Source organism: Syzygium oleosum, unplaced genomic scaffold (assembly GCF_021117445.2).
Source record: "Syzygium oleosum isolate NSW1041296 unplaced genomic scaffold, Sole_v2.1 Sole_v2.01, whole genome shotgun sequence".
Lineage (NCBI taxonomy): Eukaryota > Viridiplantae > Streptophyta > Magnoliopsida > Myrtales > Myrtaceae > Syzygium > Syzygium oleosum.
Window position 1 is genome coordinate 4,607,407 of NW_026607485.1, and position 70,600 is coordinate 4,678,006.

The window sequence follows — 70,600 nt, forward strand, 5'->3', positions numbered from 1 at the left end:
GGCTCACGATGGCCAAAATTAGGCTATAAGAGTAAAACAATCACTTTCTCAGGATGCATGTTAAAATATGTCTCGAGTTTTGAGCTCAAAAAAGAAAGTTTTCTAATTCAAGTAGATTTACTTACTAAATAATGCGGACAGTTTTAATTGGATTTTGAAATGAGTAGGACGCATGTATCGTGTCATTGACTTCTTTCAATATCCAATAGAGAATTGCCACATTCACTTACTCAAAACAGTTTTGGAAAAATTAATTAGTGTAACAAGCATTTGCCTTCTATTGAAAATGGGGTGTCTATTCACTCGTTTGATCACATCCATTAATGTTTTTAACCGTGTGTATATGGTGCACTCACCAGAAGTTCTTTACTAAAATCACGCGGCAAGATATAACTTAATTAGTTATGTGAAGAGCGAGACCCAATACAAAGTGGATTGTTCATTCCAGTCATCAATATCTCATTACCCATCATTAAGAAAACAATATTGGCTTAGCACATGTATCATTCCTTACGAAAGATAGGCATGCAAACTGGAAGCACAAAATCTTCGACATTTAGTTTCGAGCTTGTAGCGTTCTATGCTAGCAAGAGATGTCTTCCGAGACTTGGAAATCAACATTCTTATCTGCTGAAGATATGCACGGTCCCTCTCATCCATTCGGTCCGTAGTGCAGAATGTAAAAAAAACGTGGAAGATTCACCTCAAAATTGGCTATTTTCTAATATATAATCAGGGGAGTTTTTCTCGTGCTAGATAATGCACAAAAGCAACTCTATCACGTAACTTATCATGGCAATTAAAAAAAAAAAGAGAAACCCTCGACACGTAATCTGATCGTGCATGGCACAGTGAAAAGGTGGAGTCTATAAATTGCATTGAAGAAAGATGGCGTCTCCACAAGCCTTCCCATCTAGAGAACGAATATTATCAGCGATAATTTAGGCAGAGAGAGAGAGAGAAATACATACCATGGGAGGCAACAGCTCAAGGCCATGGACTGAGCTCAGCGGCGAGACCAACTGGAAGGACATGTTGGATCCTCTCGACGAGGATCTCCGGATGTACCTCATACACTACGGAGAACGAGTCCAAGCCATCGGCGACGTGTACAACGGCCAGACGGAGTCGGAGGGCTACGGCCTGCCCCTGTTCCCGATGGACAAGCTCTTCTCTGAAGTGGGTCTCGAGACGGCCAACAACCCGTTCAGGTACGAGGTGACCCAGTACTTCTACGTGCTGTCCAAGGTGCTCAATTACCCGCCGGAGGATCCAGACCAGTCTTGGATCGGGTATGTCGCGGTGAGCACCGACGAGGGGACCAAGAATTTAGGGAGAAGGGATATTTTGGTCGCTTGGAGAGGAACAGCGGATCTCCTGGAGTCCTGGGCAGATATTCAAGATGATTTGGTCCCGGCAACTGACATTTTCCAGGATGACACCGATACTAAGATTCACTCTGGCTTTTACGCTTTGTATACAAAGAACTATATTTTAAATCCGTACACAAAGCTTAGTACCAGAGACCAGGTATGAAACTTTCACTCGATTTAAAGATTGCTCTTGCTAATTTACCTCCGAATAAGCTCCAAATTTTCGATCAAAAAAAAAAAGCTCCAAATTGCCTTCACTTTTTTTATATAAATCTAAAAATATGATAAGATGTAGCACGTGATGTTTCGACTACATTGTCAAATTAATACTGGTATTGATGGACTACTTTGGTCAGGTTCTAAGGGAGGTCCGGAAGCAAGTGGATTACTATGCCAGCAAAAATGAGACCATCAGCATAACAGTGGTCGGCCACAGCCTAGGCGCGGCTTTGGCAACGATCAATGCGCTGGACATCGTGACCAATGGCTACAACGTGCCCACCGGCCACCCCGAGAAAGCCTGTCTGGTGACTGCATTCCCCTTCGCCAGCCCCAAGGTCGGGGACGAGAACTTCCGAAAGAAGTTCTTGTCGTTCGAGAAGCTCCGCGCCCTTCGCGTGACCAACGCCATTGATATCGTTCCCTTCCTCCCTCCAATCAGATATTACCACGTCGGAGAACAGCTGATGGTCGACTCGCGCAAGTCCCCGTACCTGAGGCCTCTCAAAAGCGGTCTGACCGGTGCCGTGGCAACCGGGCATATGTTGGAGACATACCTGCACTTAGTCGCGGGGACACAAGGGATCGATAGCGAGAAATTCAACCTCGGTAGCCGACGCGGGATTGCGCTGGTGAACAAGGGATGGGATGCTCTGAATGATGACTGCAAAATTCCGGCGCAGTGGTGGGTGGCCAAGAACAAGAACATGGTCCAGAATGGGAACGATGGAAGCTGGAGCTTGGCCGATGCGTACATCCCACCTCCACCAGAAGATGATCAGAACGAATAGTCCCAAGTCTCAACATATAAATATAATTGTGTGATCAGCTATCACCAATAAGTTTGCTGCTTTATGACTTAGCAGTACAATAATAAAGGTTCCTGGTGCAAAAGTGGAGTGGTGTGATTGAGTTGTGCTAGTGGTATTAAGTTATGCGTCTGTTCTTGTGTTTACTTTAATGTCGTGAAATAAATATGGTCTTGAAACAATAATAGAGATTGCTTCAGTTTTATTTTCTTTCTTACAGTGGTTTTATTCTACATTGAAAGATATCATTTGAGTTCGCAACGGAACAGAATCGAGGGATAGTTGTCCAAAAAGTCCCGAACCTATTGTACGGCGGCCAATACAGTCCTAAATATTTCAATTGTACTAATTTAGTCCTAAACTTATTGTACGACAGACAATTTAGTCCCAAACATTTCAACTGTGCCAATTTAATCCTAAACCTTTTAACGCTTTGCCAATCTAGTCCTTTCGGATAATTTTGGTCAGAAATTGCCGAAGGACTACATTGGCAAATCCTTAAAAGTTTTAGGAATAAATTAGCAAATCATGAAAATGTTTAAGACTGAATTAACCGTCGTACCATAGATTTATGACTAAATTGTCATAATCAAAAGGCTTAGAATTGAATTGGCCGCCGTACAATAGGTTTATGATTTTTTGGACAATTTTTCCACATAATTGACATCAATTAAAGGTCACAATCTTTAAATCCTTTCAATTAAGCCCGCATGCTATTCTTCAAGAGTCCGATTGATTGCCCGCTATGCGTAAATAAAGTGGAAGCTAATGCATCCGATTTTCTGGAGTGGAAGCAAAAAGTCGTTCTTGCTTTTCCCATAAAATTTCAAAATATCATTCAAATTTCCAAAATCATGAAAAATTTATGTGTGAACTTACGTGTCCACATTCGCATTTCGTGAAAGTTTAAAATGTTGCAGATTTAGAAAAATCAAATCGCTTGTGCCATAGTACTTGAATTAAATAAAATGTAAAAAGTAAAAGTTAATCCAAACAATTTTTAAATTTTTCTAAGTAATCACGACCCTCTCTCACTAAATTTCTTTGGTTGTCTGTGACTTGATAACAACTGAGTTGATATGTCCAATGTAAATCAATTTTGTTTTTGCGTTCTTAATTTGCTTGATCACCTTAAATTTGCCTAACGCAAAGGAACCTACTTATCATGCATTTTTATGATGGTTTGACCGTAAGGTAATTCGCATTTGTGACGGACGGATTAGGTATAAATAATCAAGAAGGAGGTGGATTGGTTGTTCGATGAAACTTTTGCTTTTTCCGCGAATAAGTAAGGAGTTGTGCTTTGGTCCTATATCTTCTATATATGTTTGTCAACATATCAAAGATTGCAATGTGGATTCCAGCCTAATTTCGCAGCCTAATTTCGGCTGTTAGAGCTGGAAAAGATAAGTAGGAGAAGAGGACAAAGTTGAATTCTTGATTCTCCTTATACGACTTCCCCTCGTAGCTTCTACATCTATCGACACAAGCAAGCTTCACTATACTTGTCACTCTTCTCTCATATTACGGACATTGACCTTCGGAAATATTTGAAAAAAAAATTGATGGAAAGACTCAAATTGTCACCAAGATGTAGTATAAAGATTGAAATTGTAACCAAATGAAGAATAATTATAGAAAGTTACCGCCCCCAATACTAGAAAGATAAAAAAATGTATTTTCCCAAAAAAATTGTATTTATGCGAAAACAAATGAATCTGCCATCCGCACCATTTCGCTGTGCGAAATTACTTTCCCATAAGAAAACTACGAAATTTCCCAAAGTTAAATCCAATAAATCGTTCAGAATTCAAAGACGAGCAAAAATGACGTACAATGGGCGATAGTCAAGGAGGAAAAGATAAATTTGGCTTCTTCTTCTTCTTCCTTTTTTTTTTCTTTTTTCGCATGTATAGGTATCACGTTGTTTTAATGATAGAAAGAAATAAAAGCAAGACTTTGGCATAGATATGATCCACAAACAATCACAAAAACGTGAGGGACTTAATTTATTTTTAATTAAGGGGGGTACGCAGCCCAATGTCCTTTAACATGGTCCATTGGAACTTATGATCTTAGATTATATTATCGCTTTGCATAGTACTGTATTAGGTCTGGAGTATTTCTTGTCGTGTTTCTTGGACCTGTTGTAAAATTTTGAATGGCTTCGAATCAAGAGAAAAATCAAGTCGGACTTTGAGGCGTGATATCCCTTTCCTTAAGGATTTATTTGCCCCACAATGCTGCTAATGGTCACCGCAAAATCCTCCAGGATACAACAAAGTCTCAAATTGAGAATACTAGATAGTAATTCTAGTATTTCTCCGTGATCTCTCTAGGAAACAATTGAAAATGGTGGCTGTAGTTTTTCGAAAGAAGACTTGAAAAATTGAATGAATTTCCTTCTTGCCAAAAACTGACATATATAGAAATCGGTCTTCATAGGCAACTCTTCACGAAAGGTTGCAAAGCTAACAAAGATATTCCTTCGGAAGAAGTTGCAAACTGAACAAATGCAACCTTTCGGAAAAGGTTGAAAATCGAACAAGTATAATCTCCGAAAGTTGTCTTGAAAAGACACATGTAAAATTCGGAATAAAATAAAATAAAAAATATATATAAATAAAATTCCGAATTTTCATAATTTCGAAAATTATTTAATAAACAAAATGCAACCTTTCAACTAATAAAGATTAAGGAGATAACCTTACGAAATAAAATAAAAAATAAAGGGATTAGAGCTAATTAAACCGCGGCCGCGCAAGCGTGCAAAGTGCTAAGTGCGCCTAATAATCGCGCCAAAATCGCTCAATTATTCGCGCACCGCACGCGGGTATTGTGTGGACTAGCACACACCCCATTGTCTTCACTCTAGGAGTAAGCAAGACACTCACGTTATAAAATGGCCCACTTACCCAAAACTTTCCTATGTGGGACAAAGGAAAAGATTGTTTTGTTTGTTTTACAAACAAACATCCAACAATCCCCCACTTTGTTTGTAAAACAAAGATTTAAAAAAGAAAATTTAAAATTTTTTTTAAAAACCATACAGCCAAGACTTCGGTGAGATTAATATACATGCATAAAGGTCTCTTTCGAGTTAAACCTTTACTTAGTGCAAGTATCTCAAAACTCTATCAAAGTGACAAGTAGCTCGGCTTTAAACTTGTACTTTTAAATAATAGAATCGGACATACCGCACATATACTAACCTCTTGTTTCAGCGAGAAGTTCTATATTACTCCGCACTATTATGGCCTTGTGCTTGATCCTGTTTCATGAGCTCTCTAGAAAGTAACCCAAACTTTCGTAAGAAGCGGCACCACTCCTAAGCTCATATAGGTAAAGTATCTATCATGTGTTTCTGTTACTATTAACACATTACAAGTTTGTACTATACTTCATTAAGAATTCAATTCATCCTCTAAAACGTAATGACGATACTAACTTCTCATATTAGGGCTAGCGTCGCATCAAACAATCACATTCAGAACCTGTTCTTACCCATTAAACCTTCTAACTAGTGATGTTCTAGAAAAAGGTTGGGATACCATTACTGGTGATTTTAATTAAAGGGTTTCAGCCCCATTTCTTGTGAGGTCATTTTTACCATATCTCTTGGTAATGCCTTTGTCAAAAGATCAGCCAAATTATTACTTGACCTCACGTAGACAATTGTTATGGTACCATCTTTAATCAATTGTCTCACAAAATAATGCCTTAGGCTAATATGTATAGACTTCCCATTATAGGTACTACTATAAGCTCTTGCCAAAGTAGCCTGACTATCACAATGGATAGAAATAGGAGGTATAGGACTAGGCCATAATTTGATATCCAACAACAAATTCCTAATCCACTCAGCCTCTTTCCCAATTGCCGCTAAAGCAACAAATTCTGACTCCATAGTTGAGTGAGTTATACATGTCTGTTTCTTGCTCGCCCAAGAAAGACCTCCACCTAGAGTGAAAACCCATCCTGAAGTGGAATATTTATCACCCACACTTGTAATCCAACTAGCATCAGTGTATCCTTCTAATACAGCTGGATAATTATTATAGAACAAGCCTAAATTTTTAGTTCTCTTAAGATAACCAAAAATTCTAGTAATAGCTTTCCAGTGTTCCATATTTGGATTACTAGTGTACCTACTCAACTTGCACACAGAATAAGCAACATCAGGTCTAGTACAATGCATCGCATACATTAAAGACCCTATAGCACTCGCATATTCAAGTTGTGCTACAGCCCTACCAGTATTATAATTTAATTTAATACTAGAATCAAATGGAGTACTTATGTCCTTGAAACCAAGATATTGAAATTTATTTAACATTTTTTCAATGTATTCGCATTGGCTCAAAGAATAACCTCCACTATGTTTTTTAACTTTAATACCTAAGATAGTATCTACTTCACCCAAGTCTTTCATTTTAAACATGGAAGTTAGATACTTCTTAGTCTCAATAATTCCAGTCATATTTGTTCCAAAGATAAGCATATCATCAACATATAAGCACACTAAGACACCATAGTCTTTAGTGAATTTAGAGTATATACACTTATCAGCACTATTGTGAATGAAACCATTAGATAATATGACTGAATCAAATTTTTCATGCCACTGCTTAGGAGCATGCTTAAGTCCGTAAAGAGACTTAGTCAATTTACATACTTTCCTTTCATTTCCAGGAAGAACGAAACCCTCTGGTTGTTCCATGTAAATTTCTTCATTTAAGTCTCCATTCAAGAAAGCAGTCTTGACATCCATTTGATGAACACAAAGATCATAAATGGAAGCTATAGCAAAAAGAATTCGAATAGAAGTTATACGTGCAACAGGAGCATACGTATCAAAATAATCTATTCCTTCCTTTTGTTTATACCCCTTGGCCACCAATCTAGCCTTAAAAGTTTGGATAGAACCATCAGAATTGTATTTCCTCCTAAAGACCCATTTATATCCAATAGGCTTGGATCCTTTCGGTAAATCAACTAACACCCAAGTATTGTTGGACATAATTGAGTCCATTTCATCATTTACAGCTTCTTTCCAAAAAGAAGCATCTCTAGAAGACATAGCATCACTAAAACATTTAGGATCGTCTTCTAAATTTAATACTATGGGGTATTTATTTACCACGTTATTTTCTCTATCTCCTTCAACAAGGAAAACGTGAGTAATATAATCTGGACCTAAATCCTTAGATTTTCTTGCTCTAGAGCTTCTCCTCAATTCAGTCATGTCTCTAGAATCATTTGTTCCTTTCTCTTGAGAATCTACATGAGTTTCTATAGGTCTTGAATTATTTTCAATAATTTCAGAACCTGTAGAACATTTGTTCTCAAAGAATTCAACATCTCTTGATTCTATAATGACATTGGATTCTAAGTCAAGAAGCCTATAAGCTTTACTGTTTTCAGCATATCCAATAAAGACACTTTTGATAGCTCTAGGACCAAGTTTAGTTCTTTTAGGGTCCGGTACTCGGTAGTATGCCAAACACCCCCACACTTTAAGATATGACATGTTTGGTTTTCTACCTTTCCATAATTCATAAGGGCTCACGTTATTTCTCTTAGATGGTATTCTATTGTGAATATAACATGCAGTAAGCAATGCTTCTCCCCAAATATTAATTGGTAGCTTTGAATTCGAAAGCATACAATTAACCATTTCTCCGAGAGATCGATTTTTCCTTTCGGCCATACCATTTTGTTGTGGAGTGTATGGTGCGGAAACTTGATGAATAATACCATGTTCTTCACAAAATGAAGAAAATTCATTTAAGAAATATTCTCCACCTCTGTCTGAACGTAGAACTTTGATTTTCCTTTCCAATTGATTTTCTACTTCAGCTTTATATTTCTTGAACATGGTGAATGCTTCATCCTTCGACCTCATGAGATAAACATAAAGATATCTACTGCAATCATCCACAAAGGTAATGAAATACCTTTTACCACCACGAGTTAACATGCCATTGAATTCACATATATCACTATGCACCAAATCCAACAAATTCGAATTTCTATTAACACTAGGGAATGGTTTCTTTATGAGTTTAGACTTAGCACATATTTCACATTTGTCTAATTCGCCATTAAAATTAATCAAGTCTAACTTTTTCATATTTGTTAAATAGCGAAAATTTATATGTGCTAATCTACTATGCCATAAAGAAGCAGACTCAATAGTATAAGCAGAAGATACGAAAATATTATTGATACTTAGTTGATACATGCCGTCATTGGCATAGCCCTTCCCCACAAACATCCCATTCTTCGACAGGATAACCTTGTCGGATTCAAACAAAATTCGAAAACCCCTCTTACAAAGTAAATCAATTGAAACTAGGTTCTTCCTCATTTCGGGTACATAAAAAACATTAAGAAGAGTAATCTTCTTTCCAGAAGTAAGGTCAAGTTCCACGGTGCCTTTGCCAGCAACCTTTGCAAGAGCATTATTCGCCATCAGGACCTCTTGAGCATTTGTGTCGATAGTCTCTTCAAATTGCTTGAACAAATATTTGTCCTTGCACACATGAACTGTCGCTCCAGAATCTAACCACCAACCGGATTGGACAGTGGCAGAATTGATCTCAGAAATCATAGCCATCGAACCATTGATTTCAGCAATGTTCATATTTGAAAACTTGGTTGAAATCATGGCCACATAGTTCTCTTCAACCAAATTTGCATCTGCCTTCACCGTTGGAATGTTCTTTTCCTTTGATATGCTCTTGCGATGAATGCAGTCCTTGGCATAGTGTCCCTGTTTGCCACAAACAAAACAACAACCCTTCTTCTTCTTGTGTGTCTTCTTAGATGTATGCCCGTTCTTTACTTTAAAATTCTGGCCGAATTTTCTTTTTCTTTCCACAGCATTTACCTTGGAATTATACAAAACAGAATTATCACGTGTACGTGACTCTTCCTCAATACGAAGATGTTTCTGTATTTGCTCTAAGGTGAAGTCCTCCGACTTATGCATCAGCCTTTTTCCGTAGTCTTTCCAAGTTGAAGGCAATTTTGCAATAATTGCTCCAACTTGAAAGGTTTCTGGAATTTCAATTTTGAGGGCACGAATTTTGTTGACGAGCACTTGTAATTCGTGGACTTGTTCCAACAAGGGCTTAGTATCAATAAACTTGAAATCGAAATACTTTGCGATTAAATACTTATTGGTACCTTGCTCCTCCGCTTTGTACTTGAATTCCAGTGCGTTCCAAATTTCTCGGCCGACTTCATCTCGGTGAATAAGTCATACAATCTATCAGACGGTGTATTCGGAATGTGTCCACGACACAGCAATTCATCCTCCTCACGTTTCCTCTTTTCCTTGTTAACCCTTTCAACGGCTTCCGCACTTGGTTGTTCTCCCTCAACAGTAGGCTTCGGATCTTCAATAGGCGCCAATTTTGGATCCAGAATATAGGATATCTTCAGGGCAGTGAGTAGGAACATCATCTTGTCCCTCCAGCGAGCATAGTTGTTCCCATCGAACCGATCCAGTTTGACCATGTCTTGGTTCATGATTTTGATTGTCTCCGACTCCATTGTTGAACAGAAATAAATCCTTAAGATTGTTGTAAAATTTTGAATGGCTTCGAATCAAGAGAGCAATCAAGTCGAACTTTGAGGCGTGATATCACTTTCCTTAAGGATTTATTTGCCCCACAATGCTACTAATGGTCACCGGCAAAAATCCTCCAGGATACAACAAAGTCTCAAATTGAGAATACTAGATAGCAATTCTAGTATTTCTCCAGGATCTCTCTAGGAAACAATTGAAAATGATGGCTGTAGTTTTTCGAAAGAAGACTTGAAAAATTGAATGAATTTCCTTCTTGCCAAAAACAGACATATATAGAAATCGGTCTTCATAGGCAACTCTTCACGAAAGGTTGCAAAGCTAACAAAGATATTCCTTCGGAAGAAGTTGCAACCGAACAAATGCAACCTTTCGGAAAAGGTTGCAAATCGAACAAGTATAATCTCCGAAAGTTGTCTTGAAAAGACACATGTAAAATTCGGAATAAAATAAAATAAAAAATATATATAAATAAAATTCCGAATTTTCATAATTTCGAAAATTATTTAATAAACAAAATGCAACCTTTCAACTAATAAAGATTAAGGAGATAACCTTACGAAATAAAATAAAAAATAAAGGGATTAGAGCTAATTAAACCGCGCGCGCAAGCGTGCAAAGTGCTAAGTGCACCTAATAATCGCGCCAAAATCGCTCAATTATTCGCGCACCCGCACGCGGTATTGTGTGGACTAGCACACACCCCATTGTCTTCACTCTAAGGAGTAAGAAGACACTCACGCTATAAAATGGCCCACTTACCCAAAACTTTCCTATGTGGGACAAAGGAAAAAGCATTGTTTTGTTTGTTTTACAAACAAACATCCAACAGGACCAATCCAGTCCTCATGCACGAAAAAAATGAAACCAACTGTTATTCAGTGAACCGTAGACTGTTGATGAAGCGGGGACCTCGAATCTAAAGACCAAAATATTGAGTACGTTTAGATTGTGTTTGGTAGTCCGGATAGGATAACTCATTATCCTATTCAGTGTTTGGGGACACCCTATAGACCAAATATACTCTGATAAAATACAAGATAAAAAATTTGGGAGAGGAGGTGGGATAAATCCTAATTTGATAAAAATTTTAAAAATAATTTAACAAACTCTATTGTCTTCCAACGATGGAGTGATGCAGTGCACATCCAGACAAACATTAGCGACGAACCCACAATTCTTGTTGGAAAAGTTTAGAGAATATGATATGAGAAATTGATGGAAACTAGTTAGAAAAAATGAGAAAATAAGATCAATTGTCTGAAACGTGCAAGCACTGCTTTTAAGGATAATTCCGCCCCTCGGAGTATGAAACTCGGTTTGATAAGCTCCATCAGCTATCCTCTCAAGATACAGCAGACCTTCTTTATTTCGCATAGAATAATAGAAGGAACATGAACAACGTTATGTGTATAACCTAGCAAAGAAAGGAAAGATATGAGAAGGAAAGGAAAATTCTCTTTTAATTTGGTGGATCTTAAACGATTGTGGTTTGAAGTTTAATTTTATATTCAAATGAAAGAGAGAGCCGTTGAAAAACCGTTATAAAACAATTGGTTATTATTGAAAAGATGATTGTTATAAAGCCGTTACAATGCCGTTACAAAGTCGTTATATAGCCATTACAAAATGATGGCTTTCATAGTGGTCAACTTTTATCAAAGCCGTTGCTTTCATATATTTCGAAACTATTGAAATATCAAACAATCCCTCACATATTTCAAAAGGTTTTGAAAATAAAAAATAAAATAATGCTGGGTTATTGGAGTGTAATGCATCGAAACTGGTGCTTGTTAGGCTATGAACCAGACCTAGAAAAAATGAAATATAATTCATGAAATCATTAGTGAAGTTCGAAACTTCTATGAAGCAAGAATTTTCTTTTGTGAATTATAATTTTCATCAATCACATTACACTCCCACAAGTTTTGTTGTTCAATGCGGTTTGGCACTAAAAGGTTATGCGCATGCTTGGTTTATTCATAGTGCTCTAGAGATTATTGCCAATAATTCTCATTGGAGCCGCCCCACTCCACACTTATATAAGTGATTCCATCAAGTGTATTCTGCAATTTTATACATTACAAATAATAGCTATGAAATTCATTAAGAACTTAGCTCAGCATCTTTTTCATTGCAGTCTTGCAATATTCTTACCTTAGGAGGGACATAAATTTTTAATAGTGTAACACTAGATCAACAAGTGACTTGTCATTACCTATATAAACCTAATTCAAGGGATCCTCAACCACATAAGTTGGGTTAGCATCACTGTTGATTTTCTTCAATTGGCTTAAGTTCCATTCCCCTCTCTGTATAGTCAGAGGATCGGCCGAATTCACTAGTATAGGGGTGCTAAGATGCTAATAAGGGAAAACAAAGACAGGACTTGTGGCAGGTATGCTATCCCACACACAAGCGGCTCTCTAGGCCTCTATAAAAGGGACTACCTTTTAGCCACTAAGCTCCCCTTCGAATTTTGATTAGCACCTTAGAACTGTTTTATAATAGCAGAATTATGATGCACGGGTTCCAAATCATGGCAAGTGTAGAGCATACTACCAGGACTAATCAGCACACATACGTTTGTTTAAAGAATCATACCAGGCATAAAGGTAGCAATGAAGATTTAGGGATTCATAATGCACACAACTTTTATTTCTCAAGGCTTTTCTGGGGAGCTGATCCTGCCTCTAAACATTACAAGCCTAGCCTTATATAGACACAAGCGACCAATTATTGGCGAAGTTCTGGAAGTCACCAATAATTTTCCACGAACTGATGGACTTTAGGACTACTGACTTCTTAGACCACTGACTTATTCAAACAATTAACTGATAGACGACTGACGAGCTTATTACGATCCTGACCAGCGATTTTTTCAACTTCCTACAGTACTGCTACAGTGATGAACAGTGATTACAGTTTTTGAATAGGAGATTCCTGGCAGATGCGCTTCGTATGACGAGCTACCTGGTGAATAGATCTCCATTGACTACGATTGGATGTCGGACTCCCGAAGAAGTGTGGTCAGGTAACGCTACTGATCATTCTATTCTTAGAATAGTTGATTGCTCATGTTATGTTTGAGTAAGTGATGCAAGAAAGTGGAGGGCAAGAAAGTGCATGTTCCTAGGTTATGCACAAGGTGAGCGGGTTTATCGGTTGTGGTGCCCGGAATTAAATTCACCTGTTATCAGCAAAGAAGTTATGTTTAATGAGTCTTCAGTACTTCTGGCTAGGAGTGTTATTAGCAGTGTTCATACGGACCTGAATGGTGTTCAGCTTAAGGTAGAGTTGCAACGATAAACTCCTGAGGTAGCAAGTACTAGCGGGATAATCGACACAGATGGTACTTATAACGAGGTGAAGCCTATAGAGCCAACAATTTTTGTAACTGCTGAAACTAACAATGTGCGTATTCTATCTCCTCATAGATATGGATGCAACGATGGTTTTGCTTTATCTGTGGTTGAGGAGGTTAAGTTGGAAAATCCTTGTGGAGTAGTTAAAGGTGTAGGTGGAGTTAGTATTTTGATGAAGTCCAAGGTTATAGCGAAGTTCAAGCACGGCTTGGACTTGAAAGGCATCTGTGGCGATTAAGCCCATTGGGGGCTGTGGGAGAGTAATATTGAAGTTCAAAATTTTCAGAGAAACGATTGTGACTTGGCTCAAACACTAAGCCAAGGTGGAGATTGTTAAAAATATGTCTTGAATTTGAGCTCGGAAAAGAAAGTTTCCTTATTCAAGTAGGTTTTATATTTTGAACAGGCTTCCTAATTGTTCTATGGATGCAAGCAATGATTTTTAAGAAAATATTTTTTAAATCGTTAATTTTTCATGAAGGACATTCCCTCACAAAATCAAATCTTGCTGTGTTTTCCTATATGTTAATGGTTGAGCATCGGGTCCGATTCACCCCGAAATACCGAACCAAACCGGCTTGTACCGACTAGTTCGAGGCCAAATCTATGGGGGAACTAGTTCGGTCCCAGGTTCACCGACCAGCTTTTGGTGATGCCGGAGAGGAGAGGGGATGAGCAGTGGGGCGGGGAAGTTAGGGTTTCGGATAATTGGGTTTCTTCGTTGTGGGCGTCCTGGGGGGATGTGAAATGGAGAGAAGGGGCGAGATTGAATGGAAAATGGCAAATTCCCAAATAGAACTAGATAGTGATGGAACTCGACAAAAGTGAGGATGGAAATTGATATGGAGACCAAAACTCGTAATAGTTTTTTTCCAAAGTTTGATTAAATTCTTTCCATGGATAACTCCGGCCATAAGTCAAGCAAGTACTTCAAGCCCATGTTCAGTAAATCTCAAAAGCCCAAGCCAGCCCAGCCCAGCCCACTCTGTTTTGCAGTTTGTCTGAACCAGGGAGAAACCCCCGATACCAGCAGAGAACGAGAAAAGTGTGAAGAAGAAGAAGAAGAAGAAGAAGATATGAGCTCCGCGACGGAGCCGCGACGGCTGAGGGGCCACCGAGCGACGGCCACGTGCTGCATCGCCTCCCGCGACCGCCCTGGCCTCGTCGCCACTTCCGGCGAAGTAATATATGCTTCGTCCATCCGCTTTAGATTGTCCAGGATAGACTTGCTGCTCTTGTTCTGATAAAAAATTTGGATGTTTGATTAGGATGGTTGTGTCTGCTGGTTCGACATGCGTTGCAAAGACGTCCAGCTTGTCATGGAGATTGGGAAGGAAGCCGTTTCATCACTGTGTTTCAAGCCTGGTCAGTTTTTCCTCTCTCTGTGTGTTGATTCTGCTGCTTGGGTAGTCTTCTGCTTGAAATTTGTCTCGCCCTTTAATTTCCGAATAAAAGGTCAATTCGGGTATACGGGCTTGTGTCGTTTGAAGTCAATATGGTGCCCACGATTGTACATGCAGTTATGTTGAAACTAGCATTTTCCAGTGTAAGCTGAACTCATTGTGATTTAAAAATTTTGGGTTTTGATAGGTAATGAAGATGTTATATATGTTTCGTCCGGCAAGGAGGTCAAGTGCTTCGACGTTCGTCTGGTAATGTCGGCCTTGGGATTTACATCTCTGTAGTTTCCCTGTATCATATTCACCTTTGCCCTATCTTTTCTCTCATTTCAAATGTCGTTCCCTCCCTTGTGTCCTGATTCTAGATGTATGATTGAATTGTAAGTGTATTATTAATCTCGAACCCCTGTTACTGCATCAATGTTGTTAATAATCAGCCCCTTCGTTTATGCTGAAGGGTACCTCGTGGACGCCATTGGAGTGTTATGATTACAACAAAGAAGAAATAAACCAGGTAGATAGTTGCGGTTTCTCTTGATCTTAAATGACCTTATGTCGGTATATAATGGGCATTATTTAGTTATAGTGATCTTTCTAAATGCATTTCATTATGTTTCTCATGCTTTAGGGCCATCAAAATACTTCAGTGCTTCTTTATAAATCAATACAGTTCAATTTTTCCGTTTGAGAATTAAAGATGATCGTACGCCCAACATTTACGAAGAGAATCCAATTAATTGAAAGAAGGAAATCTATGATTTTTTACTGTTGTCCTTAACTTATGAGACTTTACTTGCAAATTGGCTTGAGATGGCTGAAGTTTGATCTTTGACTCTTCATAATAAGCATCTCTGATTCTTATAGCATGTTGTTTACTCCTCTTAAGTGGGTATTTTGTGCTAAACCTTTAAAATAACACAGGTGTGTGTTGCCTTGTGCAGATTGTATGCAGCTCGAAGTCATTCCTTGCTGCAGCAGATGATGGTGGCGAGATAAAGGTACAAATGCTGATAAGACAGTGTCCATTATGGTTGATGAGAATTTTTGCATGAAGTTCTCTTGATACATAATATATGGCATCTGTCATTTCGCATTTTAATGCATATTGTACATATGACTGTGGTTGATAAGAGCCTACATCTCTAAAGAATGCAGTAAATTCTTGATGTTGCTGTGGTCATGCTACTTTTCCTGCTTTTTAGCTTATTCCTTTTTTTTGGTGCATCAGATTATTGATATTCGTCAACAATGTCTTTACAAAACACTAAGAAATGGCCATTCAAGTGTATCCTTCTCAGTTTTTTCTTAGCATATCATTTCTGTCATATATGCTGAATATGGGGAATACCATGAGTTGGAAAATATATTTGTAGCATTCGCAGCTTAATAGCCTTTCATTGCCCAGTTTGAATTTAATTTGGTTTTGTGTTGCATTTGCTGATAATTTAATTCCAATTTCTAGTAATACTTTCTGGTCCTTGACTCTAGAGTGTAGATTTGTAGCAGCGTGCAGTTCCTCCCTTGGAAACCTTGGGAAGGTATACTATTACCGTTGTAGTTGGCTACCTATGCTTTTCTTTTTTTGTTGGCCATAAGCTACTAATGGTAAGGTTAGTAAAAATTTAATGTACGATCATGACATTTATTTGATAGGTCTGTGATATGATATTGGGTGGTAGAATTTGAAAGATTTTGGAGTCATGTTATTGAAGAAATCTGTCATCGTGGACATTAACCTTCCAAAAACAATAGAAATTTGTAATCGTGGACATGTTTTTTGCTTCGTGTTGTTTTGAGATTCAAGTTATGATTTTAAACTGCAGATTCTGGTGCACTTTAATTTGCTTTTATGTGAAACTTCTTCCACATCTTTGTCTTGAAGTCATTAATTGTCCTTACTTCAATTGATACAACCAGGATGCTCCTGCAGATTCTGTAGGATTTTCTTTATTTTGTTAATCATACTTTAGTTGACAACAAATAAAATTTCAATTCCTGATCTAGTTGTGCACTGGATATAGATCATTCAATCCTTGGAACCCGTACCTATTGACTGGTTTATTTTTTTCTCCAGGACTGTGGACTATGCAGTACGATGAGTACATTTTCATTTAAATAACTTTTCTGCGAAATTCTAACTACAAGCTTCTTAAGTAATACTTTAGCTACTGATTTTATATGTGGTTACATTATGAAGTACAACCTAAAGCTAGAGAACTTATGGTAATGCACTTTTAAGAATCCTCGAAAAGTTTCAAAGTCTGCAATGATGTAATAAGGGTTGCTAATTAATGTTTTTCTCAACTAGACAAATTCACATTTTGACTTCTTTTTACAATGATATCTATACATCAATTTGTCTTTTTGTTTTTTCCTTTTCTTACAGTCATCACTGGAGGCCTTGATTCAAAGCTAGTGATGTGGGACTTCTCCAAAGGGAGACCTTTCAAAGCTGTAGACTTAGGTAAGTTTTTATGGAGATGGTTTACAGTTTATTCATGGGTAAGTATCTTTAAATTAGGTTGATCAGATTGTGTTCAATATGTTGGGCTTGTTACTCATACCCTTAGCAACCCTCTTTTCAGATGGGTTTGGACTTACATAAAGGATAGTGGTGGCCATTTCATAGTGTCTCGAGATATTTTTTGTACAATGTTATCTGGAACTCTTTCTTGAGAACTGGAATTTTGAGTTTGCTCCATTTATGTACTCTAGTAGTTCCTGCAAGCGCATTTCAAGTCTGAAAGGTTGCATAACTTGGTGAATGAGCGACTACTCTTGTATGTTACATTTTTGGGATGCTAATGATTGTTATCTCATGTGTCATTCTTCATCATTAGTTGATTTCACCGTGTTGATTTTCCCAGAATGTGGGCTGAAGTTACACCTAGACAGACTTATCATGCATCATCTCTTTTTATTCTTTTTCTTTTGTTGAGATTTTTCCTATAGACCCTCTGTCACATGTTGGATTGACATTTTCTGGATTAGATTTCCAGAACAAGAGAACTAGATCAGCTTGTAATTATCATAAGCAACTTCACATAATTCTTTTCCAGTAGAATCACTTTTTCTTGGCAAAGTACTGTAGGACAACTTCAGATAATTGCTTTCCGGTACAGCAGCATCATTTCTATCTTTTTGGAGTCCATCTAGTGCTGTTGTGGTTTGAGTGATATAAAATAGGATTCCTATTTCATTTTCTTTACTGCAGGGTCGTCTGAAATAAAAAGTGGCAATAGCACAGGGCAATGCTTCAATCCTGCTTTTGTTCATTCAATAGCTGTTCCAGATGTTGATATGCTGGACAAGTTAGGCAAAATCTGTGTTGTGGCACGGGGTGATGGTGGCATCGATGTAATGAACATTGAATCAGAACTGGCTGCTAACAGGACAAAAAGTACTGTTAAACCCCGAAAAGGATCTCACTCCAGATCAAACGATGCAGAAAATACTAATAGTCGGGGGAGATTACACTTGGATTACACTTTGGGCGGTCATACTGCTGCTGTTTCTTGTGTGTAAGTGGCTGACCTAATTTAGCTACACCAGAATTAAAATCTATGCATATTGAATAACTGGTCTACATTTTTAGGGCATTTTCAATGTTTGGTGAGCGGGGGAAGTTCATAATCTCCGGGGGAAATGATAAATCCATCAAGTTGTGGAATCTGTTCAAGTACATTGATATGGACCAAAGTGGCAGCCAAAGTGATCTTCGTGATCTTTTACATCTGAACATCGATCTAAGCAGAAAAGTAAGTTATTTCTCCTGCATCTATCTTCATGATCTCTTTGACATACATATTTATTTCCTTCAGTCATTCTAAATCACAGCGTTTTACACGTTCAGGTGAATTGGCTGTGCACAACTCCTGCTGTGACTGAGAACCTCATTGTCTGTGACACAACCAAAGTAGTCAAAGTCTATGGTGTTTCCTAGTTATGCAACTGGAAGCTGTGGAAAGCAGGAGCTCCTCTGCTGCATAATGGAGGGCGCTCTTGATGAGCTGGTGGGGCGTTTTATGTTCACGATTGTCGTAATGCTTGGAATTGAAGGCTATACCAGATGGGGGACTTTTTCTCAGGTAAACTGCCATTACTACTCAGTGATGTGGCTGCTACATCCTACAACGGGAGGGCTGCTGAGTCCCCACCAAGCAAAGCTTCAAGAATGCCGGGGTAATAGCGCGTACCTCACCTTGCCTAAAGTTTGATAATTGATGTAGTCGCAGCTTATCTTGTGCTTTATATGGTAATTTATTTACCAGAATTCATCGGTTTTCATATTGATTAATAAAATGGCTGAGATCAAATTCATGTCATCTCTACTTTCATTTTGCATCGGCGCAAACCTGGCATGTCGAGTGAAATTTATTCTATTATAATATCTTGTTAATGTGATCGATCTCAACCTTTACGTAGTATCATCTATTATATAGCTTTGATTAGACAAATCTTTTTCACAATTTGCGAAACAAATAATTCACGAAGGACCGTGATTCCACACAATGCCTCCGGTGCGGGCATGGTCCAACCACCGTGTAAGGCTGGAATGTAATTAGGAAAATCCAACCCCCAGAGGCAGTTGTGGCCGGCGGCTGGATATGAACTAATGAGGAAACCAGCGTTGTTCCTCTCCTAAGAATGACGTCTTGTCAATTAGAGCTGGCGGTCGTCATCACAGAGGTGGCTGCTGTAGGCGGAGCCAGTAGAGTAGTGAGAAAATATTGGGTGCCTCTGGTGATTCCACCGTGGGGTGATCACAACTCTGAGGTGGCGACACGTGTCCGAGGGGCCCACCGTGTCAGGCTCCACGGAGTTTAAGTTTGGCCTCCCCTCTCTCTGTCTTCATAAATTGCCGTCAACCTACTGTGTCTTTCTTCCGCTCGCGTTTCCCCCTCTCTCTCTTCTCTATTCTTCTTCACAGGTTGCACGAAAGGCCTCAAACATTTTCTCTCTTTTTCAAATTTCTCTCCGCCGTCACCTCCAAGAGCCACTACCTTAAGCCAAGAGCCCGCCGGTCGCATCCCGAGCTCAGATCCGCGCCTCCGCCACGTTGCCTCTAGGAGCCAGCCCGCCGGTCGCAGCTGCTGGGTCCCGAGCTCTGATCGCCTCCGCCTCCGCATTCTTCGTTGTGCCTGCTCGCGGACGAGACCGGCTTACCCGCTGGGCAGTGGGTCTCTTCGTGATCTTCGTCCCTAGACCATGTAGGGTGTTCTAGTGATGGCTGTATAGGGTAATAGAAAAGCATTCGGCTCTAAAATACACACGAACAAATCTCCCAGTCACAAACTATGTCAATGCATTTGCTGACGGTGTCATTTCTTCACGAGTTGAAATTCTCCATGGGCATACCCACCGTATTGAAATTCTTGCTTAGATTTTAGCAAATTGACTAGACTTTTGCTGCACGAATTCTCTTGGAACGAGATCTTTCTCGACTGAACTTTTGAATTTAATCCTCCTACCGTGACCTGCAAGTTGAAGTCAAACTGAAAATCAAAGTTGAACAGAAACTTCTAAAACCTGTCATTATTACCAGTTATTTCTGAACTCACTCTCGATGGAATAAAAATGAGCAGAGTTCCATACCATAGAACATATATATAGGTGCAAACGAAGACAACGAGCATTAGACCAAGCAACCTACACTGAAGCATCCCATTGCCTTAATAATATTAGTCTTAACCTTTGGGTTTCTAACACTCACAGCAGCTGCTACCGGCGGGCTGGATCCTGGAGGCGACGTGGCGGAGGCGCGGATCTGAGCTCGGGATGCGACCGGCGGGCTCTCGGCTTGAGGGAGTGGCTCCTGGAGGCGACGTGCCGGAAGCGGCGGATCTGAGCTCGGGACCGGCAGGCTCGCTCTTGGGAGGGAGAGAAATTTGAAAAAGAGAGAGAAAATGTTTGAGGCCTTTCGTGCAACCTGTGAGGAAGAACAGAGAAGAGAGGGGGGGGGGGGGGAACGCGGGCGGGAGCAGGACAGAGTCGGTGACGGCAATTAATGAAGAGATAGAGAGGGGATGCCAAACTTAAACTCCGTGGGGAGCCTGACACGGTGAGCTCCTCGGACACGTGTCGCCACCTCAGAGTTGTGATTTCTCTCCGCAGTGGAATCACCAGAGGCACCTAATGTTTTCTTGTAGGTACGTGGGTTGTCCCTGGCGATTGCGACTCGTGTATGCAAGAGTGTCTGCACACAGAGAATTGGAGTTGCTGGGAGGGGTTTTGTTGGAAGGATTGGAGCCGTCTTAGGACATGATCAAAACGTTGTAACATCAAATCCCTCCTGGATACTTTTGATCTGCATAGATTTTTCGGCCTAAGTGGTCCAATTTGATGGTGCCACAGAGTTGGGTCCTGCGCGAATCTTCACGTTCAGAACATGATCACTTCCATCTTTGAAGTGAGACAGATCTTACTGCGAAGCAAACTTTTGAGAAGGAGATCATTCAGAAATCTCTTCTTTTGAGGTCTTTAGTTTTGGATGATAGATTTATTTTCGTAGTTTGAGAAACATGACTTCTTGGAGAAAGAAAACCTCATATAATTTTTGTGTCCACCAGACAAAAAAAATGCTAATCTCGAAGTGTTCTGAATTTTTTTTGTTTAAGAAAAGGGGTAGTACCATTACAAATCTCAAATTGATACTCAATAACACATTTATTCTATATTAATTCTCGTCTCAAAAAAAAAAATTTAGAAGCTCCTCCAACACAGTGCAGAGTGAATTTCCAACCAAGTCTTTTGATAACAACATTTGAACAGAACATGAAGAGGAAACGCTTGTCGTTCTCTAATTACAAATGTTTACTTATGAAAAAAGGGAATCGTACACGCAAATTACTCTTTTAGAATGCATTTCTTTCATGAAAAATAAATGATTTGAAAATATTTTTCTAAAAACGATCGCTCGTGTCACTTACAAAAATGAATGAACATAAAATATTTTCATTGTCCATGAAAATATTTAGACATAAATTATTATCGATAATGAAAAAAAATTCATTTACTAATTATTTCAAACAATTCTTTCTTGGAAAATATTTTTCAAATCATTTATTTTCTGCGAAACAAATGGAGCCTTAACCTCACGATATTCGCTTTGCGAATTGACAAACGAAATCATCAAAGGAATAACTTCCCTATTACGAATAATTCCAAAATCAAAACATTAATGATTATATTCAATTGAGCCAAGCATTGAGTTGGTAGCACAAATTAAGAAAGCAATCAAGCAATTTCATCAACCACCATAATAATTATACTTGCTTTTGCACAATATGGAGATGGAGATGTTAAACTGAAAAACCCTAAAAAAAATTGGCAATTCCCTTGTCCATTAACCCAAAATAAGAAAAAGTAGAGAAAATAAAAATAATAAAAATAAAGGGAAAATTACTTTATTTATTTCAGAAATTATGATACCTTCCCCTTTTTTTTTCCTCTCTTTTTTATTATTTTATTATATTTTATTTTAGTTTTTGTCTTTTTGCTTCATACCCAAAAAAAAAAGGCTTAGGAAATGTAGGGAGAGGGAAAAGCTGAAGGATCTGTATTGTGCAAGCAATTTATTCGATTTTCGGTTTCACACTCTTTTTTAAAAATTGCCATTTATATATATATATATATATATATATATATATATTGGAATTATCAGAAATTCAATTTCGCGTTCAGAAAAGTTCTCAAATCACGCGCGCTGCAGGAGCTTCGCTCGCACGCGCCCGATCTCTCGGTTTCTCAGCCGTCCGATATGGTGACTTTTCGCGTGCCCGCAGCGAGTTCCCCACTTCCAGTACTCGAGCGCGCGTGGGAGGATGAGGTTTCTGATTTTTCCTTAGAAAACGGACCATGTTGCGGGAGAATGATGAGCCCATCATAGCTCATAAGTTGGCCTCGCCAAAAGGCGTGCGCGTGGAGATTAGCTGGAAACCACCACGCATATCCAGCTCGAGCGAAAAAGGGAAAAAAAACATTTTATTTGGTTTTTATTATAATGTGAATCTAATTAACAAAAAATATTTTATAGGGTTAATTAATACCTTTGAAAATCTAAAACCGGTACCTCGTGAAATTAATTTCCACGAACTAATTTTTTGTCTCACAAAAGATCTCGAGCAGGTACCTTCCTGATGCATTTCTCTTCAAACCGATTTTTGGTTTCACGAAAAATAAAAATCCGAAACCGGTGCTCCGGATCCAAATCTATGCCCTATTGAACGTGTCAACGCACGTTGGATTCGTGATTTTCCAAGCCAGATCATTCTTGTTGCGTTTTCCACGTGTGTGGACATGTATACATCTTATTGGGATATTGGAGGAATGCTTATGGATGGTAGATTTTGGTCAGATGTAGCGATTTGAGTTTTTCTATCATACGAAAAAATAGGTCGAGGTAAATGTGTCGTGAGTCCATGACGTACTTGTTTATGATTTGAGATAAAAATTAATTTGGAGTAAATACTAAATTGGATTTTTGGTAAAACGAAATTTTTTTAAAAATTCATATGTCATGAAAATAACAATTTGAAATTGTTAATGATATTAACCCTATTTTATAACATTAATTAAGTTACCTGAGTTTTTTTCCTGGAAATGTTTAGAAAAATGAAACCAACATGTTACATCTTCTTATGTGTGAAAGTATCTATCTAATTGTTTATTTTGGTGTTCTGAAAGTTTTCCTTGCGAGCTTATTATTATAAATTGATTTAATGTGCATAAGAACACCAAAGGGTATTTTTTAAATATTATTGCTGTGTTAAGTTCCAAATTGACAATTTACATAAATTTCGGGACGTCCCAGAAATACATAAAGTTAATTTTCTTTTTTCTTTTTTTTATTTGGCAAAGGAATTAGAAAAAGTGAACATGGACGCTTTTTATATACATAAGCAAAAGGACAACTGTCTACGTTGATGGACCGGATTATTTTATTCAGTACCCTTTTTTAATTTTTAATTCTGGGCTTGTCGTCTGTTGAAATATGAATTCCAATTTGACCCTTGTCTTTCTATTTATTTAACATTATATGTTTTAATATTACAGTTGCAAGGACCGATAATAATATAATACATAATAGGGTTAATACTACGAAAAACCCTAAATCGGTACACACGTGACAAATTTACCATAAACTAATTTTTAACCATAAAAAATCCCAAACTGGTACACATATGACAAATTTATCCCAAACTAATTTTTTGACCACCAAAAACTCCAAACTGGTATATTTGTGACAAATTTACCCTCCGTTAAATTGGATCAATGCCATAAAAAATCACAAATTTGTAAACTTAAAACACTAAATCAGTACACTTGTCAACTGCCCTGTATTATCCAACTCTACAATTTGAAAGTAAAATTTAACGGAAAGTAGCAGAGAGTAAATTTATCACAAGTATACCAGTTTAGGGTTTTTCAAGATATTAACCCATAAGATTATTGGAAAAAAAAAGTTGATGAATATCGAATATAAAAAGTCGATTAAAATCCAGTTAAATGATAGGATTGCTCATAACATTGGATACAATATATATAAATGATAATAAATGTATTAATTTAAGAAAGGATTAATATCACAAAAAACTTCAAATTGGTAAACTTGTGACAAATTTACCCTCCGTCAGTTTCTGTTATATTTTCCCGTCAAATTATTGAGTTGGATGACACGTGGCAGTTGGTGGGTATATCGGTTCAGGGTAGATTTACCAATTTATGATTTTTCGTGGTATTAATCCAATTTAACGGAGGGTTAATTTGTTACAAGTGTACTAGCTTTGGATTTTTTTTGGTGAAAAAATTAGTTTGGGGTAAATTTGTCACAAGTGTTAGTTTGGGATTTTCAATGGTCAAAAAATTAGTTTAGGGTAAATTTATCACATGTATACCAGTTTAGAGTTTTTCTTGGTATTCATCATTTAAGCAATGATAAGAGAAATGGGATACATTTAATTTAATAAGTTCCAAATCATTTTCAATTGTATTTTCATCGTGTTTGTTATGTAAGTTTGAGAAAGTGTGTATTTTTCTAGTTGTCCAAAGTTATTATACAGTTATATAAATCTTTGAAATTACAATCAAATGAAAGAATTTATAGAAGTTCATGCAAAATAATACGCTGGTGTAGTCTATTTAGAAATCAACTAACTATAAAAACGGCCACCAAGTTCATTGCCATTAATAAATCGTTTAATGAATCACATTCAATAGTTGCCATCATCATCAATAATTTTGAAAATTAATTGCAAAATTCATGAAATAATTTGATGCCTTGTACTTAATATATTATTTGAAGAGCTCGTAATGGTCCACGTGGCAATAAATTTTGCATTGTATCTTTAGGCTAACTTTACTAGATTTGGAATAAACAAGATGGGTTTCGAAAGGCAGATCCGATATTCAATCCGTTGCGGTAACTCTGAATTATTTTTCGATCTATTAAATTATAATGGATGTAGCACTTTAAGATGTGCAAAGTTACATGAGTAAGTACTTTTTGGAAATGATGCATTCGGTTCGGATTTTGGAATGCTGGTAAGATAAATCCTAAATCCGTCCCGAAACGACAAGATTTTGTCAATGGAATCATAAATCCGTCTCATACCCCGAAATCCTAAATTTATTTAAATTCTATTAAGATCATCAAGATGCGTGAAGAACCGAATTTAAATCAATCCGCTTCCTCCTTAATCTTTTCTAAATTTATATTAGATCTCAAACTTCAAATTGATCATTATTATGGGATCTCGATGATTAAATTCAACTATCGATTTATTTAATCTCTGCACTGTTCGTAAAATGTATTGATTCATCATGTCGTAGGTATCCATTCACATAAAATGAATTTTAGATCTCGTAGTAGCTTTTACGCTAGATAATCTCTTCTCATTTTTGATAGCTCACATTAGGCACAAAAAAAAAATCAATATAGCCATTGATTTCGCGTAGTAAAAAACTCACTGCATTTCTATAAATGGTTGCCTATTAATGGTGTGTTTATTCCGGAAAAAACTTCATAATAAAATGAAAATGATTTCTCATTTTTCAGGAAAATATATTTTTTTAAAAAAATTAAAGATTTCATTTTCCTAATTCTAGTTGTGGATATTTTCTTTGACCGAAAATAATTTTCCGTCGACCCATTATTGATCCATCATTTTCAGCGTACTAAACACGCGAACGTCGATAATTTGGTCGAGTCAAAGTCGTAATTGGTACTAATCACTTTTAGTTAAACTTGATAAGTACACTTGACTTTGACCCTCAGGCCCTTACATTTTTTACAATTACCGTGACGGTGCACGTGTAATCATGCCCAGGGGCAGTTTAGTCATTTGGTAGGCCAACGATGGGGGGCATATATGTCCAGCAAAGTTCCAACTGTCATTTTGGCCCCCCCCCCCCCCCGCCCCCCCTTCTCCCTCTCTCCTCCTCATCCCTGTCTCTCTACCCTGACTGAAGAAACTCACTCCTCAACTTCACTCCTCCCTCTCTCTCACTTCCCCACCGCCAAGCTTTCTCTCTCCTCGCCATGGCACCGCCGCCCACGTTCCTCCTCCCCCTCCTCCTCCTCCTCCTCTCCTCCGCCGCCGCCGCCGCTCCCGCCGCCGCCGCCAACTCCTCTGCCTCCCCGCCACACGCCATTTCCCCCACCGCCTCCCCCTCCCCTGCCCGCAACCACAGCCTCTCCCCCACCACCACTCCGGCCGCCCCCGCCCCCGCCACCGCCACCGCCACCCCCTCCCCCTCCGCCTCCCCCGCCGCCCTCCCCACCCCCTCCTCCTCCTCCTCCGCCCTCGACCCGAAGCAGCTGCAAGCCCTGGAGTCCCTCAACATCCCGCTCCCCAAGGACCCCTGCTCCGCCCAGTCGGCGGCCACCGCCTGCGACGCCGGCAAGCCCTTCCGCCACCTCACCTCGCTCCTCCTCGCCAACTGCTCCCCGGACGACGTCGCCCTCTCCTTCACCGCCCTCAAGTCCCTCTCCACCCTCCGGTCCCTCTCCTTCCTCAACTGCCCCGTCGCCGCCCCCGCCCGCCTCCCCGCCGACCTCGCCGCCTCCCTCCGCTCCTTCTCCTGCGTCCGCAGCCTCCGCCACCTCACCGGCGTCTGGCTCTCCCGCCTCCAGAACCTCACCGAGCTCACCGTCTCCGGCGTCCCCGTCAACGCCTCCGGCCTCTACGTCATCCTCGGCAACGTCAAGAACCTCAGGTCCCTCGCCATCTCTCGCGCCAATGTCACCGGCTATGTACCCAAGCACTGGCACCTCAACACCAGCCGCATCGATCTGTCAGGTAATCAGCTCAAGGGGCGGATACCCACCTCGATTACTTTCCTCGAAAACCTCGAATTGTTGAATCTTTCTTCGAATGCGCTCGCCGGAGAGATACCCGCCGAGATCGGCAACTTGATCTCGCTCAAGAACCTGTCTTTGGGGTCCAATTCGATCTCCGGGAGCGTCCCGGAGTCGATGTCTGCAATCCCAGGCCTTGTCCACGTTGATCTGGGCTCGAATCAGCTGAACGGGACGATTCCCAAGTTCTTCACCGAGATGAAAAGTCTCAAGTACTTGAATCTTGAGAAGAACAACTTCCATGGGATCATGCCTTTCAATGAGTCTTTTATCAACAAACTGGTGGTCTTCAAGATTGGGGACAACAGCAACTTGTGCTATAACCACACTGTCATGTCGTCGAAAGTGAAGCTCGGGATCTCGCCTTGCGACAAGCACGGGCTCCCGCTGTCACCTCCGCCGGCAAAGGCGGACTCGTCTGCAGATGATAGCAGCTCGTCAGACAACAACGACGGTGATGACAGCGATTCTTCTGGCAAGAGTGGTCGCCACCACGGGCCAAATAAGGTGGTTCTCGGTTTCGCGATCGCGCTTTCTTCCATTGTGTTCCTTATTGTGTTCCTGGTTCTCCTATCTAGATGTTGTAAATGATACATATACGAGAACTTGCCGTTGCCAAATTAGGAATTATAGAAGTAGGGAAGAAAGTTGCCAAGTTAGCGATGATTTAATTGTTTGATTCATATACACGAGGGTCTTCATGAAGAGGGTCAATTGCAGAGGGGGGGATAACACAAGATTGGGGAGAGAATTGCAGGGGGTGATATTTCCATTGATTATTTCCTATGTTTGTCTGGGTATTGTGTGTTATATAACTCATAAGGTGGTTGTTTTGCTAGCGAGGGATACTAGTATATATGCCCTGTGAAAATGTTATCGCCAGTTGAGCTTGAAAGTTGAAAGATTCATTCACTTTAAATCTTTTTGCTTATGCTCAGTTGTCAGTCCTCTGTACATTAGGTAAGCGTGATTCAGTTTGATCTATTTCCATCTACGTTGATGCATGCATGAGGAGAGTGCCATAGTTTTCGAGCTTTTCCCCGGAAATTTCGAGAGCCCGATTTTTATCTTTCTCAGAAAAGATGATGAAGGAGAGGTCCAAATATGATTTCTGTCTTTAGGAGACAGTGACAGGACACAACCTATTCAAGATGGAGGAAAAAGTAGCTAGTTTCCATTTATAAGCATTGCTCTGATTAGTAGAATTTAGAGGCTTCCATGACACCAATGTATCTACTTATTATTCCTTAATTGGCATCTCATTAACTGCATGGTTTCCTTATTTGCCAAGCAAGACGTGAATTTAGTGACTTGGAAACGTGAAATCAACAGATGTGGTGGAACCCGGAAAAGCTTGCTCCTGAAGCTTTAGTTTAACCCGGTCTTAGAGCTGCATTAACAGCCTTTATTGGCCTTGTTATCGGTTGAATCTGGGTTGATTTCCATGTCTAACATGCTCTCGATGTCTTCTTGCGCAATGTGATTGATCTTGAGCTGATTTGGGTCGAGACAGATCTCTTTCGCAGCTTGCTTTTCGCATGTTGCTTTCGGCCTCTTACTGTATTTCCAATGTGTGTGGGTACTGTATGCGCACGCTCTCGCGCGATGGAAGTTGGTGGGCAGCTCATTCTTCGATTTGACTAGCCTTGGCAAAGAGTTTAGGAGTGTTGATACTTGAGATATTTCGATTTCGTGTTAGTACAAGGTTGAGAATTTGCAATCAGCTTGAGGAAGAGCGGGAAGCCAATAGCAATTCCGTTCACTCGATGGCTTGATCTCGATCCTGCAGTGTCGAACGACCGCATTTCGTTTGATCCGTCGATGCGGTGTTGTATGCTTGTATGTTTTCGATTTAGTCTTCCCCTGCAATTGTTGCATCAAGAATATGCGAATAGATCTGTGTAGGAGCCAAGGCGAGGACTTGAACTTTGACTCTAATAACATGTTTTCATTATGAAAATTTCCTCATCCAAAATTCTGATTTCCTTACCCACTCAAATCACCTGAACTCAACTCAATCCTTAACTCGGCCTCCATCGGCAGCCACTGCTGCTGCCGCCACCGGATGTCGCCGACGCCTCCCGCGGCCATGTCCAACACTACTTGGCTTGTCCCGTCGCCCGATTCCAAGCTTGATCCCCTTGCCTTCCTCCCTCTAGTTGAGGTCGCGAGGCATTGTGGCGCCCATGGGGGGAACGGGCGGTTGACGGTGATCACGACCATGGCAGCACGGGGGCTTGACGGTGGTGGGTGGCGGTGGGTAAGGAAAGTTGTATTTGCAAAGTAGGCGCATGGAAATGGTCATTAAATAAAAGTTTAATATCACGAAAAAACTCAAATTGATAATTATGTAACAAATTTACTTCAATCTAATTTTTTGATAACAAAAAATCTCAAACTGGTACATCGTGACAAATTTAGTTCAAATTAATATTTTGACCACAAAGAATCCAAAACTGATATATTTATGATAAATTTACCCTCCAGTAGTTTTCATTAAATTGAATTAATATCACAAAAAAGCACAAATCATGACAAACGAGGGTAAAATCTGAAATTGACATACCCGTCAATTGCCACGTGTCATTTGACTTGACAATTTGACGGCAAAATTTAACGGAAACTAACCGATGGTAAATTTGTCACATGTATACCAGTTTGGAGTTTTTGGTGATCAAAAAATTAGTTCGGGATAAATCTATCGCGTGCGTACCAGTTTGGAGTTTTTTGTAGTATTAACCCATAATGAAACGTAAGATACTAAGATATGTGTTTGATATTTTTCTTTTGTTCCTCCTAACAATTATGCTGGATAAATCTGCTAAATTTAGAGCATTGAAAGTGACCTGATGGTGACTACAAGTTCACTTATTAAAAGGAATCTCCAAGATCACATAACTATATTTTTTAATTCCGTGCTTTAGCTGGTGTCGCTCCTCTTTGTCGGAGAAAAATTGCATGACTTGACGAATTGGTCAAATGTAGGCGGACCACGGTCTCCTTCGTACCTCATTAGGACACTATTCCTTGACTTGACAACTTGGTCAATTATGCCCTAACATGGCAGAACGTGCTAGTGACTTAATGCGAAGAGCAAAATCTTATTTTTATACTAAAAGTTTAGTAAATTTATCAGGAGCTCCCATTAGGGATGGAGCCGAAAATCCGACCTAAGGAAGGCGAGATTTACGGTGGAATACGACTTTAAATGTCGAGTAAAATATATCGAGAAAGACCATGCCTGAGCGAAGAAAATTTAATTGTGTTAACTCCACATCTCGCTTTATATATATCCAACATGGAATAACATCGGTATTATTATTAACGAAGACGGAATAATGAAGAATATTGTTAAAAGTTTAAGTTTAGTGGGGTCAATTTTCCGGATTTATTTTATGAAGGTTTGTGCTTATTAAATATACCTAAAAACTAACTAATTATCAAAGGAGATTTAATACATGAATCGTGCTACTTACTTATGAACAATTAGAAATTGTATCTATCTTATAGGAAAAACTAAAACAAAAAAAGTAATTTAAAATTTTTGATTTTTGAATATGAACAAATAGAAGTGTTAATTGCTAAATAAATAAAAAAACGTAGAAGAATGGTTGAGGAGCTTAAGGACAACCCAAATAAATTTTATGAAGGTTTTTTTATGAAGTTTAGGATGCTTATGTTTCGCGAAAAATTAATGATTTGGATGATCAATTGTATTACTTACAAAAATGCATGAATGAGAAATATTTTCATCGCTCACAAAAATGTTTAAGCATAAATTATTATCGTTGATGAAAATATTTTTTATTAATTAATCATTTCAAGCGATATAAACGATTTATTTTTAGAATTATTTATTTTCACGAAGTAAATGGTGTTTTTGTATGTATATGAAAACATTTCTTATTAACTAATTATTTCGATTTCTTTAATATAAACGATTTATTTTTAGAAAAATATTTTTTAAATTGTTTATTTTTTTTAAAACAAACGGATAATGTTTTTAAGATAATAAAGGGCATAACACAAGGAGCCAAACCAAAACTTGGACCAAATTGAAAAGAAAAAGTGACATGGGTGCCTAAGAAGGAGCCAAAAATGGGAAGAGATATTTACCTGATGAAGAAGGCAAAACAGGTGACATGGTTTTGATTGTGAATATCAAGCAAGTTAGAGGATTCGAAATTGCACGAAAAGAAGTTGAAGGATTGAATTGAAAGAGTAGTATAATTTGAGGACCTAAATCAGATTTTATCCCCAAATAATATAAAAATCACGCTCCTATGTGCACAAATGGGCCTGGTAGCCGGTGGCAGCAGAACAGTGAGCATGGACTGGCGCGGGTCGTGAGAAAGATGTTCGGCCATGCATGCATTTGAGTGTGATTGAATTGACCGGGTTGAGTGTGTGATTGAATTGGTCTGGTTGGATGTGTGGTTGAGTTAATTGGGTTAATTGAGTGCAAGTGTGATTGGTGTTTGAGCGATTGTGATATGCTATCGAATTACTATTATTGTATTATCGTGTTGTGACTATCGTGTAGAGTTGGTATGGGCTTGATGACGAGGTAAATACATTGATGCGAATTTTACATGTTATGGGTAGATCCAGTGCATGTACGACTTGTCCTGGTACGCATTGACCTACGTGGGGGTATAGGGGTTGATTATTGAGGCTCGTTCTCACGGTTATTATATAACCATTTCCTAGATCCGCGACCATGAGTGATTGGAGACGCAAGGGTATCTCTGAGATTAAGTGATGGGTCAAGTGCCCGGTACTTTGAGTTTCCCCTTTTGTAGAGGGCTACCAAGTTTTCGAACCATTGTCTCTTTTTGATGAACGTGGATCCGTTTGTTGTTTACGTGGTCTAACTTGGGGATTGCCTTTTTGTAGAAAGTGGTACGTCATGATTTGTCAAGTGTAGGAATTTACTGAGTTATTGTTTCGTGCTATTGCCACCCCCCTTCGCCATTATTAATTGTGGGTCGTTTTATTTTTGTTTCCGCGTGTGCCTAATCTCTGGGACAAGCTGCTTCCGTTGTGGTCGACGCGTCCCGGGTGGGTCAAGCGTTCAATTCGACCATGGACGGGATGTCGCGAGGCTCGGTGGGGTCCAGGCGTGACATATTTCACATAGGATAATGATATAAATGGTCTATGAACTTTGTTCCCAAGTGCAATATTGTCCATGAATTTTTAATTTGTGTAACTTGGTTCCTAAACTTTGGCCTAATGTACAATGTCGTTCCTAAACTTTTAATTTTAACAATCTAGTCCCTGAACTATTGGTAAATGTTCATTATGGCCATTGAACTATAAGAAAATATTTAAAAGCCCATGGACCACATTGAATATTGAACCAAACTTCCGGGATATTAAATAAATTAAAAGTTTAAGGACGACATTGCATATTGGACCAAAGTTCAAGAACTACATTGAAGAAAGTAAAAATTAGGAACGACATTGCACGTTGAATCAAAGTTCGGTAACCATTCATGTCATTTTCCCTTCACATGACATATGGTTTTCCATCTGAAAGGACTGGCTGGCTAATGCTTCCCCCAATAACAGCATCATGAGGAAAACAGTAGCACTAATACCCTCTCTAGGCCAAAACTAGAAGAATCTTCAACCTGAAGCAACTAGAAAAGCCATAACATGTATCAATCAGTCGAGCAAATTGACGAATCGACTAGGACTCTGCATCTCATGAAGGTTAACGGCTTAACCTTGGATTCCGTCTCGAGTTTGGTCGCAAGAAAGTAATGAATTATCATGATCCCCTAATGCAGCACCGGCGACATAGCTTAATTAGACCGTGGCATGGACTTAGTCTTAAGAGCGCAAGCTATCATGGACCGAACAATCGAATGGAAAGTTATCTAAGATCAAATCAGCACCTATACTACAGGAGATGACCTCCTTCAGATGCGATTGAGGGCTACAATATCCTGGTTTCTGTCGATAAAAAATGGAGGATTAGTAGGAAAAAAAGAAAACATACATATGTTCTGTGTATGAGATCTGATATGATCATCGTCTATTTGGAATATAGGGGAAGTCCATATGACAAAATTCTCTGGGCAAGTTGTCTGAACCTCTCAAAGACTCCGCTCCTGAAAATCCTTTCTGATATAGTGTAAGTTCAGATCAGATGCTCAGATTATATACAGTTGCATCTGGCGAGTGCCAAGCAAAAAACCTTGTCATCTGGGTCCGGAAAGCTCCATAGCTTCAATTATGAAAGAGGACTCCTGAATGTCACTGTAATTCCTAGAGAAACTACATTCTCTGTTTTCTCCTAGGTTGTTGTTCCCACCTTGTGAATCGTCCATGTTATCCACTTGTCCGAGACCTTCTAGGACCTTCAAAACGTCGGACATCTTTGGCCGGAGGTTCGGGTTCGACTGAGTACACTGCAGGGCCAGTTCTACCGCCTTCTCTAGCTCCGGCGCGTCGAAACACCCTCTCAGATCCCTGTCCACCAGGACTTCAAGCCTCTTTTCTTCATGCAAGGTTCTCACCTGGCAAATCGGGTAAGATATTCAACATGTTACTTAGGGTACAACCAAAATTGATCAAATTCTGTATTCCTAAAGCAGATTGTAATCAGAACAATCAAAAGGAATCCAAACAGTATGTACCACAGAAAACCTTATATATGGGTAGACCTCTTTCAATGCACAGAAAAAACGATATATTACGTTCATTGATCACAATACATCACTCCTCTAAGTTCTCTTGATGATGTTAAAGCCAGACAATAAACCAGAAGAGAATGGGAAACTAATCAGCAAAGTGCACTCAGAAAAAATAAAGATTTGAAAATTTTTTGGTTCATTAAGGAAAAAAGTAAGCCTCACGTATGGATTGAGGGAAGAGGTCCAATTGTTCATTCAATCAACTTAATGTACTGAATTCTAATATATAACCACAATAATCAGGCTCAAACGAAGATGCATTAAGCATATATGGTCCAACAATTTTTATGCCCTAAACAGACAGGAAATGATAAACGAATAATGTATGCTACAGACTAGAGAAACATGTTCGTATCAGTCACTAACTATAGAAAGAGACCATCACTTGACATTCCTAGCTCAGTACTAGTAAGTACTAACCCAGTCAAGAATCATTCCTTTCTGAACCTGACCATTGCCAGCATCTAGTGCCTTTTGCCCAGTTATAAGTTCCAAAAGCAGTATCCCGAATCCAAAGACATCGGTTTTCTCCGAGGACTGTCCGGTTGAGAGATACTCTGGGGCGATGTGACCCACCGTGCCACGCACTGCAGTAGTCACATGAGACTCCCTCCTATCTAGCAACTTAGCCAGACCGAAATCACCAACTATGGCTTCAAAACTTTCATCAAGAAGGATGTTTGCTGCCTTCACATCCCGGTGAATTATTTTCGGATTGCATTGTTCGTGCAAATAGAGAAGACCACGGGCAGTGCCAAGAGCGATACACATTCTTCTCTTCCAGTCCAAAGATGGCCTTTCGCGACAAGTCTCTGTAGCAGAGATTTAAGGCACTCTAGAGTGTCAGAGTAATAAGATGAATCCAAGACCTCATGGGCCATTATAAGAGACGGCAAAGAGTAAGCCATTGTTCAAAGATAAAACAATCATTTATTCGACACATCAGAAGTCTGGTCCGTATAATACTCTGCAATACTTAAATTTCCGAAGTGACTTAGAAGTCCTCAACCTATCTATAAAGATGCCCATTTGCTTCAATTACTCTGGTGTCATAATTATACACTTTCCATCTCAAAATATCAAAATGAGTTTCTTCCAGATAAGTTTTTCGGGGTTAATGCCATGCAAGATGAAACCGATATGTCATGAGAAGATGAAAATCCCATCACATAATCGTAATAGGGCATAGGGGAGTGTAAGCACAGATGATTAAAAGGTAAGCAAATTTTGGGACAGCACTTAAACAGTAAAGCTTGTGATAAGCAAGTTTCACTGTGATTGACATGATTTTGAAGGTGAAACATTAACATTGATTAGCAATTTTTTCACAAAGATATAATACTCATGGACAATCAATTACCATGAGCAACTGTCTAGAGTCTCTTCTCCTGATTTCAAAAGAACAAATGAAGATCAAGAAAGGATCAAGAACGCAACAATTGGCGAGCTCACAAAAAAGGAGTATCAAACCTCTCAATCGGTCAGCCACACTTCCATTTGGCATGTAAGGATAAACGAGCATTCTCTCTTCTGGTGTCATACAAAAGCCGTAGAGTCTTAAGAGGTTTCTGTGCAGAGCTAGGCCAATCATCTCAACTTCAGTTTGGAACTGCACTTCACCAGTATAGTTTGGGTCCTTCAGCCGTTTGACCGCCACCAATGTTCCATTGGGAAGACATCCTTTATAGACTACTCCATATCCACCTTGACCAAGGATGCTTTTGGGGCTAAAGTTTCCAGTTGCTGTTTGCAACTCACGGAAAGTGAACCTCATCAATTGGCCAATCTCAAATTCATAATCCTGCTGTACTGTGAATTCGCATGATGGACAAGACTCCCAAGTCATTAGAAGGAAGGATCGTGTAAGATCAAAGCAAAACCCAAAACTGTCTAGGAAGTACCATATGAGTTGAAGAGAAAACGCGATCTGTACCAATGTACCCAGCAAATAAGCAATATAACCGAAACCACGAATGTACAACTGATGCCGGTGGCTACAGAAAGAACCCATCTGTTATGACCATCTGCCCTCTGAGGTGAAGATGCTGCAGCTGTTCCTGCTCCAAAATAGTATATGAACTCCATTTGCATTTTTGTGAATATTTATCATACAAAAAAAGTAAAATGACTGCATTACCGTTCATCGGTTTCGAGATGCCTGTGCAAGCTTGTGAAGTGCAGAGGAAGCTGTTTCCTGAAACACTACAAGAAGTACCATGAAGTGTTAAATGCACGGACCAGCACACCTATCTTGAAATTTATTTGATCATATGATAGTAAAGCATAGCAAGAGTTTGAAGTCCAAGCCAGTCAACAACTTAATTGAAAAACAAGAACAGGAGTCGGGACATCAAGATGTAGTTGAATGAACAATGTTAAAAATTTTGTAGCACTCCAATAGAAAGATGCATCATACAATTTTGATACGATTATGATGCACATCATATCATTTGCTCTTACTTCACCGCACTTGACCCCTTGAAAAGAAGCGTCCACGGATAGCCAACATTTTCTTATATTTTCTGTTAAATTTAGTTGAATCATTTTAACTCCTTTGTCAGATAGAGAAAATCACAGCTCCATAAATATATCATGCACTGACAGGAAAAGAAGCATGCAGCTTGTATAATAAAATATGTTTGTTCGATGGTGCTCACCTGTAGCCCTTTGCAAGTATTTTTGGAGTTGGACCACTAAGATTATTGAAAGATAAATCCCTGCTTGATTTCATTTATCAGCGTAATCACAGATAAAAAAAAACTTAATTTGATGAGAAAACAATAGAGCGGAACACATACAAGAATGAAAGACCTGAGAGATTTGCCACTGCACTAGGTATCTGCCCTGATAACTTGTTTCTACTCAGCCGCCTAAACAACTTAGTATGGGAAAGGTTTAGAAGGCCTGAAATAGACGCATACAATGCAAATACTAGGGGAGAAGAAAAAGACAGTACCATCAAAGCAATACTCACAAATAAGTCAGATGAACTAGGAATCCCAGTGAACTCGGGATGTCCCCAACAAATTGGTTTCCCGAAAGATCAAGAGTCTGAAGTTCTGAAAGCTTTCCTATCTCAAGTGGGACTGGACCAGATAGTTGATTGTTCTGCAATAGTCTTTGATAAAGACAAAAACTTAAAATCTACATTTGAAACTTCATGCCTCAAATCTGTGCAAACTCTTGTGATAATGAAATGGCTCTTTCTAAAACCTATTTCAGATCATGTCACTTAAACACCCAAGATAAGGGAGTAACCGCAGAATCAAAGGGCAATATATTCTGTCCGCATCTAGCAGAAAAATTGCATTTGGCAATTGATATTAACACATCATCAAGTGCCAATCTGCTATACATACAGGCAACACTTTCAGTAAATTGACAAAATGCTAGTAGACTCATCGCATTGTACTATGATGGCATGAAGATCAACTTATCCACTAGCAATGTACAGAAGAAATCAAACTTAGATTGATACAATCGATGTCTTGCTTGACACCCTCCAACTAGTCAATGACTAGCACAAACACTACAGACACAAGCGACTTGAATCACAGATAAAATGCTCAGCGCAAACGATCAAGCCATCACCTAACAATAAAAAGAAAGATTCTTCTTTGAAAACAGCATTTCTCTTTGCAGAAAAAGCAAATAATCTAAAACAAGTGAAACGAAAAGGTGAAGGATGCTGAAAAGCTTACAATGTCCTCAAGTGACTCAAGTTTCCAATGCTTGGTGAAAGCGTTCCTGATAGTCCAGCGCTGGTCATTTCGCTGAAAATAGCAGACAAAATCAGCAAAACTATGAATTCAAACGATGTTAACAGAGATTGAAAAAGAAAACTACAAGGAAAGTCTAGGAAGATAATATGGGCTTACAGAGAAATGACAAAGCCTTCAACAGAGCAAGCAACCATGTTCCAAGTGCATGGATCCACAGAATTAATGTCCCAACCTTCCAAAACGTGCAACTCGTCCCACATTTTGCTCTTCACCGACATCAATGCAGCCACTAAAACATGTAAAAATTGCACAAAAGCATATACACAAACATCTTTAAGTTAAAGCAAAAATAAAAATGCAAATCCAAACTCATTCAATCCCTGAAAACACAAGACAACACTTTTCTTGAGAAGACCACCTTCATAGTTGACACCCTTTGGAGAGAGAAGACTGTCAGAGGCTCTAACAACCGGAGGAAGAAGAAATAACAAGAAAAGAACCAGTTCCACTTCCATGGAAGAAGAGCAACCAGACAAGACTGTTCTTTCTTCTTTCTGTTTCTCCTTTTGGGAACTTTATATTCATACTCAACAAGCGACTTTCATGGGTCTTTTGTAGGTTTTGACCCAATGAAAGAAGCACACCAAGATCTTCTGACAGTAGAAAAGAGCACAACTCTTTTCTTTTGTTTCTCTTCTCTCCATTTCATTTATTTTCTTTTATTTGTTTCTTTAAAGCAGGGTTGCATGTAATCACATGGCTGATGACAGCACTGTCCTGGAACCTATCACTTCTCGAGAAGCAAAAACAACTCGGAGACAAGACGAATTGTATAAAGGAAAGAGCAAGTGAAAAATGAAGGCAGTTGGTTGGGAATACGTGAAATTTACTTTTTTTAATGCAATGCTTAGAATAGTTCGGTCATGAACGCAAGACCAGGAAAGCTTTAGAAAGTGTTATTTTTAATTTTGTGAGTTGGGAATCGGGACTTCGAGATTTGGATCCAACAGAGATGGTCCCCCGGTCCTTGGTTAAGTTCATCATTTATCAAAGTTGATGATTTTCTTGAAATCCCATCCACTTCAAATCCTCCCTCACATGAACATTCATGGTTTTTATTACCGATAAAAAAAAATCGACGTGCGTGATTTTTGATAGATTCAGTGTATTGTGTTAGCATTGAGGTAAAAGTGAGAAAGGGAAATTTTGGTTCACCCTTAAACTAAAGTTATATCCATAAAATAATTTCACTATAATTAACATCTCCCATCTATTTGGTACATCACTCTCAATTACAAGAGAAAAAATATAAAAGCACAAACTATCAATAGAATACGGCCTCAAACTACAAAAGACATCTGATGTTGCGGGGGTGCTGCCCCTTATGACTCTTGCCATCGAGGCCTCCCCGAAACCCCACTCGCTCACCGTGGAGTGGGACTCTCATGCCTTCATGTCGATAGGGAGTACAAACCACACCCCAATATGTTGCACTAAGTTACTTTGTTCATTGGCCTATGTATCAGTAGTGAGTTGATTGGTCAACTGTTTATGCTAATCCAATTACTTATTGCTAATACAAGACAACATATTGTTTATCAAAAGACAAAACACAAGATGACATATACTTTATCGACATGCAAAGCACAAGCTTGCACCTGGCTCCACTAGCGCAATAGAAGCCTCTTCAATGATCACCTTCCCATCAACTTTCTTTCTTGGCTATTTTGTAAATTGTATTAGTTTCCGTTCTATTTTTTACACGTTAAAAAGGACATTTTTTTTTTCTCAAAAGCATAGTACAATACGTAGATATTGAAATGGAACAAGAAATTGGTGTAGGAAATCCAACGATCTAGTTCCGTATATAGAAATAAAAATATCTAAACATTGTTGACACCAAAAAAATGTTCGTGTGTTGTAGTCGACAGTTTGATCGACAAAACCCGTCGAGTAGTAGAGTTAATGTAACCGTCGAGTAGTGGAGTCGACATCTTGAATATCCCGATCAATTACAAAATTCAACATTCTTATCAAATTTAGTGACATTTTTTTTTCTAAAAGCTATAGTTTACAATACGTAGTAATATTTAAATATGAACAAGAAATTCGGTAGGTTGGACTTTGGCCTAAGCCTGGCTATGAAAATATATAAATGGGAAGGCAAATAAAAGCCTGAAAAAGATTTGCACTAAGGATCTCCTACTTTAATATTGTGTAAGATGTTATTGGGCTATTACCAACTGTTTCAATTGTTCTAATATTTAAATATTCTAATAGTTCTTTTGTGTATTTATTTTTATCTTCACTTTTCAATAATTTATCTTTTCCTATAATTTACATCGCTGGCAACGACCCTTCACACCTTTTATCAATTCACATATATCTATCCACATTCTATAAGGTATTTTCATCAACTTTTCAGTGATACATCGAAACCCTCACACCTAATTTTGGCCGTCACCATCTTTAAACCAATGAGTAAGGACGATACCGCACGAGCATCCGAGATTAGGTTTTCCTATGCTTCTCCTCCCTTAGACGGTCTTTATGGATTACGGTAAGTGTTTAGAGTAAGAAGTTGAGAGTGCTCCATAGCCTATTTAATAGTATTTATAGCGTGTATCTTAATAGATTCATCCATCACAAGGTCACTATTAAAATATTACCCCACGGCCTACACTGACCATCCAACTTTTTTTTATTTACCGAACAGAGATGTGTTAAAAGCCCGATATAATTTGATCGCATAATCGAATTCCTATCCACATTCTATAAGGTATTTTCATCAACTTTTCAGTGATACATCGAAACCCCCACACCTAATTTTGGCCGTCACCATCTTTAAACCGATGAGTAAGGACGATACCGCACGAGCATCCGAGATTAGGTTTTCCTATGCTTCTCCTCCCTTAGACGGTCTTTATGGATTACGGTAAGTGTTTAGAGTAAGAAGTTGAGAGTGCTCCATAGCCTATTTAATAGTATTTATAGCGTGTATCTTAATAGATTCATCCATCACAAGGTCACTATTAAAATATTACCCCGCGGCCTACACTGACCATCCAACTTTTTTTTATTTACCGAACAGAGATGTGTTAAAAGCCCGATATAATTTGATCACATAATCGAATTCAGGCTACCAAACATCTTCTCATATATTTTATTTATTTACTTTATAATTGATGAGACTAGCAAGTTTTCTCAACAATAATAACCTATTATCACAAACTAAACTATTATATGGTTAATGTCTGCTCACCTTAATAAGCATTTCCAATCTTCTCTCAGTTAGGCAACATTAAATTAATTGCATAGTGTTTCGAAAAGATTGGACTTTTATGAAACGACTCTTGCACCGTACTGTATGTGGGTCACCTTGGAGACAATCTCAAAAGACAACCCCGACCAACAAAATTTACCAGCATGGATCGGAGCGCCATTAATTTGCTATTTACCAACAAATTCTTATGCACGGTGTACATTTTACCCCATTATTTTGTGGACTTCGACCCCACTATGGTTTGAGGCTACAAACGTAGAATTGTAAACCCTAAATCGCAGACAGATAGAAATTGAAATTCAAAATTTAATCTCGAATCCTATGCTAAAAGAATATCCTGAAAACTAACATCAATTTACTATAAATTTTCATGTGGCCTTAGAGTTCTTTCTTCAAGGGGCTTTTACACCCCTTTTCATGTAAATTTAGGTCCGTCTACGGTCAACATCACATTTGAGAGGAAAGAAAATCTTTTAGATCCTTCGGGATGTGTCGTCCATCCACCTATTTGATCGTGTATTTATCGTATTAGCCACATAGCGTTTTGCTCCTTTACCGGTGGAATCATGGTTATGTGAATTTATGGAATGATGTGGCAGTGTGCCACGTAGAAGGACACTCGGCGATAATTGGACTATTACGTTAGCGATTTTTCAGCGAAAATTGACAGAAAAGACTACAATGGAATTTTGTACAAAGATTTAGGACTAAATTAGCCAAATTAGAAATTTAGGACTAAATTGACATCCGTATAATAAGTTTAGGATCAATTGGATGATATTTCCTTATGAAAGACATGCACAGTTTGAATAAATTTCCGAAAACAAAAAAGAAGAAAAAGATGGAGTTGGTTTTGTCAAAAGTTATTTTCGATATATACTATTAATTCAAAGTGATTATTAAAAATAATCACATACACAGGGCATCGGTTCACAGACCCGATTCCCTCCATATATGAACCTACGTTCGACTTATTTAGTGGGGTTTTCTATAAATGCAAAACACTTCAATAATTCCTCCTCGAGGACCTAGATCATCCATAACTTTAAATTTTCAGTTTGCGAAAAATGAATGATTTAGAAAACATTTTTCTAAAAAATATACACGATCGTTTGAAATAATTAGTTAATAAAAAAATTTTCATTTTCGCCAAAAATATTCATTATGAATGATGGAAATAATTTTTCTTGCGTACATTTTTGTAAGCGACATTAGCCATTATTTTTAGGAATATATTTTCTAAATTATTCATTTTTTGCGAAACAAATACATCCTAAGAGGCACACTCTTTTGGTAGGTTGAATAGCACATCCAGAGTTTAGGGAATGACGACTATCCTTTATAAAATACAGGAATAAGCCATTAACCGAAATGAGTTACTTTTAGAAAATATATTAGTTGAATACAACCTTTCGTTGAATGAAAATCATTAAAAAAAAAATTCTAGTGCATTTTGAATCAACCAAAACTAGGAATTCACGAACTTAAAAAGTCTCTTGTCACGCCTAAAATCGCTCTCTACGTGCATTCAATTAAACTTAAAATGATAAATAAATGGGGTGAGCAAAATCACGGTTCAGTAAGTTGCATTCCCACTTCTATCCGATCAAGTAGTGCATGATGTAAATTTCATTAAGATTATGCAATAAATCACACGAGTAGCAATTATCCCGTTTAAATCTCATACTGCAATATCTCGTGTTATGTATATCATCTCATTATCAAAGCAGATATAGATATCGAATCCATTGTTCATGCCGGAACAATAAGCCCCAAAAATTAAATCGGTCGTGATTAAACCTGATAAAATCATATCGGGTCGTGATTAAGCCGTAGCATATAACCGGTCCGTATCAATGAGAAGTAATGCACCCATATGAAAATTACGAAAATGCCCTCTGAGGACTGATTTTTTTTTGGGTCATGGGCCCGATATACACCCAATTAGACCCCAATAAAATGGTTTGATGCCGTAAAAACATCATAAAGTAGCACGGAGCAATTCAGAGATTACTATGACCAAAAAAAAAAATAAAATTCAGAGATTACAAAACAGGAAATCCCACTTCCAATATTCGAAAAATAGACATTTAGGGAATTAGTAAAATATTCACATTTTCAAAACACCATTTTCTTGGATTTTCACTATTTCCAAAATTTCCGCAATTCACAATCGTTTTCGTTAAAAATTACCCCATGACAAAAATGAACTTTATTATTTTTCCACGAATAACGAAACAAACTGAAAGCAACAAAATTCCAAGTATGCTAATTTTTTTAAATTTGCAATATTTCAGAAATTACCGAAAATTGCAAGTTCCGTTTGTTTAGCGAAAAATAAATGATTTGGAAGATATTTTCCTAAAAACAATTGCTTGAAATAAGTAGTTAATGAAATTTTTTTTCTTTATCGACAAAAGTTGATTTCTAAATATTTTCGTGGATGGTGAAAATATTTTTCGTTCATTTATTTTTGTAAGCGATACAAACGATCGTTTTTTGAAAAATATTTTCAAAATCGTTTATTTTTCGCAAAACAAATAGGGCTGCAATAATTCCAAAATTTCCAAAGATTTACGGATTCTAGTATGTGTCGGTCCCCCAGTATAGTGGAGAAAACCGAATCGCAATCCGACGCGAGGAAAGTTGCGCGCCCCGTTCGAAAGTTACTGCACTCGCAAGAAAGCAGAATTCCCAAATTTTTCAGAAGCTACTAAATTTAAGGACTTGAGACAACGAAATTGTGTGATTTTTCGCGTCCTACGGATTCAAGGTGAAGAGAAGTATCTGTTCATGCGGTGGGTGTGGCCGGGAATTCCCCGGAGCACCGCCGGTGAAGGAAGAACAGAAGGTTATTGAAAACATAACAGAACAGAGCATATGGGAGAGCCAAGCCACTATTTGGGGGAGTCTCTGGAAGAGAGAGGAAATTTTAACACAAAGTTTCTGGCTTATTAGAATAATTAAATATTGAAGCACGCCTTCATCTAATAATTTCAATTTTTATAACAGTCGGCGGTGGTTTTACAAAATCTCATATGGTATCAAAGCAAGAGGTTCTGAGTTTAAATCTTTACGGACCTCATTTACCTCCCCAATTAAAAATGTTCACGCTTAGCGTGAGAGGAAGTGTCAGAATAATTAAATATTGAATTGCGCCTTCATTTAACAGTTTTAATTTTAAAACGGATAGATAGAATAATTAAATATTGAATTACGCATTCATCTAACAGCTTTAAAACTTTTAAAATGGATAGAATATTTAAATATTACGTCACGCATTCATCTAACAGAATGTTTAACCGTGATCCTAGCAAATTTCACAAGAATAGTCGGCGAAAAATATTTTCCGAAACTTTTTCATATTGATCGCCGAACACCGGAAAATTATGTTCCGAGAAAATATTTTTCAGGAAAATGACTTTCGGAAAATATTTTCCAAAAGAGAATATTTTCCGCCAAACGAACTGTACCTAACAACAGTCAGCAGTGATCCTACACGTACCGCGTCATTTTGAGCGCCTGACCAGCTTCGACCTTCCCCTCTCTTCTTTCTCGGTGGCCTGGACGTGAGGAAAAAAAAAACAATATAGCCGAGGGAGTTGACTTTTGAAGCTGCTGGTGGATTGGGTTTGTTGACTTTTTCCAACGTAAAAGCCCAAAACCAACTCTGTTTGCGATAGGCTACCAGATGATTTCTTTGATCTTTTGAAGGCCAAGCAACAGCTTTCTTTTGTTTATTTGGACCTAAGTTTCGTTTTTTTACAGAAATAATTTGCGTTTGATTTACCCACGTGGTTGACGTGGCCCATGCACACGTCCTGATCCAACCATTTTCATATGTGCATCCGACGAAAACTGACATAGATTTTCTTCTCCTTCTCCTCCTTCGTCTGCTCTGAGGTTTCCCAGGAACGAAGATGAACATATATGAAGTTGTCGAAAATGATAGGTTTGTCCAGTTTGGTGGCCAGTTGTTGTTGGGGGTGGAGGTGACAACGTTCTTGAATCAGAAGTAATGTGTTTCAGGTGTCTTCTTTTTAAGTTCTTGATCTCTCGCTTTCTTCTCACACCTTCCGTTGTATATGTTCAGTTTAATATCAATTTTCACCAACTTCCTAGCTTCGATTCAAATCATGCTCCAAGTCGGATGTTCTTATTTATTCGGATTTTACGTTTCTCTTGATTTTTTCTTGATTCAGTCTCTACCACCAAACTTTAGAACTAAGTTGAACTTGTCTAAACCAGTTGACGGGTCACTTTCAGTTGGAGTTGGAGTAAGGTTATATACATAACAAACAGTGCCAGCGAAAGAGAATTGCTATAGAATGTTAGCTTCTTTCTTTCATGGTCATTTCTTCTTTGTCATTGATCATATAGAAGGACTCGTTCATAATGAAGGGATTCATTTTGGCTTAGTCGATTTAGGCGAGTTGAAGCGATAGAAGGTATGTTACTTCAATGGGAAAGGAAGGTTCGCCTAGATCATCGGTTTCAAAGCTTGGAAGTCTGACGGGAATTGATCCTCAATTTAGTAGCAGAATGTCAGGGTGTGAGAATCATTGGAGCAAGGCCATGCAAATGCATGGATTCAAGAATGAGCCCGCAAAATTTGGTGCTTTTAAGGGGGTCTCGGCGGGTAGAAGGACTTTGTCATTTCGTCGGCATGTTCGGACCATTGGTTTCGTGTTTTTGTGGATGGGTTTCTTCGTCCTGTTTGATGAGTTTATGGTGTCTATTTTTGATTCGGTAAATCTTCACAATGTTTCGAGACCAGCCAAATTGAGCGGGCCAAAGGTACAATCTGGCTTTCCTCTTGAAAACTGTTTCATCATACTAATTCAACTTTGAAGCCTTCCTACCGTAGTCTCGATGCTCTAATTACCAACATGCACGATGATTCTTGATTCTCATTGGAGGAGAATTGACCATGTTCTAAGATATCCTTCGTGATCAGGGAACTTGGCATTTTAGAGGCATGGTACTTGTGTTAGCTTGCTGCGAATCAACTGGACTATTGCTTTTGGTCTTTATTTTCATAACAATGCATGTAAATAAGGTGTACAATCAGTCTTTGATTTCATCATTTACCACTCTCTTTTGTTTATCCAAAGGAAGACAGGAATGCCTCTGGAGAAGTAGAAAAGCCAGCGGTAAAAATGTACGACCGGCTTCTGAATATGGCCTCGACAGCGCTCGCTGCGGTATGCCATTCACAAGTGGTGCAATTTTCTGGTTTAATGACTAAACTTTTCCCGAAACGTGTGATGTTAAATGTCGCCCATGGTTTTAGGGAGAGTTCAAGCAAGAGTCATCTAGCTTCTGGGAGGAACCACAAAGGCAAGCCGCTCTGTGGAAGCCTTGTTCAGACAAAAAGGTCCAAACAGGTTCAGGTACAGAGTACACCTGACTGGATTTTGCTCATTAGCAGTGAAACTTGTTTGTCCTTAACAGCTCTTTAATCGCTCGGTGGGAAAAGTGAATGATTTAACCGTGAAATCCTAATGAAATAACTAAAAATTTGTGGAGTCTAATATCAGGTTTTCTTCCTTGACCAGGAAAATTGGGGAGTAGCCATGGAGATAATGGCTACTTATTAGTCAGTGCTAATGGGGGACTAAATCAACAGCGAGTTGCGGTAAGCATTGACTTATTCAATCAAATGATTCTGTATTGGATGAGAACACCTACCAATTGTGATTACAAATACAGAAGCCTAGGATTTAAATGTGTGAACAGAAGACAGGAAAATCTTGAAAATGCTTTTTTTGCACTCAAGTCATGAAAGGAAGCAATTTATTTCGTTATACCCTTAACCATGCAAATGTGATGAGGAAACAAAGACTGAGATAAAGTCTTCACTGTAGTACGTTTGTGCAGATGCGAATCGCCATCCATGTAGAGGACGATGCATATTCCGTGACTACTCGTCATTACAGTTTTCATCATGGATTAGCATTCAGTCTGACCTTTTAGTTAGGTTATTCTCTAATTATATAATAAAAAAGATGTGTATAGATACATATATACATATCTTCAAGATTGATCTCAATGGCATTAGCTGGGAGAGAAAATCTATAAATATTTTCAGCAATCCCTAGCACCCTCACAAGAATTATGTGCCGCTGGTCTGAAGTATCATACCAGTGCGATGCTTAGAGCATATTTTATCCTGTTTCATTCTCAACGTATAACCATCAACAATGTCGCGTTCTTAAATCATTTTGACTGATTTGCTTCTCCCTATAGAGTATAGTTTCCCTATCTAGCATTGGATTCTGTTCGGGTCTGTGCTAATCTAGTTTACCCAATCTTTTCCTGTCATGCTTAAGAAAGTCTATCTTAAGGAATCTATATCAGCAGTCAAAAAGCTCATCGTTACTAAAAATAAGAAGAGATATTTCTTGATCAAGATCACCTGAAAAAACAGGAAATTGCCAACATCCTATTGTATAACTTCATAACAAGCTTTGTACTAGCGATCCGTCCTTTTGGAACTTTGAGATTTCTCTGTTCTTATACAGTCTTCAGTTCTCTAAAATCAATTAATAGTCTCGCCACAATTTCTTTCTCCAAGACCTATGGAACATGATATATGACCGTATTGCGATTATTCTTTGGTGATTTCTCCATCTCCGACAGTTAAAAGGAGCATAGTGTAATGACAATCTGTGGCTGACTTATGCAGATCTGTAATGCTGTCGCTGTTGCGTCTCTTCTTAACGCCACTCTGATTCTTCCAAGATTTCTGTACAGCAATGTGTGGAAGGATCCTAGGTTTGTCCTGACTTTATGTTATACTTACATGTTCGCGTACAAGTTTTGCAGCGACTATTTCACCTTGTTAGATGATTAAATACCTGTATAGTAACCTTCTTGTTATAATAGGAACAAATCTCGAAGTGTTAGGAAATTTGGTTTTGTTCAATTTGCTAAACATACTAGAGATATCGACGTACCTTTAAAAAGCCGCATTAAACTAGGGGCAGTACTCCTGATTAATTTCAAGTATTCACTGCCTATCATACCTTTCTTGATGCATCATTAAGTGCTCAAACAATTATAGTCTGTAAATAAATAGTATCCCGGTCCACCAATTGGTTGTGAATTCCCATTGAATGCATTGTTCATTTTTTTCTGACGATGTATCTGGGTTATGCTCCTTGCATTCAGACGAGAGGTAAGGCATGTTTCTAATACCAAGTGATCGCAGCGGGATTGCAACAAGTGAGGAATAGTTCTCGATTGACCTTAATGGGAGCAGGAAGCTACAAAATAAACTGTTTTCACTGGAAGCATCATTGTAGTGATTATCTTGAATTACTAGAAGGCCTACGAGGATTTTTTATATTGTCCAAACTCTAGGTAGATAAGGATATCTCACATTGAAAGAGAAACTGACCAAGCAATGCTTTAGACAGAAGTGTGGATTGTCTGCAAATGAGGTTGCTGACTACAGATGCAAATTTCATATGAATGCATGAACCGAAACCCAATTTTGAATGACCCTGAGTTCTGAGTTGGTTACCAATTGATGTACGGGGCCTTTAAAGTCTTTCCATGGTTGCTCAAATTCTCAATTGTCATTTCGGCCTTATAGCTTCCGTTTTCGGCTTGAGCTGATCAGCCTGCTCTAGAAATTCCTCTGTAATTCATTTTTCAAGCATGTCGTAGGTCTGAAGAAACTGCTCATAAAGTTTGGCACAGAATGAAATCATTCTGTTCATTTCCTTTCCAAGTCCCTATTTGACAATCATGCTTCTAGCCCTGACCACCTATGACAATCATATATGAGATCTGACGTTAAGTATGACATGGCGAACTCTTCCTTAGGTCGATCTTCAATGAGATGAATATATTGCATGTTTTGGCAGGTTTGCCATTCATGAACAAGTTTTGGGTCAAGTGCTTCTGTCTGAAGATACCTCGGTCTCTAGCATGAAGCAGTTAATAATGCCTACTTTGCATGCATTATTGAATCTTTCGGTGAAGCAGGCTTTATTTATTGTTGAAATTGCAGTCAGTTTGGGGATATTTACCAAGACAAATACTTCATAAAGACTCTGGAGGGAGATGTAAACATTGTGAAGGAACTTCCACCTCATCTGAGAAACTTGGATTTTGAAGCAATTGGTAGCCAAGTATGTCGTCGTAATCCGCCTATATTTACTTGATTTTTTTTGGCAAACAACATTCTAATTGTTGTACCAGATTACTGACGCAGATATTGCTAAGGAGGCCAAGCCAGCTGATTACATCTTAGGTGTGCTTCCGATCCTAAAACGGAATGGAATAGTACATTTTCTTGGATTCGGAAATCGCCTCGGCTTCGATCCAGTTCCATTTAATCTTCAGGTGAGTAACTTCCCTTCGTGTAGACAGCACAGATTTGGCATATAAACATGCCTATGCATGCTAACCAACTTATATATCTGTACGCAACCTACATTATTTCAAGTCTTTGACTGGGGTCCGGTTTTCACTTCTCTCTTTATGCATCATTTTGGATCCTATTGATGCTTCTTATTACGTTCCAGAGACTAAGATGCAAATGTAACTTCCATGCGCTTAAGTTCGTCGCGAAAATCCAAAGAGCTGGTTCATTGTTGGTAAGGAGGATCAGAAAGTATGATGCTTCTCAGAATATGTTAGACAAACAATTGCTCGGAAACTTCCTACCAGTGCCGCCACTAGGAAGACACGACATTGCAAATGGTCGGTCCAAATACCTCGCCTTGCACTTGAGATTCGAAGAGGACATGGTAGCGTACTCCCAATGTGAATTCGGAGGTGGCGAAGACGAGAGGAAGGAACTTCAAGCTTATCGAGAAGTTCATTTTCCTCTGCTAATGGAACGCTTGAAGAAGACGAAGTATGACTTCTCTTTCTTAATTGACTAATGGGTTTCTTGCTTGGTTTACCAACAGCTTTTTTGCTCAAATTTCATTCCTTCTATATGCTTTATTGACAGGTATGTTTCTCCAGCAGAACTGAGGAAGTTGGGGAGGTGTCCATTGACACCAGAAGAAGCCGCACTTGTTCTCGCCGGCCTCGGCTTTAAGCGAGACACGTTCATCTACCTGGCCGGGTCCGGCATATATGGAGGAACGTCGAGGATGCGACCGCTCACCGGCCTTTATCCCAACTTGGTCACAAAGGAAACTCTCCTCACTCTAAGCGAACTCTCTCCGTTCAGAAACTTCTCCTCCCAGGTAAATCAACACGGGCTTGCTTCTTCTGCAGCAGCAGATTTCTTCCACTGCAACAGTTTTACTTCCTGTTTCCTCCAAAAGATTCCGTAATCATACTCCTATAAATGGTTTTGAATTTCAACAGTTCATTCAGGAGGCTTTCCTTTCCCTTGATATGGACAGAATCTGACTGCAATGCGCAGATTGTAAAACTGTAATAACCAATAGTCGGATCTCGGTAGCCGAATGACCTGACGATACAGTCTGCTTGTCTTATTGCAGCTCGCGGCATTGGACTTCATCGTATGTGCAACTGCCGACGTGTTCGCCATGACCGATTCTGGGAGTCAGCTGTCCTCCTTGGTGTCCGGATTCCGCACTTACTACGGTGGAGAACACGCTCCCACCTTGCGGCCCGGCAAGAAGAGGCTAGCGGCAATTTTGTCGCAGAACGCCACCATAAGGTGGAGCACATTTGAATACAAAGTCAAGAAGTTGATCGGAGAAGGCCAGAGAGCGCAAGTGAGGCGCTTCGGGCGGAGCACATATCGCCAGCCCAGGTGCCCGGAATGCATGTGCAAGTCCGGCTACCTCTCCAACGGCACGCCCTCGAGGAATTCCCCTTAAGTCTCTTTCGGCCTTCCGACGAGATATTTGTACATAGAAAAACGGGTTGCGGCATGAAGCTCGGTCCTGCCGAATCTCTCTGGATCTGTGCTCAGGATGATAATTTCAATGATCTGAGTTCTTCATACTCACTAGCCACATCTGCTCTGTTTGCTTGCTGAAGCTTCAATTTGCCATTTGCAATTTGTCTTCCAACCTTCTGGTTAAGAAGGCTTGATGAATTGTTTCATTTTTTGATCGCCACGGTGAAGAAACAAATTGATTTCTCATCTTCATTAGAACTTGGAAGTGATGCCGTCTGCAATTAATCCCACTCCTTTCCTCACAAGCGAAACAAGGAACCAAACTCGCAATCGCAATGTTTCCACCAAATCCAAGAAGCTGGTTCAGAATATAGATGGCAAGGCCGTCGTCGAATTTTCATTCTTTATATCTACGTGCAGCTCTCCTCGCCTCGGACGTGTTCATCATTCACTCCTATTTCGCCCGCAGACACTTTTCCTCCTAAAATTTCAAGACCATGCCATTCCCTGTTTTCTTGCGGTGAACCGCAGACTTCAGTAGATATGAGTACAGGTTCTTAACAGGTGATGTGCCCCAAGTAGAAAATATTCACGAATTCAAGGTTATCGACGACTTTGAGAACATAAATTTAGGAGATTCTTCGTGTTCTACGCAGAGCTCGACAAAGTGATCTACTCCTGTCACAGCTTAAATCCATTCTGAGGAGATTGCTTTTTAAAGTGCCCCGGAAAATTCATTTATCAAATCTACTCATTCCAATGTTGCCCAACAGTTCAGTGCAGACGTACAATTACAGTACATAAAATGGGACATGTCCCGGGGAAAATCAAACATGCCAACAATACATCTCTGGAAAATTTTCACCTTACATTTGAGAAGTTAACACTTTCAGAGTATAAGAACATTCCCTCTTTCAGTGGAAGAAAAAAAATATGAAGGTACCCGATTTGTCTTGCGCGCAGTCTAGCAGGATTCGATCTGATCTCGGAATCCTTGGCGATCTCAACTAGGATTGATCGATTAAGAACGAAAGTCAACCTGATGCTCCTATAATCAATTTTAACATCAAGATCTTCTATCCAACTTCTTCTCGCCAGATCTTCTCTCTTCTGCCTCTCTGCGTCTCTGTTGGCTGTCATTTCAAATAAAAATTGGATCATTACTTGAGAGTACCAGGGATAATAATCCGTGAGTTTAAGTCCAAAATATGCATGGGAAAAGAACAGGAGTTGATGTTTGGAGAGGGAATGAAAAAGCTCGACAGTACAGCATTTTTAGGTCATATGACTAATTTTGAAGACGAGGAAATAGTAAACTGTTCCGAATCAACCCTAAATACTTCTGACTTGCCTGACCATTTCTAAGAGAAATTTAAGTTAAAAAGAAGATCATGGACTCACGCGAAGGCTGTATAACCTGCACCAGCATTTGCGGCAGATAGAATTGCAGCATGAGCAGCAACGGTGGACACAGATTCCTGTGCTCCTGATGGCTTCCGGTCACCATCCACCTGAAATAAAAAGCAGAATCTTTCAATTCAGTCGACTGAATAAAATCTAGTAGTGGATATTCACATGCAAGAACAAGTTAGACCTTATCCCATTTTGATTTTTTGTTCTGCCGGCCATCCCGAGCAGCAGGATCACTAGGTCGCAAGCCACCAGAAGCAGCAGTTGGAACACCTGCAAGAGGAGCTTCATAAGAACATGAAAGGTAATAGCTACCCCGATATAGAGTTGTTCATACCAATCCTTGACTACATTTACATGGATTGCTTTTCAACCTGCAACAGGCACATTAACTTTGGGCAACATTGCAGGTGCTCCAGCTTGAACTCCACTAGAAACAAATTCGACCTGCTGGCTCTTTTTCCTCTCTTGTTCCTTTCTTTCTGCTTCTCGTTTCATGTCCACCTCTGTTCATGGAAATATGATAATTAATTGTCCAAATAACACGAGGCAAAAGCAATTATAATGGAAAATAGAGATTGTTTTTGACAGAGACCATCAAGTGTTTCTAAGAACATTTATAGCTTGTAAACACATGAAAGGCAATAAATCTGAATGAAGCATACAACCAATGCGGTTCTTCAGTCACCTGACGGAAATAATCATACATGGTGGGAAACTCTGAAAAGAAAATTAGTTAAGAAACAAGGATACTATAGCAATATATTAGCACTACGATGATCCCCAATCAAGTAGGTATCAAGGTCCCATTAGAAGGTATCCACAGACCTGAATCCAACAATACAATAGACAAATGGAATACTGTACGCAAAGCTGAGAGCAGTAGTTCCTTTAAAGTCTCATGAAGTCGTCCAAAAGGCACAGAATAGCAACACTCACATTTGACCAGCCCGTCTAACAAATAAAGATCATACAAAAGAAAATTTCAGAAATCCGTGTTCACTGAAGAAATTACATAAAGCTCTGTTTGATGCTCTTTCAGGCAGATTCAGTCCACTCCTTGGTCACGTAAACACAAACAGAAGGAACTTTTGAGAGATGGTATGCAGTTCAAATAAGCCAAAAGGAAACACAAACCTGATGAGAGTAAAGAACAAAATAATAAACATGATAACAGCAGAATTAAAGCTTAAATCATCAAGGCACATGAGTGCATGCAGGCAGAGAGTTGTTGAGAAGAAAGAATACTAACCTAATTCATCATAATAGTCACTTGGATCATAACCATGGGGATCAAACACCTCCTTGTTGAAGCAAGATCCTATCTGATCAATATCTTGATATCTCACCGAATGTAGCAAGAAGTCTGGGTTTCGATAGTCTTTCCTGTTGCGCACTTCAGCATTGAAACTTTTTCCAGCTCTTTTGTACGCAATAAATTTTCTCACTCTCTCCTGCACGAAAATGCAGAAGGAAATTAACAGAAGAAACTAATCTTACATCTTACAACATTAAGAGACACATATTTTTGTATATACTAAAGAATCTTTAAACAATCCAGTAACTTATAACTCTCCACAAGCTCTCCACATGCTACAATGAGGTTGGCCCGAAAAATTACAGTGAAAATAAGAGATCAAAAGGTTTAAGGAAAAAGTATTCCAATATACACCATGGGATCTCAGAGAAGACATGGAGCATTTAGAATTCTAGATAAGAATAAACAAAGGAGACAAAGAAAAACCAATTAAGCCTCCCCAAAAATATGCAATCCTGGTGCTCAAAAACCCATTTGAATTGAACCTGTAATGCCCAAGGTACTCAAAGTCACTTTTGTAACTATGATTGACGAGGTCCCACGAAATTTGGTTGCAACACCAAAGCAAGAAACAGTAAGACTTCTTTATATAACAGATCTGCAAGATTCTACAGACTCAATAAATCCAATTTAATGATACCACTCCTACAGTATCAACATCAAATTTCTGAAGCCACAACACAAATTATAAAACTGCAAAAAAGTTAGAATAAAACTGTCAATTTCAAACTTAAGCGTATCAAGTTCTCGACTGATTAATCATACATAATCTTAGTCTATTCACCGTGTAAAACATGTGATTACGAAAAGATCACCCAAAGATTTCAATCGTTTGATTTCCTTTCATAATTCTAATGAACAGAGAAAGGAACTCCATACAATCTTGAAAAAGATAATAAGATGTCTAATTGTCAAAGAAATCCCAAATAAGATCAGGAATTATGCACTCATCAGAGGAATAGTAATCGGCGCCACTATTTTGGTGCAGCAAAGAGGATTTACCGCTGCCTTCCAGCTGTCATTGTAGAGGATAGTGAAGGATGGCTCTCTGTTCCTGAATCTCTAGCTTTGAATTTAATGTTGCCCTAATCAGTTTGTCCAGTTGGAGTTCATTTTTTAATGTCACCCTCAGATTTCAATTGTCTGACTTCTTATTATTAATGGAAGCAGGAACTCTACAAAATCTTCAACAAGGCAATAAGATATCAGATTTTCCTAAAAACAAAATCTGGAAGTACGCGGGACTCATCAAGAAGGATAGTCAGCCTCACTATTTTGGCGTGCTGCAGCGAAGAGGCTTTACCATTGCCTACCAGTTGACATTGCAAATGAGAGTGAAAGATGGCTCTCTGTTTCCAAATTTCTATCTTTAAATCAAAAGTTGCCCTAATTAGTTTGTCAAGTTGGACTTATTTTCTTATCTCCTTTGCTTTTCTTTTTTTTTTTTAGTTGAGACTAGTGAAATGGTATGTTTTACTAAAGCCAATTGTCTGTTTCCATCCTACTACGTTTTGAACATCTTTAATGCCCAAATATCCAACAAAAGAGCACCTGTCCAGACGGGATGAGCCAATCATGAGTAATACATGTGAACCCTCTTTTTACGGCAGTTCACCTCATGAATGCTTAGGCAGTTTCGTATGCATTGAATTTTCCAAAGAAAAGTACCCACCTTGCTATCAAGAAACAAATATATGTTGTCTCTAATCATGCTACATGCATTTAGTTGCAAAGTGCATGCGTTCTTTTTATAAGATAGATATAAATAAAAAGGGGGAAACATGAGCATCAAACCATTTTGAAAATTATCAATATTAACTTTTAACCAATTAGGCTATCCATGAAATTCTAAGGTGTTGATTTATCTGAAAAATGTTGCTTCGTTCCATTTGGGAAAGAAAACCATCCACCTACCTCTCAGTACCCAAGTATCAATCCCCGGGTGTGTCATTCTGTTCCACTCACAATCCAGTGAGAAACTATAGCAGCAAGTAAAACTCTTAACTTCCTTTCTATTTGCCACTGGCCACACGTAATCTGCTCCAACCCAACACACGTCTAAAACAGCCCATTAAAAAATTTAAAAAAGAAAACCCTAAGAGAGCATTCACCTTCACCCATATTCCGTCCATCCCCTAAAAATGAAAGAGAACATTTGTGACACAGTTTCTTTTGCAAGTTCATAATTCCAACATCAGCTGCAACAATATGCCCCCTTCTTTCAATATTATGACTTTTCATTTTCTTTAAAGCTTTTCGAGGAAAGAGACTGACCCTAAACTGTAAAGCCACTTTCCACATCTGTCCACAAGAATTGCTGTTTACACACATTTCATCAGTAGAATTATCCAACAAAAGATTCTTAACCCTCCGACTTACAACCTTGAAAAATAATTGGAAAAAATACCTCACTATTATTCTCAACGTTCATCATGATTTAGTGTATTATTGATATGGTGAAGTAGGCACAAATAGTCAAGAAGAAATAGCAAATGGTTATAGGTTCATTCGACAATTCATAGATTCAAAATTCAGTAATCGCCCTCAATTGAATTAAAGAATTGGACGAACGCTAATACCAGGAGTTCTCAGGCTGGAGTCACTGAGATCATTCCGTTCTTTCAACAACTCACTCTAACTCTATATAAGTCCTATCTTCCAGTTCTTTCCTAGTGTACACCAACAAGAACATAGAAAAGTGGCTTTTGAAGCCAATAATGCCAATGAACTTAACATATAGCTTCTTAAGCCTCAAAAGCCAAGTAAGGCCAAACCCAATTCTACTGCAAGGACCTATAAATTCTTCAAGGACTACCAGTCAGTAAAGAGATATTAGTTGGGCAGCCTAGCCAAGATAATGTTCCTTATGCTTGTCAGAGTTTGATGTTCGACTAAGAGGCTTTAGGCCAATCAGTCAGCTATCTCTTCGCCCAATAGAAAGTAATTCCGGAAATAAGGACAATCCAGTAGTGCAACTTACAAGTTTTAGCATTTAGTGTAATTGCTACAAGGAAGCCGACTAAAGACATGAGATTTATAGCTCCAGATCTCTTGGAATAATTTGTTACTAGAATATCGGTCCAAAGAGCGGCAGAATACAATACATGTAGTGCAGCAGCTTATTCAGATGTGATAGAATGATATGCAGTATTAAGTCTGTATATACGAAATAACATACAGCTTGGGGAGGGTGCTCTCTGCGCTCTGCTTATAGTTTTTGGAACAAAAACCGCAAGCGAAAAGATCCAGGTCGTTGACTAATGGCTTTTAGTCCAAACAACTACTCAAATAAAATCTTCTAAAAATTTTGATGGCCACGTAACTGTAGTACACGCACAAACATTTACGCATTTTCCCAGATTCAAGATTATCAATGCCTATATCACTTGCAATATGTGATAGCTTCGTGGAAAAAAGCTGGACCAAAAGCAAGAAGATTACCTGCAGCTCCTCTGAGCACTTTTCTGTTGGTGGTGAGGGAAGAAACTTATCCAATGGATCAATATCATCAGAAATCTTAGTAGAATCTTCAATTTCTATGGGTTGTGCTTCTGTGACATTTCTCACATCAGGTTGTGATGGCTCTATATGTCCAGATGATATAGGAATATCTTGATTATTTGGTGACAAAACCTGCACAGTTTCTTGAGTAGGCTTTTCTTGGTAATCACCTGCTGCAACAATAAAAGAAATTAACTGACAAGAAGCAACAGATAGTGCCTCATATGCATGTCGCTGTAACAAAACAAAATTATTTTCATCAGACATGAGTACATCAAGAAGAAAACTTAACAGATTATTAATTTCGTTTAAGCACACAATAAATATGCAAAACAAAACAGAACAAATCAAAAGGGTCCCAAATCTCAGGGCTCACTAAAGCTGATAACAAAAGATTAGGTCACGCAACACATGTTAAAGCCATCACCCGAAAAACCTTATGAAGGTAACAGACTATCAACATCATCATATAAGATTGTGAAAGAAACAAGGGTATCCAATTCAAAATCCCAATAATATGCAACAACTAGGTTTTGCCACGGATGCGAGGATCAAAGCTGAACCTGCTCAAGGAAAAAGAGGTCTAACTCAGGTGCACTACACAGATAGGCGCAAAGAAAAACTCACTCAAGTCAAGTGAAAAAAAACCGCAAATGAATGGCACTGCTCCACAAAAAACATACATACCATTTTCCGTTTGGAATCTTTCATCAAGCATAAAGTCGCTGCTGCTGTCTATTTCCCCTTCCTGAGATTGAGCAACAGCCAATGTAAACGATCATCATGCTTTCATCCATGATGCAAAATACCGAAATGCCAGCAAACGATTATGCACGCTAAAGAAGCAGCAACCAAAGAATCTTCAATATACAGAAATCATCAACCTAATGGCAACATATTAGGAACGCGAAGGTACCTCAGCTTCCGGAGACATGGCGACTTCATCATGTGCGTAATCCACGATGCTCAGCATCTCTCTCCGCCTCCTCCTCTCCTCATCCTCGCCTCCACGGAAACCGCCGCCGCCTCCTGCTGCGGAGGCCGCTGCTCCCGCTGGCCCGGCGTCGAGCTCTCCGTCGTCGTCGGCTGAGGAGTACTCTCGTGACCGGAATCGCTAGCGGCGGCCGCCGCCGCCGCCGCCCTCTCGCTACCAACCCTAGCACCACCATCCTCCCCATCGCTCGCCTCCCCGGGATCATCGTCGTCCTCCGCCGCGCGCTCCGACCGGTCCTCCTCCTCCTCCTCCGCCGCCGCCGCCGCCGCCGCCGCCTCGCCTCGCTCGGACCGCTGCCGCTCCCGCCCCTCGGCGGCCGGGAGGGCGTCGTCGTCGTCCTCGTCCTCGTCTTCGGCGTCCTCCATGTCGTCGTCCTCGTCGTCGTTGTACACGGACAGGAGCTTGATTCCCTCGGACACCTTCTTCTCCGCGGCCATGGCTTCCGAGAATTTAATCGAATCGATTTGAAGAGAGGGAGGGAGGGAGGGAGAGAAAAGCTTCGGAATTAGTCCCTTCAAGATCGTAGCGACGATCGGGGAAGGAGAGAGAGCTTCGTCCCCTTTTATATTCTTTTTCCTCATCTTTTCCTTTTTGGGCAAATTTCACTGAAAATAAGCTTCGTCCCCTTTTTTGTTCTTTTTCCTCATCTTTTCCTTTTTGGGCAAATTTCGCTGAAAATCCCAAATCATGTTCACTCCCGCACGTTTATACTCTAAAGTTTATTTCTTTAATGTTGCACCAAAAATATCAACACATAAGACCGTTACAAATTTGCCTACAAGGACGCTAGAAAATGAACGGTATTAATTGAAAACTGAAAGATTTATTTAACGGAACATTGACGGAGGAGGAGGGTAGACGTGCCTTGCAGATACGAATCTAGGGGTTTTTTTTCATGTCACGAGAAAAAATCTTGAGATAAATATGTCGCGGTGGGCGTAGATTGGGGTTTTTGATATCACAGGAAATTTTTTTTGAATGAGTGTGCGATAGTGAGCATAATTTTCGATTTTTTGCGGCTTTTTCCCTTCCTTTTTTTTGCGAGACAGTTCGTTTACTTTTTAGGAAAATGACACAAACGGTCCCTGAATTTTGGCACAATACACAATGTGGTTCCTGAACTTTAGCCTAATGTGCAATATGGTCTATCAATTTTTTATTTGTTCAATATGATCCTTGGACTTTTAGCACATATTCAATTTAATTCCTAAAATGTATAAACATTATCCCTGAATTTGAATTAATGAAATGACAATATTGAACAACTTCATATATTTCAGAGGCCAAATTAAATATTTATAAAAAATCTAACGACCACGTTAAACAAATTTAAAAGTTCAGTGATTATATAGCACATTGAACTAAAGTTAATTGATAACATGAACAATTTTAAATTCAAGGATCATTTGTGTAATTATCCATTATTTTTTCTCAATAAACATAAGAATACCAAGCTAATCCTTCTTAATTTTTCTCATTTTTTTTAAAAAATTTCTCTTTATATAAGTTAATCTTTTTTTAAAATAAACCACACATAAATCACCCTATTTTGTTATAATATATTATACTGGATCAGTGCAGAAACAGAATTTAAAGTTTTTGGCGATTGGTCAATCGAGGACTTAAGATTTTATTTTGATCAATTAAAGACCTAGAGTTTTATAAAAAGTCATAATCACATCTTGAGCTCACCATTAATGGAATTCACATGCCCGAAATGACATTTAACAATTGACCAAATATTTTCATGTGGGACTTTCGTTTTGACGCGTGAATTACATCGGCGTCAAGCTCAAGACGTGATTGAGGGCTTTTTTTTTTAAAACTTTAAGTCCTCAATTGATCAAAATAGAACATTAAGTCCTTAATTGATCAATGGCCAAAACGTAAGTCCAGTTTCTACATTTATATGCTCGTCTAATACAATGTGGAAATATATATGAATATTTAAAAATAAAAGTACTTTGATTCAACTTTCAAGTGTCCCAAAAAAGTGAAATTTATCTTCTACAATACCAAAAAAAAAAAAACTGAAATTTTTGGTTTAACATATTGATTTATCCTCTCCGAGAACGTATAAATCGAGAGGACACGTGTTATTATTTTTATCACCTTTACTAATATAAAATCTCAATAAGCACGTTCAGTCTCAAATGAAAATAATAATATTGAAATAAGTTTTCAAACTACAAAGTTTTGTACCAAAGAATTTAATCTTTTTTTTTTACGGCTATAGGCATCCAATTCTAGTTTATCACAATTTGGAAATTATTATACATGCACCGGATGCATGTGAAAGTCAACGCATTTCAATCTTTGAATTATGAGGATCACAGGTAGAACTCATCAAAATCAAATATATTACGGTGCATTTGACTCACATGTACTTGGTCCGCTGAATAATTTTTCAATGTTAGCTATAAATATTCCAGTCATTTTTTTTTTGGAGTAATCTCATTTATTGATGTTTGAAAAGGAGTCATAATTGTTATTTGACATCATCAACTTTCCCCACCGCTTTTCCCTAGACATATAAACCTCCAATTTTTTTTTTGGTCGAAATATAAACCTCCAATTAGTAAGTTGTCTTTTTTCTCTCGTCAGGGTATGGTTATGTTGCGTTTTGTTTTCGTGGTTTTTTGCACTCATTCAACAAAATCCTTAAAGCTTATTTGTCTCTAAACATTCACCTCCTATTGACTTCGAAATTGGGAAAACCTTTTCAAATGAAAAAATCTTCAAAAGTTTATTGTTGGATAATAAGCTCATGGTTTCCATGTTTTCTTTATTATTATAAGAATTTTCAATACATGTTTTTCAAGAAATGATTTTTCAGTATACGTTGGCATGACCATGGTATAATTTTCCAGGGAAAAATATCAAAAAAGTCTTAAATTTATTGCATTGGTATCAATTCAGTTATAAACCCATTAATTGGATCGATTCAATCCTAAACATTTTCATATTGATATCAATTCAGTCCATCCGATCAATTTTTGCAGGAAATTACTGACGTGGACGCCGACTGTCCAACATGACACGACCGGCAATAACATGGACATTTTTTTATAATTGTTTTGAATTTTTAATAATTTTTCTTGTCTTTCTTTCCTTTCTTCTTCTTTTTTAGCAATGGCCGATCGTTAGCCACTTACCACAGGCCTTACGGCGAGGGCGAGTGTTGGCAATTTTGGATGCAAGGCAGATTTGGAACTATAGTAAATTTGGCTTTAAGGGTTTTTTATGAAATTAGGCCACTGAAATGAACCTCAGTTCATATGGTAGAAACCTGATTAGAAAATTCAAGCAATTTTCCCAAGAATTAAATAAACAAATCAAAATTACAAGAATTTGATTGGTGTACGAGAACAAGTAGTAAGAACTTTTTCGACAACAAGGTGTTCCAAGCAGATGCATCGTCGAAGCCGACAAGAATGCGTCGAAGGCGATAACTTGCAAGCCCCATATACCGGTCCTCGTCACAGTCGATGAGAACTCAGGTATCCTTCTCTAATGGAAACGATGGATTGCAAAGATTGAATGGAGAGCGTATGTCTGGAAGTAAATAAACAAAGGAGTCAAAAACAATCTTTAAGCTTCTTTTCTGGGTTTCTTCGGATGAGCGAAAATCTAGGTCCTGGGACATTACGAAATGAATCACTCACTAAATCGAAGACAATGGCATCAAACTTAAAAGAAAAAGGAGAGCAGTAGATCAAAATGGAGGTTCAGAAAGGATCTTTGAATAAACATATCCTAGCACAATCCTAATCAGCTTCAGCTGCTGTTTAAAGCAACTCAAAAACTCGAGGTAACCCACTCGGTTCGAAAGCGCTTGGAAAAAAAAAGACGATCCGAGGTATACAAAAAAGCAAGCGGGTATGGGATGTGCCCTCGTTGTGGTCCCTAGTCGGGGAGTATTTGCTCGCCGTCGGCATCGGCTTCGGTTTCCACCTGGGGCTTCTGTGCAGGACCAGATCCGGGCGCCTGCTTCTTCTTGATACCGCTCACGATGTCGTCGATCCTAAGAAGCATGCAAGCAGCTTCTATGGCCGTCTTGAATGTCTGTGCTTTCACGTTGTAGGCATCCCAGATCTGATGTTTAAGTGGAAAGGACCAGAAAACAGAATCAAACATGTTTCAAATTCACCAATAAGCAGGGACGAAAAAACATCTCTTTGCTACCAAAGATATCGATTCGCAAATTATTAACACGGACAAACTACTGGTCATGAACTAAAAGCATAGGCGACGAAACTGCCTATTCTTCACTGAAAGCAAATATGTGAGCGGTAAACTCATTAGCATCCAGCAAAATACTGCGAATTAACCACCAGGTGCAAGCCAGATGTAATGCCTAACCAAGACTTAAATGCAGGAGGCTAGCTACAGAGTCTAGTTGTGCGCATCAACGTCTTGAAAATGACACTTGCAGATTGCAATTACATTAGCAGAGACCTCACTTCGAAATCTAAAAGTACACCAAACTTTAATTTATAGTAATTATCTCATTAACGCAGTTTCTGATCAAGGGAACTAATATGGTTTAAGATTGGTCCAGACAGATGAAAATGAAAGAATGAGAAGAGAACAGCAAAATAAAGACTCTTTAAGTGATGTATACCTTCCGTTCTTTCATGTCAGTGATAGCACCAGTGTTTCCGTCTATGCCAACCCATGCATTTTCTCCATTTGCATGCTAAGTTATTTGAGATCGAGATTTAGAAGAGCGTTAACAATGGTTCAAAAGACAAAACCTTTCGAGATGAAATAGACCAGAATCGGACAGATGATTACCTTTCCCTGCAAGGCAGTCATGGTTCTTATCACATTCACTCCACAATTCTGGGCTAATGTCCGAGGAATAGCCTCAAAAGCGATAGCCGCAGCTTCATAAGGCCACTGTCACAATCATCAAGCGTTGCATCAATTAGAACATCACACGAAATACAAAATGGGAACTATCATCTCATCTTATAGTGTGATTCCTCTCAATGTCTCAGCAATATTGAAATCCGAATGGTCTTATCACAGGCAATGACACAATACAAAAGAATGTTGACCTTTTCTATGCCTTCAATCAAGGAACTCTTCTGCTTCAACATGGCAGAAACAGTCAACTCAGTAGCTCCGCCACCAGGAAGAAGTTTTGGATTCTTGATGATGTTTCTTGCTACAGACATGGCATCCTGCACAAGAACTAGCTTCAGAACCTAACAAGATCCAGGTAAAATAGTTCATTCATGAGTTTCGCAGAATACCTGCAAATTTCTTTCAACTTCATTTAAAAGATCCTTACTGGCACCTCTTAAGAGTACTGTACAAGCTTTCGGATCTTTGCAATCAACAATAAAAGCAAAGAACTCGTCCCCGATCTTCTTAACCTCAAACAAACCTGCCCCAGTACCAACATCTGACTCCTGCAGTTCATCTGGTCTATTAACAATTGTGGCCCCACAAGCCTTTGCAATTCTGTTATTATCAGTCTTCCTCAACCTCCTAATGGCACTGACACCAGCCTTACTAAAATAATGGCATGCCAAATCACCAAGTCCCTTCTCTGTTATCACCAAGTCTGGTTTGAATTTCAGTATCTGCACACATAAATTCTCAATGTACTCTTCCTCCATTCTTAAAAGAATGCTCCAATCTTCTTCTTTGACCAACTCGGCATTTGTCTGATTCTCGCCTTTCTTGTACTCAAGAGGGCAATCAAGAAGAATAACACGTGGGTTGACAATCTTCCTCCTCATTTTTCCAGGAGCAACAACATCCTTATTAAACATAACTCCTTTAAGAACCCTCGAATCCTCCAACTGTCCACCAGGGACTTTTTCAACCTTTATGTACTTTTTTATATCCACTTCTCTCAGCCCTTGACCAAGATCCACACCAACAGTTGTGGTAGCATCAATAGCTAAATCCTGAAAAAGAACAAATTAAATGGAACTTAAAACCAAAGCTTATCTTGGTAGATGCACATGTGACTCTTGGCACCAACTTTAAGATTTCAAGTAACAGCATGAGCTCTAGAAGAGCCAACAATATACACTTAATGAAAAACACACACCGATATAGCCACAGAAGTATTTATCAAGCTATATAGTACTAGTCTAGATGGGTATGGTATAAAAGTTGTCATCATGACCCTACAGTAGCTATAAAGCTTGGTTGAGGTAAATCTCCTAGTTTTACTTTTTTAGTATTCTGTACAATTTTTCCACGTGGATAACTCCTTAAGCTATATATGCTTATTGTTGCAATGTCGATGGCAGATGACATACTATGGACTTCACTGAGTTTCCTCGAAGACTTAGTCACCAGTCAAAGATCAATGCACATGCCTCATCCTTCGCACATTCAAGGTCCAGCCTGATGCTAAATAAATTCACCAACATATGCAGTATTCATAAGAAGTGTGCATCAGAGTACTTACAGCAAGCAGATCCCCAAACTGACTGGTGAACTTTGTACCAATGCTACTTTTAACAAGGCCAAGCATGCTAGCACCTGTGAATTAATTCCAATATTAATTTCACATAAACTATTCATCATCACGAGATGAACAGAAACAGTATTATCTCCTCTTCAATATTCTTCCGCGAAACAATTACATGTGAAAACTCCGACCCCAGCCATGATAATGGATGGGTACCACAGTCCGGATAATCGGCAGATATGTTCGAAAATCAACTGATCATGAGGCCAAAAGACAGTAAGAAGTTCTACCAAGTCAAAAAGAATGGATTCGTGATGCTGTGCATCTCAAGTATGTAATGACAAACTACCAAACCCATATAGATTAAGAGCAGAAGTATAAATAGTGGTGCATAACATCTGCAGATATGCTTAATCCGCTTTGGCTAGGACTGGTAGACCTAGAGTTCAAAGTTAAATATCAGTAGTAATTAGCTCCAAAAATTTGTGTCTTTGCATTTTCCTCTAGTAATATTAAGTTACACTAATTGATAACCCTCCAAATTTTGACTTCTCTCCCTCTTCACAAGGCGCCAATGCTAACATGCAAGTAACTAACAACCAATTGAAAGTTCAGACTAACAAACAACAAACTCATCATGTTCAGAAGCTTCAAACTAGGGAACACCTGACCAGTCTTCATTTAAAAAGAGAATTATAATGCTTTAAAGTCAACATGCAAGTGGTAACAGCTCAATAAACTAATTGAAAATTTCTTCAATTGATGACAATTTCCATTAAGGTCAAGCTAGTGATAGGCAAAATTATATGAGCAGCTGAAAGGGTGAAAATTTCTATATGCAAGGAACTTACGATCATTAACGTCAACTGACATTGCAATTTTATCCAGCACGGCAATAGCATCCTCCAAAGCTTTGTTATAGGCTGTCATACAAGCAAAAGGTTCTTTTAATTAAATCTACACATTATACAACAGATGCTATTCAGACATACAATAAGTATCTGCAACGATCTTCTTACCACGGCAAATGACAGTAGGATGATAATTCTTGTCAATGAAGGCTTCTGCAACATGGAGCATTTCACCAGCTTCCAAAACAATTAAGTTTATAATGTAAGACACTTGATCAATCAAGAGGATATGGAAGCTGTTAATATAAAACGCTTTAAATACATATTCTCCACTTGTGATCCATAATTACTCAACGCTTTAAGGCCATGAACACCGATGATAATAGTAACAACATTCCGCAACCAAATGAAATACCATCTGATATGGTGACAGGAAGAAGGCAAGTGTGCAGAGTCAACCGTATGCAGAATAATGCACTTCTATTTCAATCGACTTAAATTCAAATTCATAGCCTAGAATATACAATTGTGAATTTGTCAACATCGTACAAAGTCTTTCAACTCTCTGGCAAAATTGTACAGCAGGATCTGAAAATCCACATACAGCAATTCCATAGCATCTAACTTCTAAATACCTTACAACAACTACAAGGAGGCCAATACACTTTGAGTCACCATATTTAGGATCAAAATGCATTGGAAGCTCTTATTTGGGATCAATTTAATACAAAGACTTGGAGTCTTGAATGATAGGTACATCCTCTGGAAACTTTTTAACTTCGACAGTTACTATTCCAATACCATTTGTTCATACAAAGCTTGTTTTCTTGCTTAGAATTCAATTCTGTATGTTAGTCTATTCGGTAAACCCGATCACATCTCCAATGGACGGATTGTTTAAGACTCAACAAAAAAATTTCCATCATATCCCAGAACCTTTTCATAGATGAAATTGGAAAAGTTTCCAAATTTTTAAAAAAAAATATTGGTCTCTTTAAATCAATACTTCACAAATAGATCGTGATGAATCATTCCACATTGTTATCACTAAACTCCAACTTCCACCCCAAGGTCCCACCCAAAAGGATAATGCCTAACTTGATGCCTTCGGTAACATTAGCCTAGGCGCACCTAGTGAAAAAAAATTCTCGTCGAACAGAAAACTGAGTAATCGAAACATTGATGATAGTTTCTATCACTGAAGCTGATATTTAGTAAATTTGTGTCATGAAATGCAAGGAACTGCCTAATACACAACTAGCTGTGACTATCCATAAGAAGTATATCAGAGCCATACCAAGCACAATGACAGAAGTTGTTCCATCTCCAACTTCTTCATCTTGGGTGCGGCTAAGCTCAATCATCGACTGTCATAAACATGTGGCAATTGTTAGACGAAGCAACAAAAGGAAATATACAGATACAAGTGTGTGAGCGTGTACATAATGCCTATTATTTTTAAAAAAGTAAATGTGCACTCAAACTGATCTGGTAATTTACAAAAGTACACTGCTGAAACACCTTGAAATTTGATTCTAAGCAATACAATATATGAGCTCTAGGAAGAAAAGTGAGCCCTCAAGAGTCGTGTCAAACTTGCCTTTGCAGCAGGGTGTGCAATATCTAGTTCACGAAGGATAGCATTTCCGTCATTTGTCACAACAATTCCTGCATGTAATAAGGAAAATGATTTTAGTCCATGAGACTTCAGACTGATGAAAATCAAAAGTTATACACTTTATTAAAGTCAAGTCTAGCAACCATACTAGCTTCGTATGATGAATGGTTGCTACTCTTCCAATTTACTCCATAATTAAACTCGCAAAATAATGTGACATCTCTTTTAGATAATAGTTATGATTCCTTTATTCCAGCCTTGTCAACTCTATCTAGATGAATATTTTCAAAAAAATTCTTAGTGTTCTCTGTTCAAGTACACAATCTCATTACTTATTGTCACCAAGTGAGAAATGAATATTTGCTCAGATCTAAGATGATTACTATAACCAAGGGAAAAGAAATTCACTCCATTAACTGTCACTTACGAAAATGCAGCAAATACGCCATGCAACCGAATAGACATTAGGACAAATGATGCTTAATTGCAAACAGAAATAAAGCCGTGAAGAGAATGATGTGATAATTCCCACTCTTGTGCCTCATATAATTTGCAAAATGTAATGGAATCAAATAGTCATCTACATATACATAATGCCCATAGGCAACGATAAAGCAAACAAAAATCAGGTCTACGTGAGAAAATTCTCCACATTATCTTTTGTAAATTTTGAGTACCATGGAAAAGGGGATGCATTGTTTGCCCGAGCTCACAAATTTGAAATCAAACAAATCAATCAATGGGAATGGGAAAGCACCTACACAATCCCATGACTGAGAATAACTTCCTTAGATATATATGATGATATGATCTGAAACGTGGAATAAATTTCATTGACTAATCGTTGTATTAATCATTAGACAAGTTGGGATAATAGAACTTCACCTCCACTAGCATCAAGTAGCATCTTCAACATGGACCTTGGGCCCAAGGTGGTGCGGATAATATCAGCAACAGCCTGTCACATGTATTAGCACAAGTTAAAAAGACTTCCAACAGCAAGAGAACACAGACAAAAACATCAGTTTACCAAAAAAGGCACTTTATATAAAGATCCAGATCCACCTAAATGTGAAACCAAAATAACCACACTAACGTTATTGAATTTCTCCTGCAATCTACCTTGTAATTCAGATGATGCACAATGATATATGAGACGTTCTTGTGGGTGATTCTAGAAAAATTTTAAAAAGCAAGAGCTTTAATTTTCTGCAGAGATTCTCTGTTTTGCTATTATTTTAGTGGCTTCTAGCTTCTTTACTAGGAAATTTCCTGTCACTGAAAATAGTGATGTGCAAACTACACCAGTTACTCAACATAAGCTTGGAATGGCCTAATCATTTGGTCAAGTGATATCACAAAATTCAATTATTTTTGGCAGCCACAAAAACCCAGACAGAATCCAGAAATTAAATGAAAAGCTGCTTACCTTGGATGCTTGGATATTAGCATGGTGTACCTTGCTTCCAGATTCACGTTTCAAGGAGTCCTCTGTTCCATGCAACATTAAGAATTTATTCGCAGGGGCAAAAAAATGGCAACTACGAATGTGCCCAAACCCAGTAGAGTAAGAACACGTTCAAAAATATCATATCTCATGTCTTTTTCTCCTTGTCTCCCACCCCCTCAACCCTCCCCCTCGCCAAAAACCAATAAAGGCGCAATGACAATACTCATTTCCTTGGAAAAAAAAAAAAAGTGGGTGGGAGAAGGCATTGCTACCATAAACATGCAGCTCACTGTAAAATACACTTCAAAAGGACAGGACCCAGCCCCTCAGAGCACAACATAATTATCTAAATAAAATTGCTACAATAAAAACTAACAGATCGGCCGGATCATACAGGAGGGAACTAAAAGAACAAAAGAGAGCCGGCGAAGAAATGATGGAGCTTACTCAGAACGAGCATCGGAGAGTGCAACATTTTGCTTTCGCTTCGAGGAACAACCCTAAAACCAGGACAGAAAAAAAAAAAAACGCAACTTGTTAACATTCCGAGACGAGAGATCCGAGTAAGCAGGGGATACCAAACGCAGCACGCGAAGCCCCCGGAAATCTCAGTTAAAACCTAAATTTCAGTTCCCGTTCGAAACATCTCATCGATCGCGCGAACGAATTCGTTTCCAGTTCACGGAATCAAAGCATTTCGAACCGGACGGTGACGCGGGATTCAAAAATCGCAGGCGCTAATTGCTCGAGCGGGCGGGAAGCCCGAAACATCGACAGCGACCGAGAGAGAGAGAGAGATACACAGATCGCAGTGAGAGAGAGAGGGGGAGAGACCTGGTCGGAACGGCGACGAGCGATCGCGGATCACAAGCCGCGCGACGAGGACTCGAGCCGGCCGAACCGCGGGGGGGATTCGGCTGCTGCGGCGGCGCGAGGACGGCAACCACTGGCGAGGTGGCCGACGGCGGAGAGTGGCGGGAGGGAGAGAGAGAGCAAGGAGTGAAGAGGTGGTGAAGGGGAAGTGAAGGGGGGAAACTGAAGGCAAAAATGAGATGGCGATTAGGGTTTAGTGTCTCTCTCTCTCTCTCTATCTCTAGGCGGTTCGAGAACTCTTGGGCGGGAATTTCCCACCAGACCCCTCTGCTCCTCTTTTCCACGTATTGTTTGCGCCAATTGGGTTTTTTTTTATTTTTTTATTTTTTATGAAGGCGATTGTTATTTTTTGACATGATTTGATTTCAGGCATTAAGGTAATGTTTATGAATGTTCAACACTATGAATGAAAGAGTGCTAAAGGATGACTGTAATTTACGGAGCGCTGAAAATTGACATTTACATAAGGATAAGCAACCTCCGGGCCTGACCGATTTTAGAAAGAACCGATCCGATCCTCAACTCCAAATATCTGGAATTAGTGATTAATCTGTTCGGTTTAGAAATGGTACACCCAACTTAAAAAAAAATATGAAAAAGAAAAGTGGAATGCAACTTGAGAGAATGACACCCATGACCTCCCACTTGAAGATTTTATATATAATCTCAACAGGTGATTGTTATTTTTTGACATGATTTGATTTCGGCTTATTAAGGTAATGTTTATGAATGTTCAACACTATGATAAAAGTGTGCTTAAGGATGATTGTAATTTACGGAGTGCTAAAGATTGACAACTCCAAACATCTGGAATCAGCCGTTAACTTGTTCAGTTTAGATATGGGCTTATACACCCAACTTTAAAAAGAAAAATAGTGAAATGCAACTTGAGAGGATGACAACCATGACCTCCAACTTGAAGTACACATAAGACTACTAACTAACAAGAATTTACCGGGATAAAATTTTTTATATATTATATCAACCATGTGACTTACATGCACCAAACCCAATTCTCAAGTCCAATTGGGAACTGGCCGGTTCGGTTTGAGGCCGGTTTCAAGAATAATAAATTCGATAACCGGTTTTAATTTTTTGAAACCTAGACATATAAGGTACATTCTAGGTTAACTGACCCATTATGTAACCGATCACTTCTATATTTAAGTGTCTTGAGAAAGCCTTGTTAGAATTTAAAATCATACGGTTGGGAAATAATAGTTATTGTGATTATCACATTAAAAGTTTTTAAAAATAAAATGCACATGATATCCAAATGACTTTGAAGTTTATTTCAGTTTGTCAACAATACGTATGCTAATCTGGCAAGAAGATTAAGCCCCATATGCACACAAAGATACCTTGGAGCCAATCAAGACAGGGCACAACAAAGGAAGGAAAACATAGAAAATTGATGTCGCGGGTTGTTGGCATCACCGGACGAATACGGCACGCCGTCGTGACCTCCATGATGATAA

General features: G+C 38.8%; 7 protein-coding genes across 9 annotated transcripts; 4 read left to right on the plus strand and 3 right to left on the minus strand.

The window, feature by feature from the left end:
• The first annotated feature begins 911 nt into the window (after positions 1-911).
• Positions 912-2,609, plus strand: LOC115664588 (phospholipase A1-IIgamma-like). The gene is made up of 2 exons (XM_030586508.2): positions 912-1,530; positions 1,730-2,609. The coding sequence occupies exons 1-2, from the start codon at positions 973-975 to the stop codon at positions 2,381-2,383; spliced, it is 1,212 nt and encodes a 403-aa protein (XP_030442368.2). The 5' UTR covers positions 912-972; the 3' UTR covers positions 2,384-2,609.
• Positions 2,610-14,393: 11,784 nt separating this feature from the next.
• On the plus strand, positions 14,394-19,166 carry LOC115668508 (uncharacterized). Its single transcript, XM_056313421.1, has 11 exons — positions 14,394-14,541; positions 14,629-14,725; positions 14,951-15,012; positions 15,218-15,274; positions 15,702-15,758; positions 15,989-16,045; positions 16,256-16,298; positions 17,147-17,224; positions 17,975-18,281; positions 18,356-18,518; positions 18,614-19,166. The coding sequence occupies exons 1-11, from the start codon at positions 14,437-14,439 to the stop codon at positions 18,701-18,703; spliced, it is 1,116 nt and encodes a 371-aa protein (XP_056169396.1). The 5' UTR covers positions 14,394-14,436; the 3' UTR covers positions 18,704-19,166.
• Positions 19,167-26,299: 7,133 nt separating this feature from the next.
• Positions 26,300-28,037, plus strand: LOC115684772 (receptor-like protein 51). The gene has a single exon (XM_030609645.2). It carries the CDS (start codon positions 26,300-26,302, stop codon positions 27,707-27,709), a length of 1,410 nt encoding a protein of 469 aa, XP_030465505.2. The 3' UTR covers positions 27,710-28,037.
• Positions 28,038-33,327: 5,290 nt separating this feature from the next.
• LOC115684762 (probable LRR receptor-like serine/threonine-protein kinase At5g45780) lies at positions 33,328-38,059 on the minus strand. 2 transcript variants are annotated; one of them, XM_030609632.2, is made up of 11 exons: positions 37,963-38,059; positions 37,701-37,833; positions 37,524-37,595; positions 36,797-36,940; positions 36,621-36,692; positions 36,480-36,539; positions 35,960-36,024; positions 35,724-35,879; positions 35,293-35,631; positions 34,243-34,634; positions 33,328-33,645 (listed from the first exon to the last, which is right to left on the minus strand). In XM_030609632.2, exons 1-11 carry the CDS (start codon positions 38,057-38,059, stop codon positions 33,328-33,330), a joined length of 1,848 nt encoding a protein of 615 aa, XP_030465492.2. The 2 variants fall into 2 exon arrangements, with proteins under 2 accessions (XP_030465492.2, XP_030465493.2); XM_030609633.2 differs by having other exon boundaries at positions 35,724-35,873; positions 37,963-38,002.
• A 6,643-nt stretch (positions 38,060-44,702) lies between these two features.
• On the plus strand, positions 44,703-50,933 carry LOC115684761 (O-fucosyltransferase 8). 2 transcript variants are annotated; one of them, XM_030609629.2, is made up of 10 exons: positions 44,703-45,624; positions 45,942-46,031; positions 46,121-46,220; positions 46,386-46,465; positions 47,516-47,604; positions 48,848-48,968; positions 49,039-49,182; positions 49,365-49,699; positions 49,799-50,039; positions 50,301-50,933. In XM_030609629.2, exons 1-10 carry the CDS (start codon positions 45,289-45,291, stop codon positions 50,643-50,645), a joined length of 1,881 nt encoding a protein of 626 aa, XP_030465489.2. In that variant the 5' UTR covers positions 44,703-45,288; the 3' UTR covers positions 50,646-50,933. The 2 variants fall into 2 exon arrangements, with proteins under 2 accessions (XP_030465489.2, XP_030465490.2); XM_030609630.2 differs by having other exon boundaries at positions 45,484-45,624; positions 45,946-46,031.
• Positions 50,934-51,376: 443 nt separating this feature from the next.
• LOC115684777 (uncharacterized) lies at positions 51,377-58,356 on the minus strand. The gene is given in 9 exon segments (XM_030609647.2): positions 51,377-51,801; positions 52,070-52,179; positions 52,263-52,351; positions 52,453-52,584; positions 53,331-53,532; positions 56,838-57,070; positions 57,585-57,645; positions 57,814-57,888; positions 57,891-58,356. Coding segments are annotated over 9 exon segments (1,407 nt in total). The 5' UTR covers positions 58,329-58,356; the 3' UTR covers positions 51,377-51,734.
• Positions 58,357-61,581: 3,225 nt separating this feature from the next.
• LOC115684749 (T-complex protein 1 subunit gamma) lies at positions 61,582-69,236 on the minus strand. Its single transcript, XM_056316598.1, has 14 exons — positions 69,084-69,236; positions 68,697-68,749; positions 68,229-68,290; positions 67,685-67,757; positions 66,782-66,849; positions 66,479-66,548; positions 65,350-65,418; positions 65,182-65,253; positions 64,328-64,401; positions 63,153-63,815; positions 62,955-63,080; positions 62,689-62,793; positions 62,516-62,590; positions 61,582-61,986 (listed from the first exon to the last, which is right to left on the minus strand). Exons 2-14 carry the CDS (start codon positions 68,722-68,724, stop codon positions 61,798-61,800), a joined length of 1,674 nt encoding a protein of 557 aa, XP_056172573.1. The 5' UTR covers positions 68,725-68,749; positions 69,084-69,236; the 3' UTR covers positions 61,582-61,797.
• Between the last annotated feature and the right edge of the window lie 1,364 nt (positions 69,237-70,600).

Coding starts and splice junctions, on each gene's coding strand:
- LOC115664588 (XM_030586508.2), top strand. CDS start 973: ATGGGAGGCAACAGCTCAAGGCCATGGACTGAGCTCAGCGGCGAGACC. Junction 1,531..1,729: donor AGCTTAGTACCAGAGACCAG/GTATGAAACTTT, acceptor TACTTTGGTCAG/GTTCTAAGGGAGGTCCGGAA.
- LOC115668508 (XM_056313421.1), top strand. CDS start 14,437: ATGAGCTCCGCGACGGAGCCGCGACGGCTGAGGGGCCACCGAGCGACG. Junction 15,275..15,701: donor ACAAAGAAGAAATAAACCAG/GTAGATAGTTGC, acceptor TGCCTTGTGCAG/ATTGTATGCAGCTCGAAGTC. Junction 17,225..17,974: donor TTTCAAAGCTGTAGACTTAG/GTAAGTTTTTAT, acceptor TCTTTACTGCAG/GGTCGTCTGAAATAAAAAGT.
- LOC115684772 (XM_030609645.2), top strand. CDS start 26,300: ATGGCACCGCCGCCCACGTTCCTCCTCCCCCTCCTCCTCCTCCTCCTC.
- LOC115684762 (XM_030609632.2), bottom strand. CDS start 38,059: ATGGAAGTGGAACTGGTTCTTTTCTTGTTATTTCTTCTTCCTCCGGTT. Junction 36,540..36,620: donor CTCTCAGGTCTTTCATTCTT/GTATGTGTTCCG, acceptor GAAATCAAGCAG/GGATTTATCTTTCAATAATC. Junction 36,025..36,479: donor ATACTTGCAAAGGGCTACAG/GTGAGCACCATC, acceptor TACTTCTTGTAG/TGTTTCAGGAAACAGCTTCC.
- LOC115684761 (XM_030609629.2), top strand. CDS start 45,289: ATGGGAAAGGAAGGTTCGCCTAGATCATCGGTTTCAAAGCTTGGAAGT. Junction 46,466..47,515: donor TAAATCAACAGCGAGTTGCG/GTAAGCATTGAC, acceptor TGACTTATGCAG/ATCTGTAATGCTGTCGCTGT. Junction 49,183..49,364: donor CAGTTCCATTTAATCTTCAG/GTGAGTAACTTC, acceptor ATTACGTTCCAG/AGACTAAGATGCAAATGTAA.
- LOC115684749 (XM_056316598.1), bottom strand. CDS start 68,724: ATGTTGCACTCTCCGATGCTCGTTCTGA. Junction 62,591..62,688: donor TGACTGCCTTGCAGGGAAAG/GTAATCATCTGT, acceptor CAAATAACTTAG/CATGCAAATGGAGAAAATGC. Junction 61,987..62,515: donor CTGACATGAAAGAACGGAAG/GTATACATCACT, acceptor CTTAAACATCAG/ATCTGGGATGCCTACAACGT.